Source organism: Venturia canescens, chromosome 11 (assembly GCF_019457755.1).
Source record: "Venturia canescens isolate UGA chromosome 11, ASM1945775v1, whole genome shotgun sequence".
Classification (NCBI taxonomy): Eukaryota; Metazoa; Arthropoda; class Insecta; order Hymenoptera; family Ichneumonidae; genus Venturia; species Venturia canescens.
Genome location: NC_057431.1, coordinates 12,398,290 through 12,469,536, shown reverse-complemented (window position 1 = coordinate 12,469,536; position 71,247 = coordinate 12,398,290). Strand labels below are relative to the sequence as shown.

General features: G+C 35.0%; 5 protein-coding genes, 1 non-coding gene and 1 pseudogene across 9 annotated transcripts; 4 read left to right on the top strand and 3 right to left on the bottom strand.

Annotated features, from left to right (window-relative positions):
* Positions 1-7,806: 7,806 nt before the first annotated feature.
* Positions 7,807-12,019, bottom strand: LOC122418499 (cell division cycle protein 23 homolog). 2 transcript variants are annotated; one of them, XM_043432745.1, is made up of 4 exons: positions 9,348-9,666; positions 8,866-9,112; positions 8,370-8,634; positions 7,807-8,004 (listed from the first exon to the last, which is right to left on the bottom strand). In XM_043432745.1, exons 1-4 carry the CDS (start codon positions 9,469-9,471, stop codon positions 7,894-7,896), a joined length of 747 nt encoding a protein of 248 aa, XP_043288680.1. In that variant the 5' UTR covers positions 9,472-9,666; the 3' UTR covers positions 7,807-7,893. The 2 variants fall into 2 exon arrangements, with proteins under 2 accessions (XP_043288680.1, XP_043288679.1); XM_043432744.1 differs by lacking the exons at positions 7,807-8,004; positions 8,370-8,634 and adding exons at positions 9,689-10,530; positions 11,757-12,019 and having other exon boundaries at positions 8,972-9,112; positions 9,352-9,512.
* Positions 12,020-12,111: 92 nt separating this feature from the next.
* Positions 12,112-20,581, top strand: Fam92 (CBY1 interacting BAR domain containing protein Fam92). Of its 3 annotated transcripts, XM_043432757.1 has the most exons (8): positions 12,112-12,338; positions 16,320-16,598; positions 16,689-16,790; positions 17,173-17,482; positions 17,946-18,170; positions 18,269-18,301; positions 18,817-18,978; positions 19,393-20,581. In XM_043432757.1, the coding sequence occupies exons 2-8, from the start codon at positions 16,567-16,569 to the stop codon at positions 19,525-19,527; spliced, it is 999 nt and encodes a 332-aa protein (XP_043288692.1). In that variant the 5' UTR covers positions 12,112-12,338; positions 16,320-16,566; the 3' UTR covers positions 19,528-20,581. The 3 variants fall into 3 exon arrangements, with proteins under 3 accessions (XP_043288692.1, XP_043288693.1, XP_043288691.1); XM_043432758.1 differs by lacking the exon at positions 18,269-18,301; XM_043432756.1 differs by lacking the exons at positions 16,320-16,598; positions 16,689-16,790; positions 17,173-17,482; ... (2 more) ...; positions 18,817-18,978; positions 19,393-20,581 and adding exons at positions 12,819-13,392; positions 14,398-14,778; positions 15,388-15,685.
* A 259-nt stretch (positions 20,582-20,840) lies between these two features.
* Positions 20,841-23,240, bottom strand: LOC122418509 (heat shock factor-binding protein 1). Its single transcript, XM_043432759.1, has 3 exons — positions 22,929-23,240; positions 22,744-22,810; positions 20,841-21,146 (listed from the first exon to the last, which is right to left on the bottom strand). Exons 1-3 carry the CDS (start codon positions 23,025-23,027, stop codon positions 21,058-21,060), a joined length of 255 nt encoding a protein of 84 aa, XP_043288694.1. The 5' UTR covers positions 23,028-23,240; the 3' UTR covers positions 20,841-21,057.
* A 10,759-nt stretch (positions 23,241-33,999) lies between these two features.
* LOC122418507 (phospholipase A2 group XV-like) lies at positions 34,000-42,991 on the top strand. Its single transcript, XM_043432755.1, has 7 exons — positions 34,000-34,804; positions 35,913-36,055; positions 37,606-37,840; positions 38,215-38,442; positions 39,244-39,415; positions 39,510-39,632; positions 40,086-42,991. The coding sequence occupies exons 1-7, from the start codon at positions 34,705-34,707 to the stop codon at positions 40,312-40,314; spliced, it is 1,230 nt and encodes a 409-aa protein (XP_043288690.1). The 5' UTR covers positions 34,000-34,704; the 3' UTR covers positions 40,315-42,991.
* On the bottom strand, positions 42,980-52,117 carry LOC122418506 (TBC1 domain family member 20). Its single transcript, XM_043432754.1, has 5 exons — positions 51,314-52,117; positions 49,576-49,822; positions 48,976-49,179; positions 47,708-47,927; positions 42,980-44,300 (listed from the first exon to the last, which is right to left on the bottom strand). The coding sequence occupies exons 1-5, from the start codon at positions 51,687-51,689 to the stop codon at positions 43,989-43,991; spliced, it is 1,359 nt and encodes a 452-aa protein (XP_043288689.1). The 5' UTR covers positions 51,690-52,117; the 3' UTR covers positions 42,980-43,988.
* A 3,632-nt stretch (positions 52,118-55,749) lies between these two features.
* On the top strand, positions 55,750-55,939 carry LOC122418572 (U2 spliceosomal RNA). Its single transcript, XR_006262537.1, has one exon. It is a non-coding gene; the product is annotated as a U2 spliceosomal RNA (small nuclear RNA).
* Positions 55,940-58,859: 2,920 nt separating this feature from the next.
* Positions 58,860-59,029, top strand: LOC122418567 (uncharacterized; annotated as a pseudogene).
* The last annotated feature ends 12,218 nt before the right edge of the window (positions 59,030-71,247 follow it).

The following is a 71,247-nucleotide window of genomic DNA, read 5'->3' as shown; positions in this document are numbered from 1 at the left end:
AAGTGATTAATTTGTTGATGAAATATGGAAACTACTACTTTTTAGTTAATTTAATTTAACAATAAAAAACGAATTCGTTCAGGCTAATAATCTCGTTACAGAATTGTTCAGGGATATACATTTTTTTTCTATTATACATACATTGTAAAACTTGACTGCTTTTTACGTAGCTTCCATATCCTTCATTTAAGATTGACATTGTACTGCAAGCTAGTCAAACGAGTGCTCAATTTTCATAATTTTTTTAAACCGAGTTTTAAATACAAATTGAGCACGGTAAAAATGAATTTATGAGATAACATGCCATACTGGAAAAACACTAATAACGATAGATTTGGAAAACCGTCAACTGAAGATTATGTATTTTCATTAGAATTATTCAAACAATAGTCTGAATTTTTGAAACGATTTTAAGCACCACTTATAGTTTCGTTCCTTAAGCGATATCTCAGAAATCAACCAAGTAATTTTTTTTTTAATTCACTTTATATTTGAAATTATGACAATTTGTTTATTGAAGAGTTTTTTCACAAATTAAGGAAGTTGAGGCATTAGAATGAAAATGATGTCATCGCTTTTAAACCGATTGCATCTTATAAAGTGAAGTGTAAAAAAAAATCAGTTAAATTTTCAGACAGTTTAGGAGCGTTGTTGCTGAGAAAAATCAATAACAATTTGGGCCAAATAACATGTAATCTTATGGAAGTCAAGACACATTCAGTGATATCTCCGTTAAAAATTATGCTAAAAATATGAAATTTTTTGGGCAACATGAGCAAGGCTTGCCGAACAATGTCAATTTTTTTCAGATTTATTAGGAGATTTGCTGAGATTATATTAATAATAATTTGTTTCCCGTGCAGTTTTTTGAGGCTAGGATCGTCACCGTTCATGTTTTCGACTGAGCTTTCACCAGTTTTTCGTCTTTTATTCCCCAACTTTTCTTTAAAGTGTATGCAACATTGCCAAACTGTAAACTGGCCTAACTTTTGAAAGGTACAGGTCATAATTTTTGGGTAAAAAAAATGACTGTACAGCCTCAACTTCCTTAAACAAACAGCTTGAAATTCTCCCACTCCAATTCTCATACGATTTTTATTACAATCATAATCATAATCCTAAGAACCGTTTTCGAGTTATTTCGATACACATTTTGTGTTTGACGATTACCATGTGTTTAGATGAAGAAACCATAGAACTTTAACCTGCAATACCTGAAAACCGATATGGTAGAATTACTTTTTTTTTTTTTAATCGATTGGTTAGATTTTTCTGCGCGACATATATTTTTTTTCAAAATTTCCGTAAGAAATCGGGTTTTGCTATTGAACAACCTTAAAGTTCGAGAAAATTATTTTTCACGACGATGACCCTTGATTTTCAATAATGGAAAGACTTTTGTAGGATTCTTTTTCGGATTTTTCGTGAAAAAATGTCACGTCAAAAATTTTCTATATATAAAGCTGATATATTTTTCGTTTTTTTTTTTAGTTACTTTACAACTAGATAAGTAGTATTCGAAACGACGCTTTGTTAGGTGAATACTCGTTACAACCACGATGGGATCACATTATAAGTTAATCAGTTGTGCATATTTAATATACCACTCACTATGTCATGTAATGTTAGAGCATTCGATTTCATTACTGTGCAATTGGTGTCGAATCACTAAAAAAATGTATTTTCGTTTTTTTTTCTGAATAATAAATCAATCATCTTGAAAATCGTATAAAACTCCTCGAAAAAGTCATTGTATTTCGTTGGGTTAGTTGAACTTTGAACTCGAGAATTTTTTGAATTGAGATTGCATTGCCTCTGAAATTATAAGGTTCTATCATTATAGAACCTTATAATTTCAGAGGCAATGCAATCTCAATTCAAAAAATTTCAGAGAATGAACCTTCGTAATTTTGAGCAGATTGCACCGTATTCTTAAAAAAATTATGCAATTTTCATAAAATAAACCAGCACGAGTTTAATGACTTTCTTGTTGAAACAATCGGCTTTTTCCATCGTTCACTTTTAAATTATTCGCTTCCATTATTGCTATCTCAGAAGGTAGATGAATTTATAAATTCGTTGTAACCAAGTGGTTAAAACCTTTCGGTTTTAAATATTTCCATTTTCCCTGCTGATAGTTGCCGGATGGAAAAATAAATTTTTGAAATAAATATTTTTGCTACGACGCGTTTGGGGAAACAAACCCAAACAAACCCGGCGGTTCATTTTTTCCACCAAAGGAACCTATGGAACCTATGTGAAAGAATCCATTTTTTTTAATGCACAACAATTACGTGTGTTTGAGCAAAAATTTCACTCACTCAGAAACGCATCATGAGCCGACTGCAATAATTTGGGCTGTGCTCTTATCCAATGAGGATAGTTCCACTTACAAAATTAGTAGAAAAATTGTCTAGTATATTCAATTCAAATTCTATTTCAACGCTTTTGCAATTAAGTTCTGCGAGAATTGGCATCCATATTTCTTCAAAGCAGTGACAATGTTTCTTTCTCTATCTATCATCTTGGTTTTCAACGCGCTTGCACAATTTTTCAGGGAATAAAAACACCTCTGCTTCGTGGCAGGAGAAAAGAACGTCGGAAATGGCAAAAAAAGAGAAGAATTTAGATCAATCGAAACTTTGCACTGTCCAACTTATATTGTTAAAACAGTTTTCCTGTAGTTTAAAAAAAAATGGAAGTATTTTATAACGAGGTAAAGAAAAAAATGTTAAAAAGCGCTCGGGCATGTATGCTATGCAAATTTATTTTCGTAGCCCTCGGGAAAAATATCTTACTTATTTTCGCAAGCCCAAAAATGTCAAATCAGTAAAAGGTTGCAATTTAAATAAAAAAACGATTCGACCGATAAATTCTTGCCAAAAATTATCTTCTATATTTACAAAGAATAACTAAATAAATTCGAGTAGAATGAATAAATTTGTAAGTACAACATTCAATTTTTTCACTAATAAAGTACGAATGAAGTCAAAAAATAACTAGCTCGGTAAGATTCTTCAGAGTTATAAATTCTGTTATAAATTTCAGTTCCCCCGGTCTCCCTTCTTCGAAAACATATTAATTCAACTGCACGTAAAATTCTAATTTTCTAAAAAATATTGTAGGGATGACGTGAACGAATTTTTTACTAGTAGTGCACTAGCAGTAGTTTATTTCCAAGTATACTCTTACGGGTTTTTACATATTTCCCTCCCCCCTTTTTACAAAAGTCCCCGCTTACTTGCGATATTTTTCTTTTTTCCTTTCGGTATCTTCTCTTCAATTATTCTTTTCCCTTACTTTTTTCCTCATCGCATCCATTCATATCCTCTCACATACTCACACAACTCTTTACTCATTTTTCCATTTAGCGCTCTATTTATTTTCTGCCCCACTCCTTCTCCTACTGATTTCTCTAACCATCCTTCTAGTCCTTCTACCTCTGCCTTCCTCATGTCCGCTTTTATTTCGCTGTACTCGCAAATGTGTGCTAAAGTCTTGTCTTCCCTCTCACATTTTCTACATTTTTGCTTTCCCTATACCCTTTGAATCTTTCCCCCCTTCCTATTATATTCCCACACCTCATCCTCGTCCATGTTTCTTATATATTTCCATTCGTGTGTTGCTCCTCTCCCAATATTTTTGCATCCCTATCTTCTCTTTCCTGTTTTTATATTCGCTGCAATATCTCGATACCGCTCCATCCTTGTTCAGTTCAATAACTTCCGTCTTCAATTGTTACCCTTTCAATTATATTTCCCACCCCTGCTGTATCACCTTCTCTTATCCTTTGCCATATTTATTGCTCTTCTCCTACTTCTTCTGTTACTTTCTTCATCTCCATTTCCCATTTTGATGGATTTCCATTTGGGATTCCTCTTACCTCTTCTTTTAAGCATTTTTTTTCGGCCGTCGATCTTCTCCCATTTTCATAATTTGTATCAGAAATTTCGCCGCTCTTTTCTACATTTGCACTGTTATCCCTTCTGTTCCTGCCTCCATTTTCCATAAAACTTTTTACTATTTTCATTTTGATTTTGTTCACTAATCGTAGTCTAGATGAGACACTGATTTTCCGACGTTGCAGAAAAAAATGTTAGAAATCGATGAAAAAAAAAAAAAAAGGAAAATTCTACTAAATTTTTGTCTCGGTAAAAAAGCTCGCTCGCGGGCGACTTTTCGACTAATTTTCGAATTCAAATCGTGAGAGTGCAATAATGAATGTAATATATTCATAATGTAGTTCGCTGATTTTTATTTCGATTTGACAACATTTTCACCCTTTCTATAGAAGCTTCTTTTCTTTATTCCTTTCTACGTAGCAGGGCATCATTCACCCGCACACACATACACGAGTATGTCACCAGAAGGCGAAGCGAGCATTGTGTCCCGAGGACGCATTGTCCTCGCGTCACCGGGAACTCGACAATGCCGAGTCCGTAAGTTAGTAACCGTAAAAAAACTTATCTTTAGCTGCTTTCACTTGGCGCCATTTTTGTTAGGGAAAACTTCGAAAATGGAAAATAAGAGAGTGAGGTTGCCATTTGGAAACGGATTTTTTTCGAAGAATCCCGAGGGACGACGGGTCCCCGAGAATTGGAAGAAAAATCGGAAGTTGTAGGTGAAAAGTGCGGGAGGGGGCAGTGGGACAAACCCCCCGCGGACCGGATACAAAGATAAGAGGTTCACGGGTGGTCCTCGAACGGGCGGGACTCTCAAGTTGCTCCGGACGGTCGGGACAAAGCTCGTCTAATTGTCCCCATCAACCAGCGAAGAATAGAGGATCGAGCCTGCCGCTGACAATTTCATTTGTAATTTGCATACAGCTTCCCCGAGTAGCCAATAAAAAAAAAAAAAAAAAAAAATAAAAAAAGAATAAAAAAAAATTAAAAAAAAATTAAACGAGTAGAAGAAAATGATGACGACCACAACAAAAAAGTAACCCATTCAAACCGATTCTTTATTTTCCAGACACAAAAGCAAGCTCGCTGATCGTACGTCAGCAAATGCGATCTGAATGTCCAAAGTGACCAACGCGACAGCTATATAAATTATACGAATGCATTCGAAAAAACGCGCATGCGACGCCTCAAACGACAGGAATTGCGTGACGAAAGTATTATAATTCTCAAACATAGAATTTTATTGAAAAATCATTTACGATGCATCTCGAGAATTCGTTGCAATTCTTTTTCATGTCGATTTTTTCTTTTCCCTTTTTTTTTCTATTCTGGACTTAAATTCCCGTTCTTCCAACGTCATTAAAAATTTCGTTATCAACAAAAATAATAAATTATTTTGTTAAGGAGTTTCGGTACAGGCGATACAATGTTGCCATGCTAAACCATGCTAAAGACGTAAAAAGTTTCAAAAAGTTTAGAATTTTATAAAATTTGGTGAACATATTCTTTAGTGCCAAATTTGACGATACAATTTTTTTTAAGATTTTTCTTCTACACAGTTATTGAGTAATTGATCACTAAAGTTCACGTGTATAAGCATAGCGTTTCCATATATATATAGGTATACATTCCGGGCATAAAAGAAATCTGCTTTAATGCGTAATTACTCGATAACTAAGTAGAAGAAAATTTTGAAAAAAATTGTGTTTTCGCACTTGATGTTGAAGAACATTATCACTAAATTTGATCAATTTCTTAATATTTAGACTTCTGTACCGAAACTCCTTAAGTAGGACTCACCACACTCGATCTAGAACACTTTTTCAAAGTTTCACAATTTTTTTTCTTTCTAGATAGATTCTCGACAATTATCTCAGAATTTCAGTGAAGTTGGAGCTTCCTGATTTTCTAATCTCCGACGTTGCACTATGAGAATCGTACGGAATTTCTCTCTCGTGATATTCTAGTGTAATTTTGTGAAACTCCGAAACTCTAATCTATAAAACGAATTGGTTAGGAACGTGTGTAATTCTTCTTCAAGAAGCCAAAACAATCTGATTTTCTTAACGATCCTTACGATAATTTATAATTCATAATAATAAAGAAAACATCAAAATCCGTTCCTACATCGTTATAAAAAAAATTAAAAAAAAAAGCATACTCTTTTATTCCTACGGTGAAGTTTTTAATAGTTTTGAAGCAAAGCTCGTATACGCTACTTCTGATGCTGGTTCGCCTTTAGCATTTTTCTAACCGTTGCTGCACTTGAAATTAGCCGTTTCTGACGAGGTATTTCATAGAGTTTCGCGAAATTTTACGAATTTTTCGCAAACATCACATTGAATTATAAGCCGAATTTTATATTTGCTTAATCACCAGCTCTGAAAAAATAACCATAAATATCGTCAAACACCTCATTTACAATGTAATCGAGACGAAGATAAAAAAAAATGATTTCGTATTCGAAATGAATTTTTCATGCAACAACAAATTTTCCATATGCAATCCGATCGTCAAACTTCCAATCATAACAAAAAAAATAATAATTCATCGGTTATATTGGCATTTTTTATATTTAGACCCTTTAAAGGGGGATTTTCTTACCAACGTTGAAAAAACTCTGCGGTAGCTGTGATGATATATCCCGTTATCCAAATACACATCACTTCAACTCGCAAATTAACACGCTTGTACTAAAAAAGAATCGGTAACTGGGTAATCCGTTTTTTACCCCAGACTCATGAAAAACGGGTATTTGCTTGCAATTATATGCATTTCGTGAACTTCTTTGACAAACGATAAACGAAAATATGATAGTTTCACGCGATTTATCATATCAAGCACCTGTTTCACTGCGGACACTTATGAAACTTTACGGGATGAGTCTCGGAAAAATAGAGACGTCGCCCACGTGTAACGGCTGACGCCAGACTGAAGCGAGTAGAACACGCGCTCGCAGCGATTTTCACGAAAATTTCCACGTACATTCCCTCCCAAAAACTTCGTTCGGTCCTAATTTTGCTAATGAGACAAAATACTCACACAAATGAGGATGATTTCCCTGATTTTGCGAATGCTCGCTTTCAATAGTAACGCCGAAAACATCGTTAAAAAATATTTCGTTATATAATTATTTTCGTTTTTGTTTTTCAATTATCAATCATTCGTCATCCATCGATCGGGTGATCCCCGAAAACCCTAAACACTTTGAAAAGTTCTCATTTTTTTTTAAATTTGTGTAAACTCATGACTTGATATTTTTTTACTTCTTTCGATAAACGATGATGATCAAGTTTCTTTTTTCCATAACGTTGATTCTTACTTTTCGTTTTTCTCATCTCTTTCTTTACTATGCAATGATTTGGATTGTAATCAGTAGGGTTAAAAAATACATCTTGTTGAGCAGCATGTTCGATTTTATTCTTGATATTCTGAAATATACTTTTGGCTTTTTCTAAATTCCGAAATAATTACTTAAAAAATGTCGCTTCATACGATGTCGTAGGATATCTTTTCTATACTTCCAATTGAAGCTTAAAGGAACTTACAATTTATCATCTCAGTCTTATAAAAGTGTCTCAATTAGAAGAAAAATGATGAAAACGTTTGAAGTTTGTGAAGAGTATTTCAACTAGAAATGTGCTATGATTTTCTACTAGTCACTCCGAATTTGGATTATTTTTTATTGCGAACTCGTTGGAGAATCTTTATTATCTTTTTTTTGAATAGCAAAATAGTGAAAACCAGTTAGAAAATCTCACCTGAACTGACTTCAAATTTTTTGAGTAGAAAATTTTGACATGATTCGACGAGGGCTCGATCGATTAAGAAAAGCCGACTGACTTGTGACGTCACCGCTGATTGGCTAGATTAATGAACGAACAGATAGATAATCGAGCGAGGATTCAATAAATAAAAAAATATATTTATAGATATCCTTAGATTATGTTTACAAATATTAATAGAATCGTTCTTCATTGTATTACAAACTTCATTGAGTCGGTGTGAATGAGAGATTCATGGGTGATAATTGATTGCCAGGTGTTGCGTCGTTTCGAATATTCATTTCACCCACGGGATCAGTTTCGTTCATATCTTCGATCTACGAAAACGAAATATAATTTCAATTCATTTCAGAGTGTTCTACGATTGATTCGAAATATTTTTGCTGCTGAACGAAAGAATTATTTTGGAAAGTGATCGGAGCGGAAAGGTAAGACAAAATTCTTTAAATGATTGTTCAACTGAATTTTTAGTTCAGTTAAGTCTTAACTATTTGTCACAATGGGAAATAGAGATCTTGTCACGATCGAATAATGAAAGAGAAACGTTAGAAATTTTTATTAACGAGCATTCCTTTTATGGAGCTGGTCATAAAAAAATGTAGTGTGATAATTTCGAAGCAAATCGTGAAAAGAGCACATTCGACTCTAAAAAATTGAAAGAAAATGTGCTGTTTGAACTCACAACCATTGGGTTCTCCTCAACTTTGACTCTCTTTTGAGCGATCGTTCTCAAAAGCGCTTTGGCCTCTTCTTTTGTCTCATCAAACTGCAAACACTTTTGTGCGTAATGATTCGCCTGATCAAGCTGCTCGCGGCGCAAGTGATAATTTGTGAGAAACTTGTACGCGTGACTCAACTCCGTTCTGTCAGCATTACGGAATTCGTCCATCACGAAATCTGTGTAAGCGGCCGCAGCTTGGTCATCCTCGTTTAAATTCTCGTACAAACTGAAAATAAAAATGAAGAAAAATTCGGTTTATTATGTGGGATAAATTATTCTCCAACTATAATTCAAAGAGCGAAAACCATGAATCATCTTTATAGAAAAAAAAAACAATTTTTTTCAATAACACACCATACAACTTGCTCGCATATCGTTGATGTTTAAATTGAGGTTTCGAGATTATCAGTGGAAATATTGCTGGAAATGAATGAGCATTTAAAGTTGTCAAACTTACGTTGCAAGTTTAATGAGAGCCATTCCTTCAATATCCCCGACATTACAGGCTTTGTAATAACATTTCAAAGCGTCTTGAATTTTATCCTGTTTCTCATAGGCTTCACCCAATGCCAAAAACATACGGCTGTCGTGAGGTCTTAATAGTTGGGCCTGCTTATAATAGTAAAGCCCGTAAAAAGGCATTTTGAGTATTTCATAAGTCTGTCCCAAACCGTACCAGGCTCGATAATCTCTTCGATTTACTTCTGCAAAAAAAATATGACTAACAATGAAATCCAGACAATATAAATCTCACTTGTACAAAAATGATTTCTGAAAATAATAAAGTCATCAAATGATAGTGATTTCTTGATAATTCATAGCATTTAGTTGAATTATTGAAATTGAATTTCTTAGATGATTTTCACTTGCTTCCGATGCTTCAAACAAAATAGAATCCTCCATTTTATTCATAATGCATGAAACTTTCGATATTTTTACCTACAGCTTGTCGATAACTGTGAATAGCCCCATTTGTATTCTTCATTTCCATAAATTCGTGCCCAAGTAAAGTCCAAGCTGAGAGATACTGGGGATTTAGTTTCAATGCCCTGTGAAAGTACATCACAGCTTTTTGATGATCGGCTCTTAAACTGTAATAATTTCCTGGAATACAAATTATGAAACTTGTTGATTTTCTTATTTAAATCGATTCAACAGATTCTTTCAAAAATTTTACAATATTTTCTAAAATATCTGATCTGATCGTTAAATTATCTAATCGATTAATTGTTTTCATCACAGTCAGTGTCTAATAATTAAATGTCATTGAATCAAGTTACCTACAATACAGCAGGTTTGGAGTCGATACTTATCGATTTGGGTGGCCTTGTGCGCAAGATGGGCAAGTTCAACCTTTAATTCCTTGACGTAAAGTAGATTTGAATAAGTGTCCATATTGTCAAGACAGAAAGGATCGTCTTTGATGATTCTTTTGAATATTTCAATGGCATTATCAACGTCCCGACCATAGTGTACAGCGATCGCAGTTTGAGCGAGAACATAGCCGTTGTTTTCGAAGCCCATGGCCTGCAACTCGCGATAAAGAGCGAGACCTTCGTCTAAGAGTTGAAGTTCGAGGTACATGTGAGCCATGAAAAAATGTTTCATCCAATGGTTCGGAAGAGTTAGGGCTTCCAATTTTTCGCGGTCTGTTATTAACGCCGCCAACTCGAGCCAAGTTCCCCAATGCATCGGTTGCCCGTAACAAGACTCGACCAAAACATCAATGGCTTCTCTCGTTAACTGCAATTTCTTCAATGTTACTCCAAATAAATACAATCCAAAACCATCCAAGGTTCCTGCCAAATGCTCTTTCCTTAAATCTGCGCATAGCAACTTCAAATCCCCATTCTGCATTGGATCGGGTGGAACGTCTGTCATGTCGTTTATCTTTTTCTTCTCTCCTGACAAATAGCGAGAGTACAAATAGAGAAAACGCGACTTCGGTGTTTTGCAATCTTCCAGGAAATATGCTGCCCTGTCATATTCACGAAGATCGAAATAACTCTTTGCTAGCATATACATGTCTTCTTCTCCACTTGGATCTGACATACTCGCATCACTCGACATGTCCAGGTAATCCAACTTTGCATCTTTTAGCGAATAATTCAACTCTGCCAGCCTAAAAGTTTATCGCATTACAATAATTCAATTATATAATAATAATAACAATGATAATAATAAAAATAATTGAATTAATACTCATGAAGATGAAAATAATAAACGAAGAGAATACCCAATGACAATTTTTGTTTTGATAAAATTTTGTTTTTTCCATTTGATTTATAGTTTTACAATTGGGACAATAGACACAAATGCGTATTGGATCAATATTATTGCAAAAAGTTTTAGGATTTACTAAGAATATGAAAATGTAGTACAAATTCTTCATATTTGACTTTTTAATACACCTCTTTGTATTTTTTGAAAGGGTGCTGTATAATATAGACCACGCTTTATGATACAGTCAATTCTTTGATCTATTGAACAATTATTGTGCACACTCATCCCAAAATTCAAGACTAATCCAACTATTTGTATGTATCCACCAAGGTGCAAAATATGTAAGTTCTGGAATACTTTGTCTAGCGGATATTTTTTAAAGAGAATATTTCTTATCCCAGATATTTTGTCATGGATGTCAGTGAAGTGCTATATAGCCAAGTGTACACAGGTTCCTAGGCGATTGATTACAAATTGAATTTTCAACTCCACAAATGATCAAAAATTGGTCCGTTCTTAGTTATTGTATCACATTTCTCTTCTCACATATTCACACAAAGTTAGAGGTCCATAAATAATCATGTAGCATCTTTTGGGATTTATGGTTGAAATTTAGAGAAAAAATTGCAATTGTGGCTTTTCTTTACTCAGGGAATAGTGAATTTTGAGTCTCGTACAAATTTGTTTATCACACAATTGTCAGATAATGAATATAGATATTCATGCATTTTGGAATGTCCTGGAAATCGAGTAGACAAAAACAACCTTGTCTTTGTTAGTGAAAATGTAACTCAACATCAAAAACCTATGAACCTGTTTTTCCAGTCAAACCTGTGAAAAATAGCAGAACAATTTATCACAGGTTTGAAAACAATCAAAAACCTTATTCTGCGAAGAAACGCGAGTTTACAACTATTATGAGATCCCAAAAAATAATCGAAAAAAGATGGGAACACATTCACTAACGAAGAACGTTCCAATCTTAAAATCTTTGTAACAAGGCAAAATAAAAAGGTATGCCAGCAACTCAAACCCAAACAAATAAACCTCCCAGGAGTTATGAGCTCAACAATTATTTACTGACAAGTCAGAAATCTTCGTTTTTTAACTAAAAAATTTGAATACCATTTTGTTGTGTTCATTAGTCCTCGTTGAGAACATTCGCGTATAGCTCTCAGAAGATCACACTTAACCTCCTTTATGTCAAACTTAATAACAGATTCCTCCATCATGGAAATATTCAACAAGCTTTTTATTGTATGACGAATAATCAAGAATTCTATTAGATTATTTACAACGGTATTTAATGCTCGAATACCTATTAATATCAAGCAATTATTCAATATTCATTTCACTACAGTGTTTCACCGGGACCACCGGGAACCGGGACAACTATATGTAGATGTCTGTATATATATGCCGTTATTAGCTAATGTTGGTAAAAGCCAAATTAATGTTACCAACAAAGCAGAAGGTATGGTCGTGTCACGAAATCACATCGTCGGGTACGTGCATGAATAAGATCGCAGTATAGAAATAAGTATACAGTGGTGTATAGATTACAGAGAAAACAAATTCAGACTATGTAGTGCGGTACTGTAAACTTGTAAACAATACTCAAAGTTGAATTTTGAGTAAATTCAACATCTACCATCTTATTAGCACTCGCTGGTTATTTCGTTAAAAATGCGACGTTTGTACGCATGGGTGAGTATATATGCGGCTCTGATTTTTCAAATTACGTCATTTTTTGCGTGACACGTGCTTTTGACATATAAAAGGTTACAATTTGTTTCAGGTATTTTGATATAGTAATAATTAAATACGAGTTATAAAAAATTCCTACTCTGGCTCACTATATATTCTGCATTTGTATAAAATACTTAATAAAAAAATATACATATATATATAAATGATTGTGCACAAAAACCCAACTTTATCCATAATGAAATTTTTTTGGTTCTTCATAATATCATAAACAGATGTACATATTTATTTAAAATAAAATAAAAAGAATATTTTAAAAAATATGAATTTCCATAGTGTTCCCAATAAAATATACAATACGATAATTTTATGAAGGAATTGTATGCATTTTCAAAAATTGTGAAAAATTCTTATGGTTTTATATTACACCCATATAGAAAAAGTGAAAATTTCAAACAATGCATTTTCATGTCTTTGAAGGGTGCAAATTCCCATGGACAACTGGGGCTGGGATTTCAGTCTGAACTATTGATCCTTCCTTGCGAAATTGATATTTCATCGTCCAGTCTCAACGTTAAGCACATAAAACGAATAAGTGGTGGTGCAGGCCACACACTGATTTTAGATGAAAGAGGTCGAGCTTATTCTTGCGGATGGAACGACCGAGGTCAAGCCGGTGTTGGTTCAAAAAATGAAAAAGAAGTCTTGAAATTTGATGAAATAAATGGTTTGGAAAACGAGCGGATAAAAGATATCGCCTGCGGATGGAACAGTTCTATGGCATTGACGGAAGATGGACAAGTTTATGTCTGGGGCTCCAATTCGCATGGACAGTTAGGAATAAAAAATAGCAAAGATTTTAAAGACTTCAGGGAGCCTACAAAAATTGATTACCTGCCGGAGAGAATAAAACACATGTCAATGGGCTTAAGACACTCGGCTATGGTCACAGAATCTGGAAAAGTTCTGATCACTGGATCTGGAATTAAAAGTCAGTTAGGCATTATGGATCAAGATAATCGTGTGATCAAAAACTTTGATACCTTTGTAAAAAGTAATTGCTTTTTTTTACAATAATTAGTCATTAATGATCGAGAACATTTTTATCGTTTCAGAACAGTAAAACATATATTTTCTCATATCAATTTCCTAACGTTCGAAACTTTCATTCTCTAATACCTTTATTACCTTGGATAAAAAAGTATTAAGGTGATCTATTAGTTGTATGAGTTTAAAAAAGTTATGGTATAATCTAACAAGTTTGATATTTGTTGAAAAATATAAAAGCCACACTTTCTTTTCTGATCAAACTTATATTTTCTTTAAAATATCAAGCCTCTCCAAATAATACAACAGGATTTTTACCGCCGTGACCATACAACTGCATGGATTGCCTTGATGTGATTTTATCCTCGATTGAAGAAAAAATAAAAACATCATTAAGATCAATATTTTGATTCTCGAGATATCATCACATGAATTCAAACTTTTACCTGCAAACTCATTTTCATCATTTATTTTCGAAAGTTTGTTCCTATGGCTACAATCGTCCAACTCTGATAGATTAACGATGTTGTCGAACCTCCAAATGTTTTCAAATGATTGTTCATTATAAAAAAAATTAATCTAATTTTCTTGTTTTACACTAAATACGCAAGAAAATGCATCAAAATTTATCAAAATATGCAGCTGAAAAATGAATTCAATCGTCCTCTAAAATTGATGTTTCATAAGCTCAAAGTGGAGACTCACTCGAGAACTACCGTAGTCATTTAAAATATTTTGATTATTTTTAAATTGTCTTCATAATTGTAAAATGGTAAGGGAAGATTTGAAAAAAAGCAATGGACAGTTTAAGAACTGAGAAATCCCTGATATTTTGAAATTTTTAAGACTTGGAGAGCAAAAGATTGTTTATCTATCTGAAAATTGTTTTCAAGGGTTCGATGTGTAAGAATGAAGGTTTCTTAGAGTATTCGTTACATGAAAAAACGTTCAGGATCGGGCTATGAAAAGTTATTTAGAAATACAAAATTATCATTGAACTTCCTGTACACAGTTCCAGAATTGAACGACGTTGCGGAGGTGGTATGTGGACAAAATCATACGGTGGCGCTGACACAGTCTGGAAAAATTTTCACTTGGGGTGACAATAGATATGGGCAATGCGGATTTGATAACGACGTGAAAAGTCGAATAGATTCTCCTAGTGAAGTGAAAGTGGAAGGAGTTGGAAAAATTTTGGAGATTCGGGTCGGCTGGACTCACACAAGCGCTCTTCGCGTCGACAACACGCTAATCACATGGGGTAGAAACAATTATGGGCAATTGGGATATGAAGAGGATGGAAATCGTTACACTTGGATGCCAACGTCAACTTTCGCTACTCCAAAAATTTGCCAATTTTCTATCGGCTCGGAACACAATATCGCCATAAATGGTATTTAATTATTGAATTATTAAAAATATTAAATATCATTCTCTTTCTCATCGATTGAATACTGATTTGTATTTTAATTTTTGTATCTTTTTATTTCATTTATTTATTCAGTATTGGAGGGAAATTATCGAATTTTCTTAAATCAGTATTTGAATATATTGCACAATACATTTCCAGACACCAGATTTGGAAATTTTAACACTACATGAAATAAAATTTATATTGAAAAATTTCGTTGGAGTAGTAAGTCCTGTTGAACGAAGGCAGAATTGAATTTTAAAATTATACAAAAATACCAAATTATTTTATTACAAGTGAAGTTTTTGAAAAACCTTGATGGTTTACCTTAAAATTGTATATAATGCTCATTGTAAAAACATTGCCTCTCGCATTATGGGTGAAAAAAAAAAAAAAAAATAAGCGTACTTTTCGAAATTTTTTGCAAAGCATCGGAACTTGCAGACTCTAAAGTAAACGAGCAAAGTTCAATTCATAAATTTCAATTTTCGAAAAATGCAACTTGAATACCGACAAAATCTGCCGAGAATCGTTTTTATTTTCATTTTGTTCAGTAACTACTTCTAAGTACCAAAAATTATGGCATTGCAGAGAATCGCTCGGTTTATACATGGGGTTGGAACGAACATGGAAATTGTGGTGATGGTAGTACAAGAGACGTTTGGCAACCGAAAAAAGTTGATTTTCCGCACGAGGGTGAAGCCATTCTCGTGGGAAGCGGTGCCGGTCACTCCTTTGCTGTTGTTATCGATAAAACGTGATCCAGATAATAACATGATGCGTGATATGAAAGAATAAATCTTGTATATATATATGAGATAAAAATAATTAAATATAAATTATGGTTTGTTTACTGCCTGAGTATTAAAGAGGTTCGCAAAGACATGAATCTTCGTGTTTTCTTTATATCACAATAGAAAAAATAACCTTTCTTTTATTATTTATTAACATGTCGATTTGTGAATAATTGAATAGCTGTTTTCCATGAAGAGGGAATTGAGATGCAATTGATGAAAAATAATTGGGAAAAAAAACCATGCGTAAGGAATTAAAGAAATCATAAATTTATGATTTCTTTGTAATGTGAAAGCTAAATAGAAAATCGAATCTAGATCGAAAAATTGAAATGATATTTTCTATGATAGTCTTTTCACATTGTTTTCTATGTAATTTATCAATTACATTTTCTTGTTCAGTTTGCATTCATTAATTTTTTCGTATGAATGGTTGGGAGCAAAGCAAAAACGAATAATTGGGTCATGGGAAAATTTTGAAAATTTTCGAAAACAATTGGAAACGCTATCGCTCCGGTAAAGACTTTCTGGCAGGCAGCGACTCGTCATACATAAATGTTACTTGTCTCAGATTTTGCCAGCCAGATGTTTCGATAACATAACTTTTGCTAAAATCGTTTATATAGGAAAAATGTTGAATTGTTTGAAATTTATTTAAAAACGGAGCATAAGTACTATGAAAATGAGATAATATCGGAGTACATTTGAGAAAAATACTAAATGTTTCAGAGACCCGTGGGCAGCCCGTGACACTATTTCAAAAAGTCAAAGTTAACGCGAATGGAATATAGAGCCACCTGGTCGAGGAAACGAGCGAACGAGCCACCTGCTGTCAGGCAGTAGTTACCCTGCAAACGCGAATAACAAGGAAATGGGAAGTAGCGTGAATGTACCCTCATAAGTGACGTCTGTCACTGAAACACAGAAATGTAAATATTTCGGTTCACCGAATGCACGACTCAATCGCGAGTGAGCGATGCTTCGTGCCAGATCGCAGAACAATGTTTGGTGAGTTTTTTCAAAGAAAAAGAAAGATATATTTTGGCTCGTTACAGTGCGAGTCCTCGTATAAGATTAATACTTCATTTTTTCCTCCAGCTCGGAAGAAGCGAAATTCGTTCAAGAACGAATCGGCGGAGTCGAGAGACATTTCGCGGATCTGTGTACTGTATTTGCTGCATATGCCAGAAAGGCAGCGAGGTTCGTTGCAAAATGTACATGTGTTTCACTGAAAATGAAACAATCGATCTTCTTTCTCAGACCGCTTATATTATATTGATCGTTAGCTTTGTTGTGTGATGATGCTGCTGCTTACCTGAAAATTAAAGTCGTCAAAAAACTGCCATGTTAAACGAGAGTTTAGTGAACTTTGAAACGTTTTTTTTTTTTTAATTATTCACTTTAATACTAAAATGTGTCACTTCAGTAATTTAATTTCTTTTCAAATTCGCTTTGATCATTTTATCTTTGACGAGTCACATTTCCTAACTTTGACAAATTTCATAATAATTTTAAGGATATTACAACATTCCTGATTTATTCAAAAGTTATCGTTGGAAAATTCGAAATTTTTTTTTCACAGAGTTCGGGACAAAAATGACGAAGTGTCCAAGGTAATACAAAGTTACGCTCAGGCTGAAAACATAAATCGTTCTTTGAGCAACGGTCTGAATAATTTCGCCACAACGTTGTCGGTAATCGGGGACTATCGAGATGCGCGGGTTCATCGTCTCGACGCAAAAGTTATTTCGCCACTCTCGCAATATTCACTCATTTGTAAACACGTCCGTGAAGATGTGAGAAACACTTTTACAGCTCGTGACAGGGAGTTGACGAGGAGAAGTCAGCTCGATAAGCTCAGAGGGAAAAATCCCCGAAATCGACAATTGATCGTATCCTTTCATGATAATCATTTTTATTATTATTATTTTTTTTTCTTTCTTCCCTAAGTAACGTCACTTATGGTTTTTCCATTAAAAATGTAGTTACTTTTTTTTCTGCCAAAAATTTTTTTCAATCATGAAGTTTCATTAGATAGAAATATATTTTCGAGGATTTCTAGGTTTTTTTGTTAAGCATAGAAACTCAATGAACCTTAGTTATAATTGTCCCTTTGAACTGCATTCGCTATAAATGTTATGAACCTGTTGATGAGAAAAAGTTTGGCCACTCATCAATCGAAATTGCAAACAAATGTCGATGAAGCTGAAGATGGTGAAAATATTCTGATTTTTTATACACACGTGGATAACGATTTTTTTATTGCCATATGGAATGTATCGCATATGAGTGTAATTATTTTATTCATTAATCGTATGAAAAGTTCCTTGACGTTGAAATGAAATTGTTCGTTAGTCCGAGGCGGAGTCGGAGCTCATGAAAGCAACGATTGAAGTCACCAGAGTCGTCAAAGGTCTCGAGGATCAAATCGATACGTTCGAAAAACGAAAACTACACGATTTGAAAAATATACTCGGTGATTTCGTAAGAATCGAGCTCAGTTTTCACACCAAAGCTGTCGAACTTTTGACCAAAGCTTATCAGGATATTGCGGAAATCGACGAAATAAAAGATCTTGAGGTGAGAAAAAATATTAAAAAATTGGTATATCGGAAATACTGGAATGGAGCTTGTAAAATGATGTTGTTAATTGAATTTTTCAATGATCGTACATGCAGGACTTTCAATTAACTCGAGGAGATATGACTGGGGTAATATTGCATATCGATAATAATATGAACGCTGTCAAGTACATTTTTTATTGCAGATTTAATTGTTTCATCAAATTAATTTGATTCCTTGTTATTTTACTGAAGAAAAACAAACAAATTTAATTATAAATACACACATTCTTGTTGTCTGCTGTAAAACACTGGATTTGTTCGATCCGGTGAACCTGAATGTTAGATTTTTTGCAAAACTCCAATTTTCCATTTTTTATTTTCACAAAATTCCGAAGATTCAGTTGTTTTCGCTGCATGAGTGCGAGATTGTGAGTTTAGCAAATTTTTCTAGTCCATTCCATTATAGTTCCATCACTTCCTTCGTTTCATCATTACTACCATTATTATGACAAGTCGTTTATTGATTAATTAAAAACATTTTTTATTATTTTCTGCTCATATCCTAATACCGAATTTTCCCAGCGAATAATTTGTCAACCAATATTTTCATTGTATTATGATGTTCGAGACATTAAGTAATAAAAAATGTATGATTTCTCTAGGAATTTCGAGAAGTTCTGCACGTCCCCGAATCTGTGGCCCGCCTTGAGACAGTGAGGAGAGCATCATTTCGACAATCGTATTCGCTCACAAATCTGGCTAATCGCTTTGCCAATTCTCCCTTGTCGTTAAAAAAATCTGCTAATAGAACAGCCGAATCGCTCGTAAGCTTTTTGAAATTTTTTTTTCTATAAAATAAAACGTGATAGAAAATAAGAACATTCAGATACGATTGAAGCTGGTAGATTAGGGGCTAAACAAAATTAGAACCTTAATTAAAAATGATTCTATTGAAACGAAAAACTCGCCAAGAAAAGTCAGCTGCCTCTTCTAAAAAAACTGCAAGAAACTGTGGCAGATCCTTTATTGAATTTCACATTTCTCTCAAAGTTGCACAAACTTTCATTCTAATGCGAAAAATAGTTGGCCCCGTAGAAATCTTTCAATATGCACCCATGAAATTTGATCAAACTCATCAGGAGTGACTGAAAAATTCATTTTCTTCATTACTCTTGAACCGTTAATCATAGTATACGATATTATCTTTTCCAACTTATGCATCCCCTTCCTTGTTTCAGGAGTCGATGAAGACAGGCTTCACAAATTCATCGGAATCTGTACAAGTAGAGGAATACGACAAAAGCTCGGAAGAAACGGAATCAGAATCCACGGTACAAGGAAAATCAGTGAGATCACGACTCAAATCAATGTGATACCTAAAACTGCGATTGAAGCACATGTTATTTCTCAGCCAAAAATTTATTCGATTGAAAATCATTAATTTTACCGTGAAATTAAAATCTGAAAATATTCAGTCATCCTCAAAACTCACGGAAATTGATTCTCAACAATTACAATATTTTTCGAACGAGATATTCTTTAACAGAAATCAAAAATCACTTTTATTTCTCATCACGAGAAATTATATGTTTTATATTTTTTTGAACGATATTTTTTTTTACAGATTTATCTTTTTTAGATTTTTATATTTCTGAATGAATCCGTGAAGCAACGGAAACTTGCGATTTTAGAAAAATTGTACATACCACACTTATTAAATTTCCACGTTATTGAAAGAATAGTTTTGCAAATGCTGGATCTCGCTAAAGTGAAAAATGAAAAATTCATTAAAAATTTTCAAGTGATTCCGAAAAGCCGAGGAAGCTTTTCCATACACGAAGAAACAAAAAGATTGTCTAATTTTTTGTCGAATAATTCTCTGGTTGAGAGGAATTTCTCAACGAAGTTTCAACATCGAGTTTCATTACTCTGCCTATATTTGTGACGTTTTGAAAGTGGCTAAATATTCTGAGATGTTTGGTAATGAGTCTTTTGATGGAATAAAATTCTTGGTCTGAATAATAATGTACCCTCAATGTGTAATTTGTCTTTGAATTATAGTCATTGATAAATGTTCAATTTTCTCCTCCATGACGTCGATATTGCAGGGAATGATTCCTATGAACCGATTCAGTCGCCGTAAACCAAGACACATTGAGCTTCGCACTGTACCTGCGATACCCAGCTATCAAAAGTCCCTCACGTCATCGATCATTCACAGTATATCCTACTCATAATTTAGTAAATGTAATTTTCCTGTTTTTCGGTGATGATTTTTCTATATCTGTACTATCAAAAATCACTGATTCATCCTGAAAAAACTGAATATGCTCAGATGTTTTGAATATCGCTACGTAGTAAAACTTTTGTTGGATAAAATCAATGCATATGTGTAATTTATTCTTAAAATAAATTATTTATCAATAACTCCTCGTTGTTAGGTCGATAATACAGAGAAAGCTTTTTACAAATCAATTCAATCGTCGTAATCTAACAATTGCAGGTATCAGAAGTCCCTGACTTCACAAATCAATAGCAGATATTGATACTTGTAGTTTAGTAAGCATTACTCTCGAATACGCACTATTAAAAAACAAAATACGTTTTTTCATAGTACTCTTCTCAAAGAATTGGAATCTAGTTAGTAAACAGCAGAGCTCGTGAGGTAAAAAATAGGAGAAAAACAAAGACTTCAACGTTTATTTCGTACAACGGCGTTCTTGATATTCCATCATCGTTTTCTCTTTTTTCATAACGTGTCTCTCGCATTGAATAATGAATCGAGTATTTTTATCGCAACTTTCTCGTTCTCACCAATTATTTTCGCGAACTAATCTTCCTTGTGCTGTGTATAGTAATCGGCCGGATCGGTGTTTGTTATTTCTTCTGTAGCCTCTTCTATCTCATTTTTCGGTACCTTCGACTCCAGCTTGCGTCATAAGATCAGCGATGTTTTTTTCAAGGTCGTCTATTCTGTTTCCCATCTCATCAAGTGATTCTTGTTAAGGATTTTTTTACTGATTTGGCAAATCGACTTGAAACAGATGCAGTCACAATGACTGTGTGTTTTGAATTTTCATGAACTGTATCCACCTATCGTCACGACGATCAACAAAAAATAAGATTTTCCTATTTACTTCGTAAGTCGTCGAATATTAGGTGAATTTCTTGGTTTGCACGAGGGATTATATCAGTATTTGATACCATTTCACATGGGAAAGGGTTTTTTTTTCTCCAAAAACTCGATGGCCGTAGAAAAATTTTGGCATATGTTTGAGTGCAAGAATTTATTTTGGTTTTTTTTGTGCAAGTTGTAGCTATTTAGAGTTATGAAATTTCCGTAGAAGTACTTCGATGGTTGCAACTTCTTGCTTATGTAATGCATAGCAAATGGCTCTTACATGGAAAGACACGATAAAGTTTACTCGAGGCAATAGGATGCATTTTTGAGATTCCCAAAATAATGTCAAATACCTCAGCAGTTGTGGCATTGAATAGCTTTTTTCAATGTACTACATTTTGCGGCATATCATCTCATGGTTGTAAAGAAAATCACTGTGAGAATACGTTGAGCACTTTTTATTATATACAACCAATGATCCACAAATTCACAACTCATCAACCGCAGAAGGGGGAGGAGTGGCGAATATTCAATATTCCAGAATGGATAATTTTTTAATAGTGTGAAAATTAATCAATTGTTTGACAAAATACCCCATCTCCCTTATGGTTCAGTTAAGGAGGATTATGCGTTACTTGTGATTCAAAAAAGCAACTGAACTTTTTTGTTCTTTTCATGATCAAAGAAACGATTAAAATTTATTCATGCGTTATTAAAATTACATGTAATTTATTTGTCGAGATTGATAAATTTATAATATAACGATAGTCAAGCAAAATGTGAAAACAGCTATTTTCTATTTACATACGCATGCATATCTATATTTCGAACCAGCTGGCTCATGGTATTCTCAAACCTTTCACTGTTTATGTCGTTATTACTCGTTAATCTCAAATATAAGTGCTTTTCTTTTTCCATTCCCAAATTATTTTCACCGGTAACGAGTAGTTCTCAAGACATTATTGATATCTAAAAACATTATATTTTCTTATTCTCATTTTTGACTCTTTAAAGTTGGGAGGATCCCATTTCATTAAATCCAAATCGTCCCATAGGAAGTGTCTGCCATAAGAGCCTATGTATAATAACCCTTCAAAAAATATGATTTTCGTGAATTGTTTTCTCAACAACTAGACGGTTGATCCTAAAACAATTCTGAGAATAAATGCACGGTGTGTATTTCTAGCATATTTCTACACTTCAACTCAAAGTTGGAATTTTCGATTTCCATTAAATTTGCGTGATCTTTCTTATTACGAAATTTTATTTTAAATTTGGCGCCAAAACGATGGTTGCGCCAAGCTGACAAACCGGAAAACTAATGGAAGCAGAGGAGCCGCGCAATTGTCTCTGAATTCCAATCTTTACCGCCCTCTCGAGCCTCATCACTTTGTAATGACAGCCGACTATTTGTAGGTTAAACATTAGAAGGTGAAGAAAAATTGAGTGAATACGAAAAAAAGGATATTTTTCCCGATTATTCGATCAGACATAGATTGGAAGTTGTCCTGCATGTCTTGTAACAACGTTTGCACCTGCATGAAAAGAACAAGTTTCAAAAATATAGTACAAAATCACTGAATCAATGACAGAATTACAAATTCGTTCTGTATATCGGATGAACGAAGATATTTGTCTCGTTAATCAACTCACAATTTGCGTCAATTCCTGCATATTTTTAGGATCCGTGTTGTTTGCCATAGCGTAGTTCTCCCCATCCTCAGGTTTGTGTTCTTGTTTTATATCAGCCATCACGCGCGTGTGTATATAATACTGAGGTTTTATTATTATTCTTTATGTTTTGGTTAGTCTGCCACTGACGCGCGTCGCGATTAGATCTGTATTAAAATATAGCAAAGATACTTTTCTTTGGCCGTTCTTAACGCTCTCGTCTCACCCGAGGAACTACGGGAAAAGGCAAACTCGCTTCTGTCTGTAGCCGGTGGATTCTCGACTTCACCTCACCAAAAAAATTATATGTATGTGTCGGTAGACAAAAAACGTTCGAACGCGCATGCGGTATTTCAAACGTGTTGTACACATGCTAGAATTTCCATAATATACAGGGTGTCCAATATGGAGAGGTAGAAATACAGATTTTTCTTATTCTATCGTTATATCCTTGATGTTAAATCATAAAATAAATCCAAGATTCTCGCTCATGCGTACATTTCATTGACATATGAGAAAAAAATGGTCAACTCACTTCAAAATGAAGTGTTTATACAAACTGAATTGTAGTTTATGCAGACACTTTACGATTCTCGAACGCGACGATTGGACGTGTGTATTATATTTCATATTAAAAGCGATATCTGTCCAAGATTTTCTATGGTTTCCGGAACGGCTCGCTATTCATTAGTACTTTTCATACCGTTTTTCTTTCACAGAGAGATAAAGAAATCTTTGCGAAGTCTGAGATTTTAATACAATATTATCCCGAAATGAAGATGAAATCGAAACGCAGGTTTCGTATGTTCCCGTGTTTCGTCCCCTTCGGTGAAATCGGAAGTGAAAGAGTCCCATTTGGAAATTAAATTGCGTCCCATAAGGCATATTTTTGCATATCGGTTTGTTCATTTAGACGGTCCCAAAGTCTCGAAGCCAAAATTTTCGCTACAAGTCTGAAAAAGCTTATAGAGGTGGATCACCTAGTGAATACGCTTATCCATGAGACACTATTTTCAAAATATTTATATATACGCACACATGAAACGTGAAGTAATCGGACACAACGGCGCAAACTTTTGTTTATTTTTCCGATCCAAATTTTGTCACATGAAGTGTGAATTTTGAAAAATATGATTGATTTTTGTTAATGATTTTAATGGAATTTGATAAACGAAGAATAATTGTGAATGAGCTCCCATGGTTTTACTATGCACGCAATGTGGAAGGGTGCTGAGATAAAATTTTCTTCATGATGAAAGTAGATAAATATTTACATTCTTGTAAAATTTATCTCCTTTCTAAAATTATCCTCGACAGAAATTTATATCGCCATTAGAGCTTAGAAAATAATTTAGAAAAAATTGTAGAAGGACCAGTTGATTTTTTTCAAACCGCACTGCTATAATTCATTTGGTTACGCATAATATTCATTCGAGTTAATATAATTAATATTCGCATGAATCTCAATTATCATACCGACTATAACAATTCATCGGATTTGCGAATTATTTTCAAATTTTCCATTTACATTAAAAACAATAAGGCTTTTCAATTAAATTGAAGATTTTTCGAGTGAAAACATTTTCCAAGTGAAAAAAGGGAGCTGAAACTGACTCCTTTTTAAGGCCCTCGAGTATAATTTTTTCACGGATAAAATAATCCGCCATTTTTCATTAAAAAAAAGCGGAGGAAAATATTAATGATGAATTTTGCATGCCATCATTTGATGAAAAAAAAAATTCTCAATCATTTTAGTCCCATTTCTCATAAAAACATTTTTCTCACATCGTCAATCCCTATTTAAAATTTCAATCCATTTTGAATTGTAAGATCGGGATTTTGTTTAACTTTTTTCTTTCTTTCATTGGATAAAGTGATTTTTTATGATGATTTGCTACGATTGGATTTTTTGAATAAGTATTTCTAAGGTTCCATAAAAAGGACATGCGAGATGGTTCTTGTATAGGGCGCAACATTCACGAATCATTATTTACTTTTTAATTTTATGTAAGGTTTTTATATAAAGTTTTAACCAGTGTTGAGAAAGAAATTCCACCGGAGAATAATATCATTGATTTCCATTTAGAAATTAATCCCTCAAGTTTAGTTTACGGGTATATAAGTATTGGCTGCTGGCCACCCTGTAAGTGCCCATCGAATCTGCTAGGTTTGCGTGAATTCTGAAAGACTGATGCCTCGGTATCCGCCAGCGAACGGTACAGGTTCGATCGATTTAACAAAACCCGGACGAATGATATAAGCAATATGAGTTAGTGGCATTTTACAGAGGGCTGAACCGGATCGAAATGTAAGTTGCATATTTTCAAAAAGTTGTAATTTTTTTTACAGATCTGTTGCTCTTTTCATACATTTGGCCCTCCTTCATTTGATACAACAAATTTAAGCAAAAAAAAACCATTGACTTGTTTTTCAATATTGGAATTTTCCTTTTCAATCCCTTTACTTTGTACGAGAGGACGCGAATTTTTGAAATTTATTTCATCAAAAATAACATCGCGAGCAATGATAAATTTATTTGTTTCTGTGTCCAGTATTTTATAGCCATTTGTCTCATAGCCTATAAGTATTCCTTTGAATGAACGTTTATTGAATTTACTCTTTCGATTTTTATCATGAACATACGGTACTACCGAAAATCTTTAAATGATTGACGCTTGACTTTTTATTGTGCCACAGTTCGTACGGGATCTTGTTTGCTGAAAGAGCTTTCGTCGGGCATAAGTTTAGTAAATAAGCTGTGGTTAAAATCGCTTCTCCCCAAAATTCTTTGCTCAACTCTGTCCCATGTATCATAGCAGGTGCTTTCTCTGTCAATGACTTGTTCATACGTTCTGCTATGGAATTTTGTTGAGGCGTATATACGGTACTGTTAAGTGGTATTGTATTCCCTTCTCCGTACAGAAAGATTTAAATTCATTTGAGAGATACTCTTTTCCATTGTCACAATACAAGTGAGCTACTTTTAAATTGAAATATGCTTCACTTTTAGCAACATAGTCTTGAAACCGTTTTAAAACATCGGATTTATGACTCAATAAATAAACAACAGTGTAATGAGTAAATTCATCTATGAAAGTTACGAAGTATCTTCTCTCGTCAATTGTAGGTGTGATTGGTCCACACACATCTGAATGAATGACAAATAATGATCTTGTTACATGTGATCTGTCCTTTTCTTTTGAAAAGCTGAGACGTGCTTGTTTTCCGTAAACACAAGCTTCACAAATGTCATTCGTGGGATTTATAGCTTCTAATTCTTTGCGATCGAAAAGCAAATTATTCCTTTTCATTTCTAGGAATTTTTACTTGCCCATATGACCTAAACGCTCATGCCAAAGTTTATATGTGCTTGAATTTACATTTGCATTATTACACATTTCCTTGTGAATGATTAATTCAACACATATCAAATTATAAACTGACTTACCATTTGCGATGATTTTGTCACTTCTTTCAATGGATGTTTTGCCATTTTTATGAAAAATAACTGTCATAACACAGTTTTGAATTTGTCGTACTGATAATAAGTTATATGGAATTGTCGGAGCGTATAGCACGTTCTCAAGGATTCCTGATACTCCGTGATCTGTGGTCACTTTTATGGTTCCTCTCTTCGTTGCCATATCTTCTTCGCCACTGTTATCTCCACTGGTACTGGCAAATCCCATACCTTCGAAAAGGCATCATCTCGATTAGTCAAATGATGAGTTGCTCCAGAATCAAGAATAAAAGTCAACTTATCTTCTGTGTCAATCGGCTTATTAGATGAGGGTGGGGTTAAATATGACGAATAACTGAATTGTAGAACGGTCGATATTTCGAAATTTTAAAAGTTGTGATATCAGTTTGGAGAAAAATAAGTAATTTGAAATTCTTATTCCCGATCGACTATTCAGCAGATTGCGTGTTTAATTAAAAATTCCTTCTTTGAATTCGTATTTATCCGAAAATATATATTTCAATAGTTTTCATTTCGAATGCAATTTTAACAGACCATTCGAATGTCAAAAGTTCATATTTTCGAATTCAAAATGGAGAGTAATTGTTTTACAGACAGACCTGAATATAGAGTAGCAAAAAATCGAAAGTGAATTTTTCGAGCCTATGAAACTTAGATATGCAGAATAGCGATAGCTCAAAAAGGCGAAAGTCAAAATGACGATGTTTAAAATTGGAGATCACCGGTCTGAGTAAGTGAGTGAGTGAGACGCGTGTATTTGGAGCTCCACTGCATTTCTTTATTTTGATCGATCGACTTTCTAACGTTTCGCTATTTTGACTGTTCGACTTTTTGGTGTTTCAGTATTTCAACCTCAGTAATATTTGGTCTTTCGTTATTATATTTTCAAAATGGTGAATTTTCACAGTATTGCTGACCGTAGTAATTTATGAATCGAAAGAGTGATAGTCGAATTTTCGAAAAATCGATATTTTAGTCATCGTCCTATGGGCGATTGTTACATTCTATTTTCGATGTAAACGTGCTTCGAACCTTGCAGTTTCTGCTTTATTTATTTTAGGCATTCAAAGCTCCAGTCAAATCTATTTGTCTCCATATTATCATTCGAATTTTATAAACTCGAGATTTTAGCTGTTCGAAATTTTAGTCATTCCAACATTTGATCCCCACCCATTAGATGATATTTGAACTCCAGTCATGAAACCGAAACCTTCAGTATCTTGAATTTGCACTGTCTGGATTGTTCGTTGACGGTCCTCCGAGTTTTGCTTTCTTTGCTTATAATAGCAATCTTTTTCCTCGTGGTTTCTTCGTCCGCAGAAATCACACCTTTTATTATTATCATTTGTTAAATTGTGATTATTTTTCTTGTATTTCATGTTTTGCTGATATTGATGAAAGTTGGATCCTCTGGAAAATTTATTAATTGATTTTTGTTTAAAATTCTGTCGATGGTTGTTGAATTTTTTTCCATTTCTGTTTTGCTTTTGTGATTTATCTTGATGTTGAACTTCTGTTTGCAACACTTTCCCACTTGTGTCGTTTCTCTCATTTTGTATTTTTATCTCGTAGTCTAGGAGTCTTGTTTTTACAAACGTAAGATTCACTTTATCATCGGCCATCGTTTGAATTGCTGTTGTCACTGGATCGTAGCTTGTCGGCATAGTTAGAAGGAGTCTAGCAATTTTACTTGTTTCTTGTAGTTTTACTCCGGCGGCTTCAAGTTCGACAATAGTTTCATCAAATAGAATAAAATGTTTTGTCAAGGAAATATCTTCTTTAAATTTGAGAGTAATCAATTTCTTCTCCATAGTTAACTGAGATGCCAAACTCTGTCTTGCATATAGAGAATCTAATTTTCTGAATATTTCACGCGCGGTATCATCGTCTTTCGCGAGTCCAAGTGCGGATTCACTCAAATGTTCAATTATGGCACCTTTCGCAAATCTTTCTTTACTTTCCCAATCTTCTGTCATTTTTTCTGGTAGATCACTTTTAAGTATACACATGACGCATTTCCTTCCGCGATCAAAGCAAACATTCGCATTTTCCATATACTGTATTTTTCACCGTTAAACGGCCTAATGTTTCTTTTTGTCTTTTTATCAATATCGTCACTCATGATCACTATTTGAACTTCACTATAGTTTCAATTACCACGACCAATATTTCACCATTAATAAATGGATTATTTTATCGTAAATCAATATTCATTATTTTCAAGTAAAACTTTTAAATCTATCTTATTATGTGCCTGGGCCCATAACCTATTGGATTATGGAAGCAGGTTTCGGAATAAATGGCACAAAGGTTAGGCAGAGCAATTATATATTTTATTCAATGAACTTTACTCTAATAGATCTATCGATTAACTGAGCGTTGCAGTGGTCGAAAAAGTGACTCTGACTCTAACGACAAAGGGCCTCGTGTCGACCTCATCCTTGATCTGTATATTCGTTTTATAAACAAACTTATAGGACTGCGAGCACGCTCTCATGTGTATTGTTTAATATCAAGTTTTATTACTGTGCTGATGGATTATTTTTGCTCATATTCCAATACTTATACACGTGAACTTTAGTGATCAATTACTCGATAACTGTGTAAAAGAAAAATCTTAAAAAATTTATATTGTCAAATTTGGGACTAAAGAATATGTTCACCAAATTTTATAAAATTCTGAACTTTTTGAATTTTTTAATGTTTTTAGCATGGTTTAGCATGGCAACATTGTATCGCCTGTACCGAAACTCCTTAAGGATTTAGCCATTGTTCATGGTGTTGAGTAGACTCAAAGTGTATCTTCTCAGATCAAATTTTAAATGATAAATAAAATATTGGACGATAATATTTCAACATAACGAACACTTCAAAATGTTATATTTTTCAAATTAATTCATCGTTTGAGCAATATTTTTTTACAGTTTCTCAGACAGTCTACAGATAAAATTGTATACTCCACATTTCATCACTCAAATAGTATGCTTTTTTTTGTGTGTGCGTTTTCATATATTATATACATTCAAGTATATATTTCTGTGATTCTTGGATCAAGGATGTATATCAGGACAGACCCATACAACACAAAGAACATATTATTTCAATGGAGAATTGTGTAAAGTAAACTTTGATCATGCAATAACAATATTATATGAAAGTAAGTAGGGGCAGCGCAAAACGCGGTATACCTTGCGTTACAAAAATTTGTGAAGCTTCATCGGTTGCTTACTCTCGGACACCAAGAAACGTACTGCAATTTTTTACAATTATCGAAAAAAAAATTTCTTGAGAAACACTGCAGTATTCATCAAAAATTGATGAAATTTTTTATTTTTGTTATAATTTCAATGTAATGCACATTGACTGCTTCTTTTGAAAAGCAGTCGAAAAAAACAGTATTTCTATGAAATTTCTTCTTTCTTCCAGTGTTCATTTTTTTCAAGTTTTTTTTTCCTTTTCAAATTTTTATGTTGGAAATTTTGTAAGTATCAAGAGACTCGGTAGATCTCGGGACAAGTACATTGACAGCTCTGTCGTCTGCTGGCCCGAGGCTCTCGCCAAGACTATATTTTCTCTGAATAAAACGATCAAGAGACTCGGTAGAGTCTCGGGACAGGTAAATTGACAGCCCTGTCGTCTGCTGGCCCGAGCTCGCCAAGACTATCTTTTCTCTGATAAAACGATTCGCGGTGGTGGGAGGTAAAATTGGCATGTCATTTTGTTCAATTACGTAACTCCTGAGTCATCTGAGGCTTTGAAAATTGAACTGGAGACTAATTAAAAACTTCAATTTCAATTGCGCCCAAAATCAGCATTAGCGGTGGCGTAATTGCTGAAAAAAAACTATGCACAGGCTCAAGATTATGCAAGTTACCAACACATTCAAGAATTTATGTGACTGTATTTACAAAACCGTCAAAGACACTTTGATGCTCTCGAGTTTCTGATTGGTTGGATCTGACGACATCCATTTTCAGATGTTATGATTGGTTGGAGAAGTTGGTCGTTGATGATTGGAAATCTGACGACAACTTCAGAACGTAGCACAGCAGCACAGCAGACATTTAAAAAAAAGACGTAGCACACGGTAACAGCAGACATAATTTCGATCGAAAGGCGAGTGTCAGTGGTCTCTATGGTGTAAATAAGCCTCGAGCTAAGCTGTTTTATTTGAGGATCGCCGTAGCCATAAGCCCACCGCGCTCCATTTACAGTCCATATATTCGATTTCATTCATCGAATTTATTGAATTTTTATTGAAAATTAAATGAATTTTTTATTTAAATACTAAAGTACTACGAATGCAAAGAATACTTGAGGAGGAGAAATGCGGCTGCATTTGGCCTGTGGACGGTAGCTGAAAATTTCCCATCAGGTTTGCGAATAAAGCGGAGAATCATTGAATGTATACGAGGAAGAGGAGCTCAATCAATGACTTTCGCTACATCGATCAGTGCTTTCAAAACAGCGAAGTAATATAAAAATATATATATATATATATATATATTTTCTCGTGTATTGAGCAGAAGTTTTGAAACTATAAATATAAAGTCAGTGTCGAAAGCTTAAAAATAAAAAAATGATTTCGTCTTTGAATTAAGAAATTATTTTTGTTAGCGCGAGTGCGTCTTTCGGACGATTTTTTGCAGGTTTTCCAACCATCGCTGATTCTCCATATATCTACAAAAAAATGTTATTATGTAACCGATACACGCTACAATAATGTATATTATCGAGTATCATATCGAGATTTAATTCACTGCTCGCTGTGTGAATTTACAGTGATGAAAATTACAATTTTTATAGAGACTTCAACGCCCGCATAACTAATCCCGACTGTCGTTTTCAATTCACTCTCACAATTATGGCCCGTATAACACCAATTATGAAATAGCCTTTGCTTAGCGTGCGCAGTTACGCTGTGTAGAAGCATTTTCAATTGTGCAGTGTCAAATGAGAGTGCGGACGAATATGAAAAATGAGAGATAAACCAAGTTTCGCTCTCGACATTCCGCTCATATATTATTCCACTAATTTACCAACGTAGAAATTAGAAAAAAAGTCACACGCAAGAACTTTATGAGTTGCGTATGCTAAAGATTTCGAACAGCCCCGAAAGATTGTCTCTATCGACCCGAGACATATGCCGTACAAAAAGGAGCCCTGAACTTCTGGAAGAAAACCATTTTTTCGGTACGAAGAGCTCCAGAGGGTTATGAAAAAAATCTCATAAAAAATTACCCACGAAATCATAACACGCAAAAAGATGGCATACCTTATGAAAATTGAATAAAACTCTAGGAAAAAAATATTCGCATTAATTGATAGAATAATCATCGTTTTACACATAACATGAAACAAAAATTAAAAAATGGGATTGGGAGAAATTCTAAACGAATAAAAATATGAAAAGCTTACGCTCACCCCAGACGTTTTATTTAGAAAAAAATGAAAGTGAAGCTGATTCAAAGTTTAAAAATAAATAGGCATTTTTTTGGAAACAGTTCACGGATACCAGAGTAGTCCGGATCTAGAATATCCTGTGCTACGACTACAGAGCTTAAGTTCTGACTCTTCTTCAATGATCTACACGTATACATATTAGAGTGATTCGAAATAAAAATATTTGTTTTCCTCAAAGTTGCAAGTGGTTATGCTAAATCATTAAACATAATCATCAAAAAGTAATTCTCTCAAAATTTGAGCCGTCTAAAAAAATTTGTACAATTGGCACCAACGATGTTAACATTTTTTTTCTTTCTTAATGAAAAACGATGATAAAAAAGATTGATTGTTCGGTGTTGAAACGACAAAAGTTAGTACTCATTCAAGTGTTGGCTCTCTCAAAATTCAAACTTGGAGGTTGGATTTCTAAAGTTTTTTTTTCGATATTTCATTAGCGTCTCGAAATTGAGTGCTAACTTTTATCATTGCAACACCGATTGATCATCTTTTTGTCGTGATTTTTCACTAAGAAAAAACATCGTTAACGCCACCTCTCACCATTTTTTTAGATGGCCCAAATTTTGAGAGAATTACTTTCACATTATATGTATTAATATAATCACTTGCGACTTTGAGGAAAAAAAGAATTTTTTTTTTCTAATCACTCTAATACATATATGTACAGATTTGTGCAAAAGCGCATGGGGCACCCTATGGTCGTTCAATCCTCACACAAATTCTAATGCCGGAGTCAAAAACAATCATAAGTGAATTTGATAAACGTAATTATGAAGCAGGCATTTCTAACTCCACTTCACTTTATTTGAATAATTGATACGATTTTTTTTTTACGGCTGAAGCTACCTTTGAACATGGCTTTTAGTAGCAACTTTTTATACATAGTTTTGAAATCGCCAACGTTCGTTAGTCGCGTGATGAGAGATTCTCTCATAGCCAATTCCTATGTCACGCTCCCCTCCAACCCGCACCGAACATTGTCGAAAATTACCAGATAGCGGCCGAGTCAACCCGAACCACACGTACCTACCAGCTGATTTCAGTCGCGCACCGGAGAAAAACTCACACTACCCGGCGGTACGGACGAAAATAGTATTTTTTCCAGAAAAATTTTCTTTTTTTTTTCAATTTTTTGACCATTACTCTAAAGTATATTAATTGTTTGACAAGTAGAAAAAAAATTTAGATTATTCTCCCATTTTTCAAGGTAGTTCCCCGTATGCCTTGAAAAAAAGTGTGACAGTCTCATAGCGCGACTATCGAAGGGGGCTGCTGCTGTTTAGATAATCATTTCCTCCTCAGCATATATATAACGGCAGACTTTCTAGTCAATTCGTGTTGGGCACCAATTTTCAACGAAATTGTATCACGCGATGCAGGAGGTCAACATGAGAAAAAAACAAGTTGCGTATAGCGTTTTCTTTCACGAAATTCGAAAGAGAAATTACAAAACTAACGATCATTCGGTTACGAAACTGTCAAGGGTACTGCTGAAACGTAATAATACTGTGCGTTATCAAATAGTTAGTTTTATCGTGATTATAAACAATCGGAGCATTTTGTAATGATCGTAGTCGATGACTTATGCTATAAAAATATGTTTCCAACATTACACACTGTTTACACAATATCTTATCATTCCCCAAAGTCGAGGTAGAGAAGTAGAACTTGGAAATATTTATTTATTTCTTATTGCGTGGTATTCTTACTTGTTTGGCTTGATACAATTGATGTAGTATTTATTTGTTTATCAGTACTATTTTATGAAAAATTATTTCAAACAACCTTATATTCGTTAAGGGAATTCGAATCTCATTTATTCTATCTTTGCTATAACCCAAAGGTAATCGGAACTCGATAAATAAAAGTTGCAATCGTGTTATTGCTGTACTTTCGTTTCAAGTGTTTTCAAATCCGCTCCAGTGCTAGGCTCCTGAGACTGCTTACTGGAAAGCATCCAAAATTCGTGATATTCACAAAAAATGGTTAACTTTTAAACTCCGAAAGTTGCTTTCAGGGCACCCTTTATATAGGATATTCTATTACGGTATATTCTCACGAGAGTGCGCAGATATGCGATTAGTAAACAACTTCACTTCTGTGCTCTGTTTACAAGTTGCGTTTGTGTCTCATCAAGCATCAAACATATATCACGCGACTGGCTGTTATTGTGCTCGTTTTTTATGAAGCATATCGTACACATCATCGCAATACTTAATTTTCGTGGATTTTGACGCGCGATTCGTTCCAAAACGCATTTCGAGTTTTCTTTGACAGCAATGCAAATTCGAAAGAAGTTCGTTGGTGTATCAGTTATGTAAAAAAGCTATATTTCGGTGGATCCATAAGATCCATAATAAGACAGGCGGTGCGGAGAAATGAAATTTGGGGGCTGCAACGGGACAGCTGCACGGATGTATTTTCACGTTGCGCGTCAATAAATACGATGCTAGCGCCCTCCAAAGGACACGGCTGAGATGGAGCTCGTCTTTTTTTTTTCATAGTGCGTCATCAGCTGTTTTCGTTAGCATGTGCCCGATGACAGTCAGCCAGTGTGCACTTAACGCATCGTCCCAGCAATACTCACAAAAATCGGAGCGTCCGCGTTTCCACATTTAAATTCTTTTTCCCCACCTATATTGTCACGAACGTTCTAATCTTAATGTTCCTTCAACTATCTTTTCACCAAGGTTGAGCTTTTTTTTTTGGTTTAATTAACGCCGAGTCTTCTATTCGCTTACATTGTTCTTCATTCGAATTGACTTTTTCTATCGGATTGTTACTGCCTGGAGAGAAAAAAAATCTATTTTCACTATGCGCCACACTCTTGTTTACTTCATAGTACTACTGTGCATCGTGTCTCCTGCCGTTACTTGGCGTTTCCGAGGAAAACAAAGAAGCCCCGTTATTTTTGGTGAGTTTTTATACAAGAATAATTTTTTTTTAAATTTTTTATTACTTATAACATATTGAAAATATTTTACGGATGAGGGAAAACGATTATTCATGCAGATTTGTTTTGAATTTATCAATAAGGAGAATGGGATTTTTCAGAAATTAATTTCGATTCATTCAGAGTTTTCGTAGCGCATATGAGGGTGGTATTTATTCGAAAAAATTTTAAGAATATTACGGTGTGCGGTTAATGATGAATCGACTTTTTTTTAATTGTATATACATAGAAAACGAAATTTTTCGAGCTCGTGGGTAATTTTTTCTCGTTACAAAACAACTTGGGAGACGAACGTTTTTGAGAATCAAATTTCATAATTAACGAATATTCATTATGTCTTTTGACGATTTATGGGAGATTATTTAGTTACAGAATATCAAGATGGAAAAGACAAAAAATAATTCAAATTTTTTAAAAGTATTTCGAAGTTTTTATCAGGGCTTCGAGTTTGTTCGAGTATTTCATTTCACTTTCAGTAAAGAAAATCAGTAAAAGAAAGAAAATTATGTATGAAAACCATGAGATTGATTCGCGATTTTATTTTATGTGGACTCGTATCACTGATAATGCTTGTTGCTTTTTTTTTTCATTTTTCTAAGCAACCTTCGTATTAATATTTTTGCTTGATGTAACTGAGTCAATTTGAAGAATTTTTCGAAAAACTTATCTCTCGATTTCGATCAACAACTTTGGTAGTTATGAGTATCATGGATTCAAATTTTCAATCCAAGCAGACAGCGCTTGAAGGAATGTTTCAAAGATTTTTATGAAATTGATAACAATTCCAGTAGATTCAGTTCTGACGATTTTACTCGAGCAGAATCTTGAATTGGATAAATCCTCGAGAATTGAAAATGCTATGGAAATTCATAAAAAAAAAAATTTACTCATTAAATGAATCCAAGAATCTTATTTTGGATTATGAATTTGATTTCAAGATTTCAGGCATAAATAGGTGCACTTTTGCATGGGAAATGCTGAATTTGTTCAGCTTTCCACAATGAAAATATAATTTGATTTGAGTATAAAATTCTTACGAAACATTTTTGAAACCGAACCAAATTTATAGTTCCAGGGGATGGGGGTAGCCAGGTTGAAGCAAAACTCAATAAAACCACATCTGTTCACTATGTGTGTGGAAAAACGTCGCCAGATTTCTTCAACATTTGGCTCAACCTGGAGCTCCTCGTACCTGTTATTATCGATTGCTGGGTCAGTGAAAAATCATCTTTTCAATCATTTTTTTTCTCTAATGAATTATTAGTAAAACGGCTTCAGGGTCTTGCAACCTTCATACAATTAATGCTCGTTTGGAGGAAAAGACTTTATATGTTGTCAAATTTTTCTTTTTAATGCACCTGGGCTTTATTTTGATTCTGGTACGATCTTCTACGAACTCACCCGATAACTTTGCTCCTCTCAGTTCGATCGCTTCAATTTTGCATAAAAAGGATTTAATGCGCAAAATGACAATTTTCGACACGCAATTTCGAATAGACAGTTTTAACTGAGGAACAAAAGAAAAATTTTTCAACATCTCATGCAGAATGTTTTTAAGGATGCTCTTTCAGAATATGGCATTTATTTTGTAAAGTTAAATCAAAATTTTCGTTATTTTTGGGTTGTGAATTAAAAAGTCGAAAATTTTTTACGTTATTTTTCTTTCAAGTAGATTTTCGTTATTGTTGCTGCACTTGAATAACCATATTATCGTCAGCAAAGGTGTTTTTAATGTCTGACCTTTCCAAAACACTGGTTATAAACTTTTTTCTCTTTAAGATTTTCCAAGATGGCGGTTTTTGCAAAACAGCGTGATGGCAATTTTCGTGATTTTATTTTCTCGCGAAGTGTCAACTTAATGAAATAATTTTATAAAACAAAAAGTGTTTAGAATTATCCAGAGAATACGTGTGATTTTTTCAAAAATTTTTTCGTTAAGTTGATACTTTGCGAGAAAAAAATCATGAAAATTATTATCATGGTGTTTTGCAAAAACCGCCATCTTGGAAAAACTAAGAGAGAAAAAAGTTTATAACCAGTGTTCTGGAAAGTTCAGACATCAAGGACACCCAAAAACCACAACCCAAAAATAACGAAAATTTTTATTTAACTTTACAAAATAAATGGCATATTCTGAAAGAGCACCCTTAAAAACATCCTGCATGAGATGTTGAAAAATTTTTCTATCGTTCCTCAGTTAAAACTGTGTACTTGAAATTGCGTGTCGAAAATTGTCATTTTGCGCATTAATGGGTTATTCGACTGATGTGAAGTATTTGTTTCAACTTTCAGATAAACAAATTGAAAAAAATCTATGTGATGAATTCGTAAAAGATTAACTTAAGAAAATAAATAAAACGTGGTGAAAGTATGATTGAAAATTTTACGTTACATAATTTTGGAATTAGACTGTTTCAATCAATTGGAATTAATTAACATTAATGCTGCTAATCGGTCAGTGTAACTGCTTCAATGCATTAATCGAGTGCAATAAACAGTGTATCTGGAAAGATTAGCATTCATTTATCGTGTGTAACGGAGCTATGTAATCTTGAAAACTCAAAAAATTAGTCTCTTCAAATAACTGTGGAATAATCAAAAAGTAGTGCAGAAAACGAAAACAAACCTTGGGACATTTGGATAACACAAATTATAATAATATCGCGGCCATTGTTCGTCGATCGATTAATACGCTGACCTGAATAACCAGTTCTATATATTTGAATTCGCGTTCAAAATGTCACGTGGCTTAATTAATTCAGATCGACAATATGCGACTTGAATATGACAACGTGACGCGTTCGACGAGAAATCCAGATGGGGTTGAAATTCGAATGCCAGGATGGGGCGATCCCACTGTCGTCGAATATTTAGACCCCAGCAAAGCATACCCAGGATCGTATTTCAAGGACATTGGAAATATGCTTGTCAGTGATTTGGGTTACATAAGGAATTTATCGCTACGAGGTGCCCCCTACGATTTTCGGAAAGCTCCAAGTACGTTGACCAAGCTTGTATTGTTCAACTCAATTTTAACACGAATGAAATATGATGAAAAAATTGCCACATTCATTAGTAATGTAAATAATATTTATTTCATTTTATTTTTTCACTTAAATATGAACTCGCTCAATATGAAACTTATTGAAAAAAGAAAAACTAATTTTCTACCGATTTTATGTTTACAACTGGTACTGGAATTTTTTTCGCATATTTGTGTAATAAATTATGAAAAATTATCAATTTTTATGGGAAGATTAAGAACACTTTTCGTTGCTCCTTCGATTTGTCTCCTCGAAATAATAATTTCTTGAAATTTGAGTACATCAGCGATGTTGCAATCTCACAGAGCTACAGGTCTTAATTTTCAGACGAGAACGAAGAGTATTTCGTGAAACTAAAAGAGCTCGTTGAAGAAACATACTTGATAAATGGCGCTCAGCCGGTGACTCTGATAGCTCATAGTATGGGAGGTCCAATGTCGATGATATTTCTACAACGCCAGAGCCAGAAGTGGAAAAATCAGTACATCAGCTCACTTGTCACATTAGGAGCAGTTTGGGGTGGTTCGGTCAAAGCGCTCAAGGTTTTTGCCATAGGTAAGCATTGTTTTTCTATTTTTTCAGGTCAACCTTTTTCCGGCTGATTTGAAAAACGTTGAATATTCCTTATTCGACATGAATTTGAGAACGTTTCTTAAAGATTTATAATCGTTTGCAATTTTTCTTCATAATTCAATATAATTGGCTTTTTTAAAAAAAAAAAATATATATATTGAAAGATCGATTTCGTAACTTGAAAATTATAAATGGTTGTAACAACCGTGCAAAGTGCTTCGAACACGGTGAATAAATTTAATAAAATTGTGGAGGTTTTTTTTTCAAATCATCATCCTTCAACATAAATTAAAAGATCGGACTTGGTAGGATTGAAAGGTTTCTGCAATTTCATTATGAGTAAATGATTTTTTTTCTTCAGTGCATTCTGTGGAATCAGCAATCGTTACGATATGTTTTTGTAAAAAATGTTCTCGTGAAATGTTGTATGAAAATGTGGAATTCGAAATTTTTTTGTTTTCAATCTCCACGATTTTCTTTGTTTCGTGGCACGATCGACCTTGAACAAATTTGAAAAACGTTTCTCAACATTTTTATCAAAAAATCCAATTGTTTTTGAAATATTTTTCCAAATTACGCAACAACTTTTTGATAATTTTTTTGTTTTTCCTGAATTTAAATGCGTGATTAAAAAAAAAAAAAGGAGATTTACGTTTTTTTTTGCAATGCTATAGGAACATTTAAATTAGAATAATCGTAAACAGCGTTCGTCAGTTTCTCTCTTTGTGAGTGATGGTTTTGCTTTTTAATTTGTTTTTTCGAATGAATTTTGTCTCGCAACAGGTGACGATTTGGGTACGTACGTGTTACGCGAAAGTACTTTAAAAAACCAACAAATAACGTGTCCAAGCTTGGGTTGGCTACTCCCGTCGAAGCTATTTTGGAAAATGAGCGAAATTTTGGTCGAGACTGAACATAAAAATTATACGATGGATGATCTCAAAGACTTTTTAATGTATGCATATTTTTACGCTAACGGAAAAATATTTCGTTATTGAACAGTCGAAAATTTCATATTTAAATTTTTCCCTCTTCCATTCCTTTTCCAGTGATGTTGGCGTACCAAACGGATGGGAATTTCGGAAAGACACTGAAAAGTTTCAGCTGGATTACAGAGCCCCCGGTGTCGAAATTCATTGTCTGCACGGAGTAAAAGTCGACACAGTCGAAAGGTGGTATAAACATTAAAAAAAAAAATTAACCATAATTTACACACTTAACGATCTAGAGAATTGGAGGGGGGGGGGGGGGGGGGCGAAAAAAACTAGAGCAAAAAAAGTAATAATGCAGTTATTTAGTTGTTCAAACAGTTTGTCCAGATAACTTTTCTCTTCTCATATGAAACGAATGGAGTTATTATCTTCGATAACTGGATGGGGAATGAAAAATTTCATAATGGGAATTGAAAAATTTTATTGTATAATAATTCCGAAAATTGGATATTTGATTTTTTGTAGAGAATTTTTTCGATCTACCATTTTGATAGTATTACAAATGCCGAAAAAGTTTCAACATTTCGAAAAAAATTGCTCTCAACGAATGAGTAAAAAATTTCAAACAAAAGCATAATATAACGAATAATGAAGGACGGAAAAAAGAATTTAACGAAAGCCATTCATTTGCAGACTTTATTACAAGCCTGGGGTGACGATAGACGGTTATCCACAACTGATAACGGGTGACGGTGACGGTACAGTGAATGCGCGAAGTCTCGAGGGGTGCTTGCACTGGCAGAACCAGCAGAAACAAAAAATATATCATGAAACATTTCCCGGTGTTAATCACATGGAGATTCTACGAAATTCTGTTGTTCTCGATTATATTAGAACAATATTGAAACCTGAAACAATCTAGTCGTTTGAGTAAGAACAAAACTGGAGTTTGTCCTAAAACTCGCACGATTGAACTATTCGTAGTTTCTTTTTATTCGGTTTAAAAAGTTTGAGGAGAAATGACAATGGGAAGCGATAATGGGGAAAAAAGCTATTCGAAAAACAATTGTTCCCGAGTAAATTTATGTTCTCAGAAGTATTGCAATTTCTTTTGACTCTGAACTTTAATTTTAATTTTTTTTTTTCAAATTGTAACCTAGGAACATTTTTTTTGTGTTCGAAAAACTATAGTTGTTTTTCATGTAGTCGGTTTTTGATCGCATTCATTCTGAGAACTATTGCAATTGCTTTTTTCATTCATTAATCACTTGGAAAAAGCTATTGTTTTATACGTACGGGGCCCGATGCACCATTTTGTTTAGTTGCGCCAATGATTTTTCAACAAAAAAGCTGTCATTCTAGCTGCCCTTTTCTCTTAAACTCCAAAAGTTGTGAACATTTAAACCAATGAAAGATGCTTGAGTCTCTGAAACAGTTGCTCTCCGAAGCTCAATTTTTTTATCTCGTATTAGTGAACTTCTCTTAAATTTAAGATTATGCAATTTTAGATTTAGAGTACAAACGCAGTGAAAATCATGCGTATGCTTCTGAAAGCTTAGAAAAGTAGAGCTTCTGAAAAAATAATTTGAACCAATATTATATTTGGAACACTAATGAGTCACTAAGTCACACTCAATCGAGACATTGCCCGTTGAGTAATTCCTAGTTTTCTTTTCGTCTACCTAAGTTTCCGTTAACCTCTTCACTGGTGGGCCTGTTATATAACGAGCTTCGAAAATAGGCTTGGAATTATGTAAAAAATGAGTACCGCAGTGGTATTCGTGGAGTTTTAGTACCGCTGATCGAGATTCTAATATTTCACCGGACATAAGTTCGCGAATTTTTAATAATAAGAAGGGAACAACATTCAAGAGGCTACACGAAGGGATTTTGTTTTTTTCTTTTTACTTTTTATCGATGTTCTATTTTTTTTCCAAATTTTTGACATTTTGTTGCATTCAATATTTTTTCGCCTTTGCACCTTCATTTATAACATCTCTCTGTTTTTGTGAATAAAAAGAAAATGTTTTATGCTCTGCGGCATTGAGAAATACTGTATAGAAGTAAAAATATTTTGGGCGAGCTGTAATATTTTTTTTGTGATTCTTTTGTCCACCAGAAATAATGTCCGACTCTTGAACCGGTAACCACTTACCAGTGGAGAAGTTAACTCATAGTCGGAATGTTGTGTCGTATCGAAAGCTTTTTCGCGGAAGATACGACTGGAGTATTCTTATGTATGTCGGTGTAGGGTTTGAGGCCAAAAAATCGATTGTACAATATTTTCTGTCAATGAAATTTTCCGGAAAAGTCCACTCTACATATTCGCCATTTAACGAAATATTGTGACGTATAATTTACGTATAAGGAGTAAATACGCATAGAAAGTAAGAAGCATTACAAAGAAAAACAAAAAAATCCAACGGGTTTAACGTTGTAATCTTCCGTAATTACTCACGTTCAAATAAAATTTCATCGACTATACAAGCAAAATCAAGAGACGCGGTAGCGGCTCGATGCCAAGTATTAAAAGGAAAAACTGCAGCGCAAAAGAAAAGCCAGCGCGAGCCCTGCCGCTACTCTCATATACGCGAATATGCCGGTTTTATGACGTTAATTTATACTTCTAATCGTCTTATTTGTCGCGATTCCCATGTTTGTTCTAAATAACATAAATCTTCCATTTCGCCAGAAATATCAGAACTTTGAAGATTTCATAATATTTTTTCTGTTGGCATACAAAATCGCTGGCCAGAGACCATTCGTAGATTCACAACAGAAATTTCTGTTAGTTACGCAGGCTTTTGGAATATTAAACAGCTTGGAAATTTTTTTGTTCAACAAAATGATAAAAATACCTTCGAAGAATAAGTCTATTAATTTTATGACCGAAATTGGCAATGCTTCCATCGTCATGAAGTTCGAAAAAGGAGTCCATGTTTTCTGGGTGTAAACTTTTTTCAAGTTTTCAAGTGTATGAATGGGATACAAAAAATTTTATCAAATTTATTATTTTTTCCTCTACGCGTTTCATTTATGGAATTATCATTTTTTTCGATTTTTTGAAGTTTATTTATAATGTACGAATGTTAATCATAAAAAATTAGTCGGTGGCTGTTCTTGGAAAATATCATCGCCTCGCCATTGTGTAAAGAGTTATAAAAAAAATGTGGTTATAATTAAAATTCATAATCATTCATACTAAAACTTCGACGAGACATTGAATTCAGAGTTTGTTATTTGAACAATCAGAAAAAATGGCTCGTTTCACGCCGTCTGAAGACATCTCCTCGATTCGTGCGAACGAATTCAATAATTTCATTAACAATTGTAGATTTAATTGAGAGCGAATGTTTACAGTTCGCCGCTGTACAGTGAATATATAGAGGCTCTCTATATGGTCTTATGGGTGACAAAGTATGATTAAAGAACCTGGTGGATTATTGTGATATTAATATTAACTAGATTTGGCTCGAGCGTGGTTCATTCGTTTGCAACGATTTGGCCACGCGACTAGAGATTCGAGATGCAATGTGCGTATAATCTTTGACCATGAACAGTTTATTACTAAATAAATAAAAATACGATTTAAAAATCAATATATTTTTTTATTGATCGATCGATTCATTCGGCTGTACCATAAAATGTATTTTGTAGATATTTCATATTTGTAGGTATTATTTATATTGCGTGTCGCGTATTCCTGTGTGTTCCAGACTTTCCTTTTGCCACATTGTTGTTTTTTTTGTTTTCCAATATATTGCTATACACCAATTACACATTCTACACTATTCACACACGAGCATCATATCCCGCTCATTCGCTTTTCATATCGTTGAATAATTTTTGAAGCTTTTCGTCATAGAAGAAAATCAGCTTACTTCTGTTTTATGTATCCCATCCTATTCACAGTCGATAGTTGTAATGAAATCTGCAGTTGGAATGCAATTTCTTCTGTTTTGTAATTTTATCGAAATGGCATTTTTTTTGTTGATAACGTCATTTATAGATTCGATAGGGGATCCAGTAATTTATTTTTCTCCGTGTATTTTAATCGAGTCGACAAATACAAATGAGAGGATGTCTTCGAAAATTGTGATTACCGAAAAAAAAAAATGATTTTTGTAGCATTTCAACAATGCAAGCTTCAAAATAATTTATAATATACGATTCATTATTAATTTTTTATATAAACAATCTACATATTTTTATTTTCACGCAAAAAGGCGTCTCTGCGAGGATTTGGTCAGCAGAGAAAAAAGAATAAAAATAAATAATGTAGGAAATCGGCGCAAATAGGTGACCAGGAATGATAGAAAATATTTAAAAAATAAATACAAATCAGCTTCCTCATTGCTAGTAGATTCTCTGCAGTTATAGAGAAGAAATAATAGTAATTAAAAAACGCACTTGCCTCTAAAAAATTGCAGCTAAAGAGCTCTTGCAATTTCTCCAGTATTTTTGCTTTGTTTTTACATGTATAGGGAAACCGCGATTATTTTCATTTCTTTTCATATTTTCTCGATAAAGTGACATAGAAAAAAATTGAATTTTGAAACGAGGCAAGCTTCGAGGTTTCCCTGTATAAAGTTAGTGTCAGTTGAGCACATTGTTTGTTTTGAAAAACGCGTATATGCCAATTGCCAAAATTGTGACTACGGTTATAGTACGATAACTCCGCAAGCGAGGATAAGGAATAATCGTACGACTTGGTATCGCAACTTTCAACTGTCGCTGACGTTCTCGTTCTTTTCTACTAGCTTCAGCTTTAGCTTTCCACTCCTGTTCCTTGCAACGGCGTTTTTGGTCGAAATCACGCACATCGTTAATTATCGATTCTGGAGGATACTCGTCATAGAGCTTCTTTGCATCTATGAGCAGTTTCTCGAACGGCAAGTCATCCGGCAGCTAGATAAACAAAAAAAGTAGTTTTAGACGAGGAAACCCGTTGACTGCTATTGTACCATAGAAAAAAAAGTCGGGCCTCTTCTGGTATTGTATCATATGTGTACATGTCGAAAATAAAAATTGGTGCACAACCATTTTATGGCTTTCTGACTCCATTTCTGAACTTGATTTTCACCTTACTACCCAGTTTTGGAGGAAAATTTTTTGCGCGTGTTTACATTCTGACAATGAGTAAACCGGACAAACACGGTATAAAAATATTGTGTTTAAAACATTTTATATGTTGAATGCAATACTGTGCACAGGCAAAGTTCCAAATTCATAAAAACTAGAAAGCGTTCTCAAATTATCGAAATCTATTTATGGTATCGGAGAAATCTTACACGCGACAATTGGTTTTCCTTAGTAAAATTGGTCGACGAATTATCGAACGTTAACGAAAAATTCGTTAACATTCGAAGGTACCATACGGAAAAATAAACGGCAAATACCGAAGTCATTTCATAAATCTACGTCAGTAGGTAGTGCACGTTATGTAATATTCTGGTAATCGTACACTGGTGTCTTACACTCTGGGAAAGAACAAAGTGGTCTGTCTGATTAGTACTTTCCACAAAGGGGAAGGTAGAGTTGATGAGAGAATACAAGAACCGGAGATTACAATAGCACGAAAGTTGGAACAGACGATACCAATTCATTGAATCCTTGGCACTGAGTTTGACGAGCGAGGAAATGAATGATCCCAACGATTCTTATGATTTGAGCGATAGATTAGACAGAAGAAAAAATGGTTTCTTGCCGCAGCAATAAGGACAGAACAACGAGCGATTGCTGTCATTAATGTAAAAAAAGTCTGTGCAGAGCACAAAAGTAATATGTGTCAAAAATGTATTTTTGGATTTTTTCATTTTTTCCTGATATATTATTGCAACGGTGTACGTGTATGTAGAGCCTTAGGAATATTACCATTGTCCTTTCAATGAAAAAAGTCGCACTGTACCGAAACAATGATATGATCGAAGCTTTTATAAAAAAGCGCATTACAGCGAGTTTAAAATTTTTTGAATTGAATAAAAGCCTTGAGCGTGCCATTGGCATCGGAAAAAAGTATTCGATGCTTCACGAGATATGTTAATCAATGTAAATGATCCATTTCCCAATGCATGCTCTCTTGCTATATATCTTAAATAACACTTCTGAATTTTTTCAGATTTCTTTACCCTAATCACTCACTTGGGGTCTAAACGACCCCATTTGTTTTGTGTAGTTCTAACGTTTTCCAGCAAGCGACACTGTAGAATATTGTGCAACACTGTGCAACACAATGTCGTATGGTGCCCGTGCTATTTTCCTGTCCGCTATTGTGAATAACGTATTGTCATGAACATGTCTATCAACCCAATGAACGTAATAAGACTGTTGCTTCTTACATTTGAAGTAATGAACATTCCTGACAGTCCTGTTAACAATAATGAAGTGGAATTGAAAGAAAGTTTCGAGAGAATTCTGAAGGCTTCTATGGCAGAGTTCAATCGGTTAGAAATCGTGGAAGATACGACATTAGATTTTCAAGAACCGTTTAAAGATGTCATAGTAGAACCTGTAGAACGAAAACTAACACTTCTCACGTAACGCATGTCAAAGTATTCGATTCTCTATACGATTATGATGTCAGCCAATGAATATGTGAAATAAATATTATTCAACATATAAGTCGATACGCAATGATAAAGGAACCATATGAATTGAATATCAACATTTCGATGCGCACAGTGAAATTCAAGATTTTAGGACTGGTTTACCCCCTTAATTTTTTTGATCCGAGGAAAACCAAAAAACACGTCCATTTTATTTTTTTTGCTCTGCAAAATGGCATTTCTTTTATTAAAATCGGATTGTAAGTTTTTATTATACGAAAAAATTCTGAATATTCGAGGGTGGTTCATCCCTTTGCAGTAAGGGTGCATAAGAAGTTGGACATGTCATATAGGTTATTTGACATGCAGAACATTTTGCAATGGGTTTTGTTTCGATCGGTTGAATGCTTCCATATGAAACACTCTACCAGATGCAAAACATGCCCAACTTTGGGGGTTGATTTCACCCCTTAAAAATAACTTTCGGCCGATAAAAAAGAATACGTGTTTCTTATTTTTTGATAAGCTACATTCTATGAAAAGAATACTAAAATTAGAAGGGGCCAGTGCTCAAAACAAAATTTGAAATTTTAAGGGTGTTTTACCCCCTTAATTTTTTTGATCTGAGGAAAACCCGAAAACACGTCGATTTTATTTTTTTTTGCTCTGCAAAATGGCGTTTGTTTTATTAAAATCGGATAGTAAATTTTTGTTAAACGAAAAAATTCTGAATATTGGGGGTGGTTCACCCCTTTGCCGTAAGGGTGCATAAGAAGTTGGACATGTCATATGGGTTATTTGACATGCCAAACATTTTGCAATTGGTTTCGTTTCGATCGGTTGAGTGCTTCTATATGAAACACTCTACCAGACGCAAAACATGCCGAACTTTGAGGGTTGATTTCACCCCTTAAAAATAACTTTCGGCCGATAAAAAAAAATACGTGTCTCTTATTTTTGGATGGACTATAACATAGTAAAAAATTATCAAAATCAGAGACGGACACTAAAGTACCTTTCCTTGTAAGTATGGGAAAACATGGTAGGACACCATGAATCCATGTATGACTAGGAGGATGCGCAAAAATACGTGTCAACAGAGGGTTAAAAACTTGGAATTTTCACGCATATAGTATAAAAACTTGCGAGTAAAAAATCTGAAAATTTCACCCTCAACCGATATTTTTCACCTCTCTGAGGACAGTAAAGTTGGTCTGATTTTCATGAACGAGTCTAGTATCTTAAAAACCTTGGAATTTTAATGTAATATAACATAAAAACATGCCATTGAAAAATCTGAAATTTTCACCTTTAACCCTCATTTTCACTCCTATTATGGGTAGCTAAGTGAAACCTAAGTTTGGAGTTTGGGAATGGAACCGACAACCTCGAAAACCCCCAGAAACAAATTTTCGTGTATTTCGGTAACTTATTGGCTCATACCAGTTTTGATACGAAAATTGAAAAAATGTTTTACCAGTCAACCGGTTTATCTCTCTCCTTTCAATTTGGAATCAAAGTTTAAAAAATTTTTTTTTTGATGAAGTTACTTGAAAATATACACGTGCATTGTCATTTTCTGGTTTTATTTGCTTGGCACCTGAATTTTTTAAAAATATATCATAAAAGCAAGACCGTAAAAGAGAAGCTTAAAGATTTTACGAATTTTCACGTTATTTTTATTTATTTTTTTCCAATGGGGATTATGAAAAATTAGTATATCATTGTTTTTATAACTATATTGTTTCTGTTGTTCATAATTTTCCTTACCGTACACAGTACTTTATGGGTATGCCCCATATCTGGTGTCGTGTTAAAAATTTCCGTGTCTCGATGAGCAACGATAACTGTACTGAGATAGAGTGGCATGAGCGGTGGACTCCCGAGAAAAAAATCGAAAAGTCTGTGAAGAAGTTTTCGATTCTCAGCATATTTGTGAGCGTACCAAGTCGTGTACTCGGCTAGCGCAAAGTGAGGGAATAACTCCACACTGAAATTTTAATTAAAAACGAATGTAATGGCGAACAAAGCGAACATACAAAGTGACAACAGACGAAACCAGAGATTGTCGAATAAGTTCATTAAGCAATATAAATTGAATTTTTCAATTCTAGTTTAGCTAAAAATTCATGACATTTAAATTACACCTAATGCTTATGAATCTTTCGGACTTTTTTCCTCTTCGAGAATATTTACTGCAGTGTGATTTGGAAATCTCTGAGGTCTGAGACAAATTGCAACGCCAAGTGGCTTATTTTGTAGGGAATCAATCTTCTTTGATATTCGTGGGTTTCGAAACCTCGATTGTCAAGGGAGCTTGCCCCTTTATTTGCATCGGTGCGTATTGTCATCTCCTCCTCTCTCTTCTCCACAACAAAAGTTGAATTCAGAATTTTCCGAGTTTGTGAGATTATCACAGTAATGACGGTGACAAAAGTTGAAGGCTTCTGCACCCATGTTGTGCAATATTCCAGTATATTGTAAACGTTCCGCAAACAATACAATTTATATCGACAAGAAATTTGATATTCTGTTGAACTATTTCACAGCATTCAGCCTAAAACCTCAAACTTTTGTGAAGGAACTGAAAGGTTAGAATTTTTTTGAATCAACTGAGTTTTAACTGCAATCATTCAAAACTTGTAGGTATCACGTTAAAATGGCTGATAATAGCAAGCAGGTACTGATTAAGCCTATTTATAAAATTCAATTGTATGTTTAAAGTAAACTTCTCAATTTCTTTTTGACATAATTTTCAAATAAAAAACTTTTTTAAGCAAAAAAAATCATCCATAATTCTTCCTCTTTTGAAAAAGTGAAATGAAAAAGAGGGTCGAATCAATCGAATCGTTGAAAAATTTTTAATGTCTAGTATTTTTAATATTATAATCCCCAAACTTGCTGTAATTCATAATGACTTGCATTTCACATTCGTCACATTCATATGGTTACTAATTCTGCTCAATTTCTGATATGAACTTAAAATGTGCTAGAATAAGCTGCTTGAAGTTGAAAAAAAATTCCAAGAATGAACTTACTTTTCAAGATGCACAAGGAGCATAGGATGAATGCGATGTAAGAGAGCAAATATATAAAACAGTTCTTGGTTGACTTTTTCCATTGTCCTCTCCATAAATCGTTCAAGAAAATCGAGGGATATCCGCTCGAGAATTTGTAAACTCCGTTGAAGGCCCATGACTAATAAAACTGTTGCGGCAATGTCGTTGTAACCCTGATAGTAACTGATAAAAAAGTCAAACTCATTTTAATTATGCAATGTTTGTTTCTCAAGTGCATTTTAGAATCACAAACATTGAAAAAGAAAAAGCAAAAAATATCAAGATATTCGATTTCACAAGATATTTTTGAACATTAGAATGAAAAACATAAATTCTGAAGTTTGGTATCGAACAATTGTGTAGGAAAAGAAATTTCTTTGCAATTCAGTGGTTTTAACTTTTATAACTTCAATCATTGTGAATTGAAGATAAAATTTTTTTATAGTATATACATAATGATATTAACTGCAATTCATGATAATAATAAATGATTATCCCATATGTTATATGGTAGAAATACAAATCATGAATTGTTTATCCAAGTTTTACACTAACAAAGAGAGGCATTGAATTACTAACTTCAAGCGTGAATGTCGATGGAGTACCCAGCAGATTAATTGAGTCATTTCACTTTGAAAATTCTCTAATTCCTTTTCCGAAGCTCCTACAGCAAGATGACCTCCGCTGCGTGCAACATCTTTCAATATTTGCTGATAAACATCATCAGGCACACGGGTAGTCGTAATATCCAATATTTGGTCATTTTTGAGAGCTTCCTCATCATCCAGTCCCAAAAGTCTCGGCCACACTTTCCTTCTGGTATCATCTACAGATCATCCTTGTGATTTCGAGACTTCAAACTCAGTACTTGCTTTCATTACAACAAGGAATTTCGTATTACCATAGTAAGGAACGTGAAATGTTCGTTTACAAGTTCGTGAACATTCTTCTTTCCAACTCCATTGAAATATGTTGAAAAATAAGAGTAATCTTCATTTAAATTTGTGAATTTAAATATTACATCCTGCCATTAAGTTCACTTAGAAATTTCTTGTTGATAGAATTATGGATTCAAGCAATAGTACCAAAGATTGCATCGTCAAAATGTGGTGAACATTATTTTCTACTACTGTCCCCTGATTATTTCAATTAGCGTTAATTTTTTTTTCCAATTTAGTAAACGAATTGAATGTAATTTATTTTTCATACAATCACTGATTACTCATTTGATGCTACAAAATCCTATCTGTTCCTGATTTTCTTAAATACAAATTGCTGATCTATAACCATGACAACAATTTTCCCCTCATCGTGATTATTTCATCAAAAATATTTCTAAAAAATACTGCATAGTGAAAGGTTCTTATCTGGAAAATGACTATTCAATTAAACATTAAAATTTCAAAGCATTTGCCTTTATAGATTCGAGACGGTTCCTATCAAAGAATGTCTTAAAAAAAATCTTAATTACTAAGGGACTTTAGAGAAACCTTGGCAATGAAATAGAATTTTGAATATCCAGTTTCAGGAAATAGTAGAAAAGTACAAGTTAATGTTGAAATGTTAGTATACGAGACATTTGCACGGTTATCACAAAATTAGCCTTCTTCTCAACGATGCTAATATTGATATACAATATTGAAATTATTAATTACAATTATAAGTAATTGTATAAAATAAAACTTTTCAGTGATTAATCAGATGTACTGCCAAATAAAATTGATTTTTTGAGGTCCCTGTATATTTTTTAATTATTGCACAACTTTATTCCTTTTTGAAATGGTACTTTCTGATTTTTTTCTCAAAAAGCTATTCCAGAAATTGTATGGTTTTGCTCTCGATGGTTTCAAAATTTGCGAGTTCAGAGTTTGGATTGTTTCATCATAATATGTTATAAAATTCATAATTTTTCATGTAATTTTTCAAGTTTCTAGATGATGGTAAAGTTTGCAATGTTGGAGTTCAACAGAAAAAAAAAAGTGTGATTCTTTGATTTTTTTTCCTTTTTAAATTGCTACTCGTTTTTCAACATACACGAATTGTTCACCGAATGAAACAATGGACAATTGAGAATATCTTTTTTAGTCATTTCATTGGACTCCAATATTGCAAAATATAGCATCATATTTTTAGTTAAATATCTTTCATATTGTTGTTTAATTGGAAAAAGAAATTGAAAATTCTGATGCAATAATAAATTGCATTGCAAAGTTTTTAATGTAATCAGGGTTCGTGCATATGTAGCATGTAGTTTAAAATAAATCTATTTGTATTTCAACGATGTAAACTTCAGCATCATGAAAAAGTAAACAAGTACCATTGACTAGGCCTCTTTTGCCACAGCTCAGCAGCCTCAATTCATTCAATAAAGGCTCTTCTTGTAGGACTTTTTTTATTGCAACCATTTTATCTATTGCCTCGTAATCTGGAGTTTCTTCAGTTAGCGCATGGTCCGATAGCAATTGATCCGCTTCGCTAAATAAATTATCTTCCGTCTCTTTAGTCGAGAAATCCAGATCAACGAGAGATGGTATACGAGGTACTCTACCATTGGAAATTCCACCGCTGGATACTTCCGACCCTGATTTGTTTTCATTGCTCGGTTGTTGACAATCTGCTGTTGGTTTTAACTCTTCATTGACATTTCTCCGTCGTGCTTTAGGGTTATGATTATTATCCATTGAATTTGGCATATCTTAAATATTGTTTGTTCAAAAATTATGTAACGCTTGTTTTTTCAATCTATTATTTCAGTATTTCACTCTTTTTTCGCTTTATGTTTATATCAATCAAAGATTTTTTTAAAATCACATGACAATTTCTGTTTCGTTTTTGCACTTGAGCCACGTCACAATCCTCATCGATCAATGCTAATTTTTCATTCGCTCAAGTGTAACGCGAATAATTCTTCTGACAGCTGGAACACATTCTGGTAAGAACTCATTAGAGATTACAGTTAATTTCTTTTTTTCCATGCGTGCACTTTGACCATTCATATATATAATTGTCTTCTTTATTATATGAATCACACACTGTCATCGATTATTGGAACAAGAAGGGAAGAAAAAACAATTAATGTTAGGACTGTTAGGAGCGTTAGGAGCATGAAAGTTCAGGCAAGTTTGATAGACGCGCAACCGGCAACTGTTGGACGAACGAGTGGCGCCAGTGACGGTACGTTTTTGCAACGTCCAAATATATCAAAATTCCTGAGCTAGCGAATTTTTCTACCGATAATAGCGATTTGGTAAATGTGTCGAATCAGTTAACGCTTCTTCGATGATTCGAGTAAGACATTAATTCGAACATACAGCTTAGAATCTAATACTTATTTCGATTTCATTTCTCGGAAAATAATGATAAAACTTTTTTTTTTACTTTTAAAACTTCAAAATGTATTATTGACACTTTATTATACTAGACATTATTCCCATATACGTATACTGATGAAAAAGAGAAAAATATCGTCGTTATTTTGTATTAAAACAGCAATTCCAATTATTTGTTCTCGTTATTCTATTTCTAAACCGATGTATTTATTTTGAAAAATGGTTATTACCTGGTGTAATAAATCCATTACGGAATAGTGTCGAAATTTTTTTTTCTTCCTACTTTTGTTATAAATACTTATGACTTCCCATTGATTTACTTTTGTAATGATTATTTTCTTTTCTTATAATATTGTTATGTTCTATTTTCCTCATACACATTAGGGTGATTGAAAAAAAAAAATATTTTTTATATTTTTTTCTCAAAATTTGGGACATCTAAAAAAATTTTTAGAGGTGGCATCGAAAAGAAAGAAAACTAAGAAAAAAAATTTGTTCTTTCTTAGTGAAAAACGATGATAAAAAAAGATTGATTATGCAAGTGTTATAATTTATGCCCAAAGTTATGAAAAAGTATATAAATTCCAGCGGCGGCACTTCTAAAAAATTTGTCAAGTGATTCAAATGTTGCAAAAATAATTTTTTCATCACATGCGAATCATTTTTTTATCCTGAGACGTTTACGAAAAATCGAAAAAAAAACTTTAGAAAAACCATTCAGATGACTTCTAGATGTTTTTCCTCCAAGGTCAAATTTTGAGAGAATCATACGAGAGAAAATTGAGTGGAATATAATATGTCGAATAACCGAATTGTAGAACGGTCGATATTTCGAAATTTTGAAAGTTGTGATATCAGATTGGAAAAAAATAAGTAATTGGAAATTCTTATTCCCGATCGACTCTATAGCATGATACGTATTTAATCGAGTATATATTCCCCCTTCTTTGAGTTCGTATTAAGTCGAAAATATATATTTCGAATGTATTTATTACGAATCATACGAATGTCAAAAGTTCATATTTTCGAATTCAAAATGGAAAGTGGTTAGCAAACGCTCGAAAATTCGAATGCTCAAAATATCGAATGCTTCAAAATGTGAATGTTGAAAATGTCGAACGCTCGAAATAAAGGAGCCTTGAAAAGCAAAAGCGTGAAAAAGCGAATGCTCAGGATGACGAACGTTCACAATAACGAATTCTCAACAACCCAAAGGCTCGAAAATACAAATACACTTAATATCGACCATTAAAAAATTTGAACGCTGGGAATGTCGAACCCTCGGAATAACGAACTCTCGAAAAAAACAAATGTTCAAAATAAAGAAGTCTTGAAAAGCCGAATGCTCGTAACAACGAATGTTCGAAAAAGCGAATGCTCAAAATAACGAATGCTTGTAGAAGCGGAAGCTCGGAATTGCCAACTTTTACAATAATGAATGCTGTCCAAAGCAAACAGTCGAAAATTCGAATGCTCCAAATATCGAATGTTAAAATAATGTAAACGTTGAAAATGTCTCGGAATGCTCAAAAAGGCGAATTATTTACAGTATAATTGAATATTTAACTATTGAGTAATGAGATTTTCTTTACCTCTATATATTTATGCTACTGAGGTGGGGTTCAATATGTCGAATAACTGAATTGTAAAACGGTCGATATTTCGAAATTTTTAAAGTTGTGATATCAGTTTGGAGAAAAATAAGTAATTCGAAATTCTTATTCCCGCGATCGACTATTCAGCGGTTTGCGTGATGAATCGAAAGAGTGATAGTCGAATTTTTGAAAAATCGATATTTTGGTTATCGTCCTATGGGCGATTGTTACATTCTATTTTCGATGTAAACGTGCTTCGAACCTTGCAGTTTCTGCTTTATTTATTTTCGACATTCAAAGCTCTAGTCGAATCTATCTGTCTTCATATTATCATTCGAAGTTTATAAACTCAAGATTTTATTTGTTCGAAATTTTAGTCATTCCAAAATTTGATCCCCACCCCGCGCCAATATACGCACGGTTTAGTGCGGTACCGCGTACTTGTCTTTGTTTTAACGCGTTTTTCTCAAAATTACGTTCTTGAACAGCTTGTTGATAAAATCGCCGAAACGATTCAACCGATCCGTACTAAAATTTGGCCACATGTTTTTTATGGCTATAGCTATAGTGCACATCATACGAATTGTGAAATTTTGAGTTGAATAATTTTTTTTATTGTAAGAAACGATAAAAAAACGTGCTTTTTCGTAGTTTTTGGAAAAATGGCCGCCATTTCGTCTTCCCCATCTTTCTGTACGAAAACTGAGTAAGGTAAATGTAAAATATTTTTTTTTGTATTTTAAAAGTGTATTTTTTAGGCCTAACACTTTTTATATCCATATGACAGAAACCATTCACATGAGAATTTATTTTACATGACGAAAAATGTCGGATATTATCAAAATAATAATTCATTTGATACATTTGTCAATAACTTCGCAAGGTATTGCGAATTTTTTCTATAATTTTCAGATTTTCTTCTGATTATATAATATAATATAATAATCAGAAAAAAATCTGAAAATTATTTACTTTCTAAGGTATGAATAAAAATTAAAGGAAACAACACATCATCATGAAACGGGTGAAAAAATGTTTTCTTACAAAAAAAAACAGTTCTGAAAATTCACCATTATGTGTAGTGCATTTATAAAACTTAATAAATAAAAAGAATGGAATTAATCTCGAACAGTTTTGAAGTACGGCTTTTGCTGCTCGTTCTTAATTATGCAAAAGCTTTGCACTCGAAAGTTTTAGGAAAACAATTTGTTTTTCAGCTTCAGCAATCTTCAGTATTTTTGCGTGTAGTTCTTGCTGTTGCCAAATTGCTTCCGACGTTCTATCAGGCACAATTGTTTTTCATCCTGGATTTCCTGAAAATCAATGTCAACGTTACATTAGATATTTATCACTTTCGACACAATAATGATGGTGAAATTGAAAAATTGAATTTTTCATGAAAAATACTTATAATTGTTAGGTAAATTTGGACATCGTCACAGTTCTTACAGTTTTTTTTTTAAATAATATAGATTGATTAAAATCAAATTCTATCAATAAGTCTTTAAAAAAACTCGCTGACAACAGGATATAAGATATTACAGTCCGACCACACTTCTTTGCGCAGTCGGTCACCGCAATACACCAAAGTTCTACGGTATACTGTTTTTTTTTTCAATAATTCTTTCTCGTGACGCATATTGATTGCTGTACGATGTGCTCACACACAATGAACCGAGCTAGCACGAAAAAGGCCGAGCTTTCACGAGTCCCCGTCGAGAAGAGCGTTAGTACTCGAAGCGGTTGCTAGACGTCGCATCGTCTTGACTTTCTCGTCAGCGTATTGTTCCTCAAACCTTTACTTAAACGACGAGCAGGTACAATTTGGTATCGCTTCTCGGCCTATGGCTAAGATCAAAGTGTAGTATCTGTTCTTATCAGCTTAATATCTGATACGCTCTCCATTGGAGAGCCAGAATATTAATCTGATTTTTGAAACTAATCTGGACCCACGGGCTTGCTCGGGGCGGATACGAGTTGTACCGGCATTGCAGTGCCGCCGGTTTCAGCTCAATAATATATAATAAACATAAATTATCTTTTTATCAATAAATTTAATAAGAAAATTTCAATTTCGAAAGAATTTTTTGAAAAAAATTTTGTCGAAAGTTTTTTCCATTGATGCTCCTCGTGGCGAAGCGGGCGGCGTACAGGGGCGGGGTTTAACCGCTCGAGATGGACGTCGAACACGGCTCCCGGTCCGGCTACGGAGATGTCAAGAGGGCAGATCCAGACTCCGCCCTGCTCGCCTCTATATTTAACTGCTGCCTCCGCTTAGAGACTATCCCGGAGGCTTGGAGGTCCTTGAATACGGTACTGATTCATAAAAAGGGAGATAGGAGCGACTTGATGAACTGGCGTTCCCTCGCACTAGGCGATACTGTCCCCAAACTTTTTGCAGCGGTAATAACCGACAGACTTACTAGCTTGGTGGAGACGGGAGAACGATTGAGCCGGTTCCAAAAGGGCTTTATGAAGCACGAGGGCTGTCACGAACACAATTTCGTCCTCGGCGAGATCTTGGAGGACTCCATACCGCACGGGACCATCTTCTCTGCCCTCGAAAAGATCGGGCTCCCGGTCTCCCACAACGGATCCTCCGGGTGATGAATACGGGATGCACGACTAGAGTAAGAACAGGCCAGGGATTCACTGATCCGATTAATGTCGGTGCGGGGGTGAGGCAGGGATGCCCGGCTAGCCCTATCACTTTCAACATAGCTGTGGACAGGATTCTTCGTTCGATCGAATCCCTGCACACAGGAAACAACCTGCGGAATATCACGCATAGCCTGCTAGCCTACGCAGACGACATATGCATCCTGGCGTCCTCGGTGGAAGAGATGAAGTTAATGCTCCTGCGGCAGAAGGGGAGGCGGTGAGAGTGGGGCTCAGTTTTAACCCAAACAAGTGCGCCATGCTCTACTTGACAGGCAACAGCAACGCCCAAGCCGCGCTCCCAACAAGATTCCACATCGGAGGGGAGGGTATTAGAGCATTGGGGGAAGAAGAAGAAGGCCTACGACTACCTGGGTATACCGATGGGGCTGGCGGCTGACCAGACCCCTATCTCGACGATAGAAAAAATGATGACGGACGCCTTAGCCCTTGATAATTCACCACTCGCCCCGTGGCAGAAACTAGACGTGGTTAGAACCTTTATACTACCAAGATTAGACCTCATTTTAAGGGGTGGGAAAATGGAAAAAACACCGCTAACGATCCTCGACAGAAAAATTAAAAAACTAGCAAAGAACAGGCTACAACCTTGGTCGAAGCGGTTAAATAACCAGTGGCCAGGCTAGCCTCACGGACGATACAGAAGTGAGCCTAGCCAAAAAAGGAGAAGAAGAAGAACAGGCTAAATCTCCCGCAGCGAGTCAGCGCCGAGGTCCTGCACCTTCCAACGTGGAGAGGAGGGGCAGGGCTCCTCCCGACTTCAGACTTCGCGGACATCCTCACGATCGCTCACGCCTTTAGGGCCCTCACTTTCAGGGATGAGGCGGTGGCCGACACCGCCCACTCAGCCCTGCGAGAGGCGGTTCAGCGTCGAACTGTCCACCGGCCCTCCATGGCCGAAATTGCCACCTTCCTCTCGAGATCGCTCGATGCACCGTTCACCAGAACGGCCTCGGGCGACCCGAGGTTCTGGACGGAGGTGAGATTGGCGACCCGGCGACAGTCAGACGATTGCTGACCGCATGGAGGCATGACGAGGAGAGCGATCGGCTGACGCTCAACTGTCGGGGGAGTGACGAACGAACCACCACACTCGGGCTCAGTGCGCGAAACCGGGTGATCGGCCTGCTGAGGATCGCTGCCCAGGAGAGCTATTTTAGCTCACTTCTGGCCAAGCGAGACCAAGGCAAGGTGTTCCACGTGTCGTCGAGGTCGAGAGTCACCAACGGCTTCCTCTGAAACGGCAGGTTCACCCGGTTCGCGGACTGGCGCTTCATCCACCGCACCAGACTCGACGTCCTTCCGCTTAACGGGGCGATCAGATGGGGGAATGGAGACAAGCGGTGTAGGAGATGCGAGTACGCGAAAGAGACCCTCCCGCACGTAATTTGCCACTGCATGCCGCACTCGGCGGCATTGCAACTCCGACATAACGCCATACAAAATCGGATAGTTAAAGCCATGAGCATCCCGGGTCATATCCGCATCAACCAACGGGTAGAGGGAGTCAACGGAGATCTGACCGAACTCAGACTGGACATTGTTGTCCGCGACGAAAATAGGAAAAGAATCCACGTGATCGATGTGGCCGTGACATTTGAGAACCTGCGCGAAGCGATGGACGATGCTTGCCGATCCAAGATCGACAAGTACAGTCCGCTAGCGACCGCGCTGAAGGGTCTTGGCTATACCGTGCACCTGGACGCGATCGTCGGCACGTGGCGCCCTGGGCACGTGGATGCCGGAGAACGAACCGGTACTCAGAGAATTAGGGATCTCGAAATACTATGCGAGGTTGATGCGCTCGTTGGTGGTGTCGGAAACCATCACGTGATCGAGGGATATCTACGTGGGAGCACGTCTCGGGGGTGAGGCAATTTGGGGTTCTCCGAAATAAACAGGCGACATCCCGATGTCGCCTGTTTATGTGGTCAGAAGTGGTCGGACGCGGGCGTCCCGACCACTTTAATACTAGTTTTAACATAGCTGCTATGCGACGAGGCTGATGCCGAATAATCAATCGGACACCGATTATAAATATATAATTAACGGTAAAACGTTTCCTTCTCTCGCAAGTGTTTGTTTGTTCTTTCTTTTTTTCTTTTATATTTATCATACATAAGCGACAAGTTTATTACCACGACATACTAATCTAAGACACATGTAAACGAACACACCTCAACTACCGGGAGTAAACAATAAACGAATGTTCATGTACCCCGAAGGAGGATTGTCCCTCCGGGGAAGTTATAATGGTGCAATAAATGCAATTCTATCTGTTTTTATCAGCTTAATATCTGATACTCTCTCCATTGGAGAGCCAGAATATTAATCTGATTTTTGAAACGAATTTGGACCCACGGGCTTGCTCGGGGCGGATACGAGTTATTGTATCGGCATTGCAGTGCCGCCGGTTTTAGCTTAATAATATTTAATAAACATAATATCTTTTTATTCGAAAAAAATTTTGTCGAAAGTTTTTTCCAAAATATGATGCTCCTCGTGGCGGTAGGGGCGGGGCTCATTTACTCCGGACGAGTGCGCCACGCTCCAAATGAGAGGGCAACAGCAGCGCCCGAGCCACGCTCCCAACAGCGTTTCAGATCGGAGGGGAGGGGACTTAAAGCACTGGGGGAGGGATCGGCGTACGAATATCTGGGTATACCGGTGGGATTCGCGGCTGACCAGACCCCCGTCGCGACCATACAAGAAATGTCGACAAATGCCTCAGCGCTTGATGGCTCACCGCTCGCTCCGTGGCAAAAAATTAGATGCCGCTTTATATTTTAAGAAGTGGGAGAATCGAAAAAACACCACTTACCATTCTTGACAAAGAAATTAAAAGACTAGCGAAGAGCCGGCTAAACCTCCCGCAGCGAGCCAGCACCAAGGTCCTCCACCCGCCAACGTATTTATACAACATCCATACTGTTTGTTATGTTTTTAGGAGATGGTTGAATAATTGCACGTTGATCAACACTAAATATAATATGTACCCAGGGAAAAAAGATTGGGACAAGTACATTGATGGTCCCTTGCTTCCTAACCATATCACGAGAAACGAAATTTCAGCAGAACAATTCGAAAAAAATTTCATAAATCTTGAAAAAACATTACATTAAAAAAAAATATAAATCTGTAATTATTTTGTAAAGTGAACTAATTCAAATAAAACATAAGAAATAAAAAAATAGAATATCGCGCTTGAAAACATTTCGAAAAACGATGATCCATTCTTCTTATCTTATTCTAACAACTAAATCAATTGAAAAAAAAAATTCCATCTAAGTTATGTGCAGCATTAAAATTTATGATATCAATTCGAGGCCAAGTATTTTATAAGTAACTCCAAATTTTAACATTATGAAATTGTTCTAAGAAGCTTTCAAATCCAAAAAAATCACATGAGAGCTAGTCATTTGTTACTCTATGGTGGAAGAGACTTGTAGGTGTTACGTCCAGAAGGGACGAACGTAATCGGGAAATTTATTTAGTTTTCGCTGCCACCAACTTACACAAAGTGTAGGATTTTTGAAATGTAAAATATTTAGTAGATATTTTGTTTGGTCTAAATGAAGTTGAAATAATTGGATAATTAAGGGAATAACCGAAATATTGAAAAATAATGAAGGAGTGCCTATATGGTTCCGTACGGGCCCCGGAATAGGATGATCGCTCAAAAGGTTAGGATTAGGATTAGATTAGAATTTTACACAAATTGGAACAAATCGAGGTTTATTGAAAAAGGTTAAAATGGTTAATTTAGAGTTCTGATACACGTTTAAATAATACAGAGAGTTGAAATTTCGACGAGAGTGACATATTTTATTTATGACGGAAACAAACCGTTCCGTTCTCACACCAAACAGGACCGAGCTACAATTGGCGCGCGGCCTAGTACACACACAGACAAAAGATAAAAGGGAAGATTTTAAATTTTACATTATTGAGCCGTGAGGCTCGAAAGCAGAACGTTCGTGAGGCAAATCCAGACTTATGTCCTCTGTGCGGTTAACCTGTATAATTGTATCAGGATTTAAAACTCCGCCGCGAGCTAGCTGGATTACGGAGCTATCCACGTGGACAACCGAGAGTCTAGAGCGAGCGAACGGAACTGATGTACAAAAATCCTCGCCACGGCGACGAGAGCTCGAAAATGATCGTCGTGACGGGGTTTTCAGTGCATCTCAGCACTTTAGTCTCTCGCGGGCTCGTTCAATCGGACTATTATGTTTCGCGCCTAGTTCTCGAGATTACAGTCAGTAGTTGTTTAGAGAGAAACAACAATCCGTTTTTATTTTTATTTTATTACATAAAATGTTCCTTATCCTAGGTTAATTTGTGAAACCCCTCGTACATCAAATAAAAGGGTTGATACTTACTCCCTTCTTTTTTTTTTTTTTTAACTAGAAACAAAAATACAAAATTTGGCTCTATACCCTCTACTGGTTGTTTATAGATTCTCGCAAACATCTGAGATCTCTTAGTCTACCCCGCTGTTTTCCTGATTGTATCGAGACAAACTCCTTTTTCAAAGGTCGCTGAGATGGCAGCATGTCGCGTTGAGTGAGCCGAGAAAACTGAAACATCTATGCCACTACTCTTCATAACGTCCTTAATCCACCTGCTGAGAGTCTGAGCTCCCACCTTCTTATGTGGTTTCTTGATAGCTAAAAAGGAACTATTTTCTTTATTTCCTCGATATGGTTTTGTTCTCTCCAAGTATTTCTGAATGTACGTGGCCACGCATAATTCTACTTTTTGATCAAATTTTGGGATAAAATTAGTACAGGTTGCGATCTTCCTGGACCAGACGTTTTCAATAATTTGGAGATTGGTATTTCTATACCATTCGAGGATTTCTTAATACTACCTACATCAATACTCGCGAGCGTTTGCGCTCTACTGGCTGTACTTAAGGCTAACAACATGACAGCCTTTTTGGTTAATTCCTCGATAGATAAGCTTTCCGCCGGATGAAGAGCTGCCAGGTGATCTAATACTAATCCTACGTCCTATGTCGATGAATATTTTGGTAAGCAGGGCCTGATTTTAAATACCTCCCTTATAAATCTTTTAATCAACGGGTCCTCACCGATCTTATTCTCTGAGATTAAGGAAATGGCAGATCGCAAAAAATTTATCGTGTTGTAAGAAACCCCTTTTTCAAAATGATATGTTAAAAAGCTTAGTACTGTGCCTGTTTCTGGCTTTAGACAATCGATTCCTCTATTGTTACAAAAAGATTCCCATTTTTTCAGCACCGTTTTATACTGCTTGGCTGTCGAAGGAGTTATAGATGACAATATTATTTCCATCGCTTCCGGAGGGACTTGCTTTTTTACGAAAGCCGCGCGGAGACCCTGGCAGCCATCAAGTCCTGCGCTCTCGGATGTCTCGTTCCTCTGTATGAGGACAATAATTATTATTATTAGGTCCGAATTTTAGAAATCTTCCCACAATCATACTTGTGAAAAGCGGAAACCATGGCTGACTAGACCAGTCAGGTACTACTAAAATTCCTTCTGCCTGATCTCTTTTTATCTTTGTTAGAGTTCGTAAAATTATAGAGAATGGAGGGAAGGCGTAAAAATCAAGGTCGGACCAGCCTATTGTGAAGGCATCGACCGCCATTGCACCTGTTTCAGGATACCAAGAACAAAATTGTTCATATTTGGAATTTACATTTGACGCAAATAGATCTATCGCCGGAACTCTTAATGAGAGTTTTATTTCCCCGAATACCTGATTGTTTAGCTCCTATTCCGTCTCTAGATTTTTTATACTCGATAGTTGGTCTGCCTCTCTATTCTCTGACGACGCTATGTAAGCTGCAAAGAGAAAGATTCTTCTTTTCTCTGCCCATTGCCAATTCGCTCTTGCGAGCGCGTTATAATTCGGGAACCTTGTACCTCCCATTTTATTCACATAAGTAATGGCAGTCGTGTTATCCACTCGTAATAATATTTGGCAGCTTTCGCAATCTCCGGCTAACTCTTGTAAGGCTAATTTTACTGCAAATAACTCCTTGAAATTAATATGCCATTGGCTCTGCTTTTTTGACCAAAAACCATAAGTCTTTTTGCCTCCTCTGACTGCCCCCAGCCTGAATCTGAGGCGTCTGTAAATATCGTTGCCTTAAATTCTCCTGTCTTTATTTTATTAACACTCTCTTTAATATTGTTTTCCCACCAGTCCAAGTTCGGCATGATACACTGTGGAATTATCATCTTTGCGTTATAATTTAAATTATTTGACAAGAGAATCTTTATCTTTTCCCTTTCCATAATCTTGGCATATGCCAAGATTATGGTTATATAACCAGCCGTATTCTACAGCTAAACAGGCGACACTAAGCTCCCTATAAGCTCGGCAAAATTTCTAATTTTGCGCTCTTTTTTATTTTTGTACCTCTTTATTAAATTGTACAGTTTATTTTTTCTCTCTTCCGGCAGCTTTAATGTAAACTTCTCCGAGTCTATAACAAACCCCAAATAACGACAACTTGTTTTTGGTATTAACTCGCTTTTTTCTACGTTAATTAAAAAACTCAAGATTCTAGTAATTTTTTCGACTCAAAAACATTTCTCTCACACTTTTCCAAACTATTCTCTATACACAGCAAGTCATCTAGATAGATCTAGATAGAGAGGTACTTAAGCCTCTCGACCTTAAGTACCGAACTACTGGTTTTAAAATCTTTGTGAAAACCCATGGGGCTGTTGCCAAAGCGAAAGGTAGGCACGTAAATTGATATGATTGCCCCATAAATGAGAACCTCACGTATTTTCTACTCTGTTTATCGACTGAGATCAAATAATATGCGTCTTGCAGATCAATTTTTGCCATTAAATCTCCTGGAGAAATTAATTTCGTCGCTGTACGAATGTCCTCCATTTTAAAATGTCTCGCTTCGATAAATTTGTTCAGCTTCTTTAAGTTTAAGATAAATCTATAGGTTCCATCAGTCTTTGATATCAGAAAATACGATGAAATAAACTGATCCTCGCTCTCGTCACATTTCTCGATCGCCCCTTCCTCTAGCAACTTTTTTTATCGCCTCATGATAATTATCTGATTGATTATTCGGTACGACAACCTGTTCTGGAAAACTCTAGATCTGAAAGGTATTCTATATCCCTTAATACAATTTAAAAAAAAACATATCGTCTGTGATTGATCCCCAGTTTTCTTTAAACAACTTCTTGTCTGGCTCTGAAGGACAATCTCGGTCGGCCGTGATTGTTTGCTTGAAAACTGCCCGCATATAACTCTGGAAGGGTCTCTTTCCTTGCGGGCCCCGGAAGTTTAAAGTTCCATGTTGTCCTTGACTGCGGTTGCCATTTTTTCGTAAAAATGTATTCTTTGGACCTATTTTCTCAAGGGCTTTGAATTCCTTTATCTTCTCACTTAGGCTCTTTCCAAATAGAAAGGCGTCTGATTTTGTTTTGCCTCGCAAATCCTTCACTTGCTTGCTAACTGAGGCAAAATAAAGGCCTTTCTCGATTCATTTTGCCTATAATGGATTTCTGCAACCAGTTTCGCGGCATCGTTTAAGGTCTCTTTTGCCCCACTTCATTTAATACTGCAAAAATTTCCTGTTTAAGCTCTGGGGCCTCAAAACCGTCCTTTCGGCCATATTTCTCGAGAAGCTCTTCTTTCTCTTCTGCAGAGAGCCCATATGCTACAAAATGTTTCCACCGACTGGCCAATGAGGCATGAAGGTCAAAATCGAGTGTTTTAGGTTCTGACGGGTCTTCGCCCAGCACTTCGAGAGTTGCCGGATCGAGATCTTTTCCGGTTTGCGATTCTTCTATAGAATTTTTCTCTGCATTGTCGTCTGTTGGACTGACATTTTCTTTATCCGTGGTTAACAAATCTGAACGCGATATACAAAAACGAAACCAATACCCTAATTACTTGTATATCCCTTTTTATTTATTTTTTATTTCATATGTTCGGTCAAAAACTTTTTTTTTTCATTCTCTCTCTCTCTCTCTTTCTCTGTTTATTCCATAAACAAGCTCTTTTTTTCGTCGCCATTTTCTTTGTTATTATGCTCGGGGGACCAGCTATGTCGCCGTGCGAAATTAGCTGTCCTATGGTCTGATCTGTCAGGCCTCTCGTGCCAGCTCATCAGCCGAATCTCTGATATGTCTCATATCTCGTAAGAGCTCACCAGGATAATTCTATAATTTCCCCGCGCTTTCTTTCTGACCATTTATTTGCTGCTATTTATCTGCTATGAAACTGCGTATGAACATATTTACGTATATCTTTACCGTCTAAGTCGATCTGGCGGCCATCCTCCTCGTTACCTTCCTCCGACGTAACCTCGTCGTTCGTCTCTTGTTTTGCTGCTTGTAGAGCTTCTAATGTCTCTTCCATCCACTTCATCTTCTTCATCATCTCCTCTATCTCCTGTTTGTACTTCCTTTTTGACATCTTACACTATCTCGTTGTTCTTCACAAATCAAAAACCTGAATAACTCTCTTACGATGTTGGTCCTAGCACACAACGAAAGAATATGAGACAAGAGGGGCGTGCGCTGTAGAATGTGCGCTCCCCCTAACACATTTTTGTGTTCAAGACTCTAAACGTTGTGCTACCTAGCGGACTCGGGAGTAACTACTGACGGTAATCTTGAGAACGAGGCGCGAAATATAATTGCCTCCATTTGTGGTCTCTGTAGAAAACGTATTAATGAATAAACATATAGAGAGTTTGTTTGGGTTTGATTTTTTTTGTTTCATAAAATAAAAATGTTTAAATAAAAAATGCATTCATTAAAATGTACCTAACCTAACCAAATCATAATTTGCAGTAAACCTGCGAAAAAAATGTGTGCTGGGACACATAGTAGAAGTGAAACTTCAACGGACAAGTGGAAAAACAAATCGCAACGGACAACTGGAAAAACGAATGGCAATGGATAAGTGGAAAAACGAATCGCAACGGATAAGTGGCAAAACGAATCGCAACAAAATTTTAACTTGAAGGTTTACGGGCAGATTGTTAATGTACTAGTCCAATTTGAAAACCTGCCCGTAAAACTTCAAGTTAAAATTTTGTTGCGATTCGTTTTGCCACTTATCCGTTGCGATTCGTTTTTCCACTTATCCGTTGCCATTCGTTTTTCCAGTTGTCCGTTGCGATTTGTTTTTCCACTTGTCCGTTGAAGTTTCACTTCTACTATGTGTCCCAGCACACATTTTTTTTTGATTGGGCATATATTTTTTTCACGATATTATTATTTCCAGAACCCAGAATATGATTTTTTTTAAATTATTCGATGTCATAATAAATGGTCAAGGATACAGAAAACTTCGAACGTAAAAAATTGGCAACATAAAAACAAAAAGAATCAACATTTTAGAATGAACTTAAAATGGTATCAGAATTAATTCGAAATGAACTCAGATAAAAAGCATTAAAAAGTCGAATTAAAGCATCGAAAATGTATTAAAATTAAGTTATATTTTAAATAAGCCAGGTGAACAATATTAAATCACTATTCTAAATTGTGATAAGAGCAAAATTATAAAAAGGAAATTTTGTTGAAAAACTGATCAGAAAGAAATACATTTCTAAACAAAAGATAAGATATAAGTTATAGAAGCTGTCACTCTATCGACATGGACGCAATATTTTATGAATATTGTCAAAATTCATTATATGTATGGGTAAATTTAAAGTAATTATTAAAAAACTGTTAAAATCGGTTCGCATTGTGATTCGAATACGAATAGTATATGCTAAACGGTTAGAGAAATCGATTAAATGCAACAAACTTTTTTGTAGAGCGTTTAATTTCCTACGGGAATATGCCGTACTCATTTGGCAATAATTATTTTTCAGTAAGTGATTAAACTAAAAATAAAAAATAAAAATTTTCAATAAATTCTTCAACCTTCAACCCCGAATATCCTGTAAACGGTAAAGTACAGAACTACCTCAAGCACGTAGCCACTGATCGGGTTGGTTTTAGACGACAGGCATTTTGAAAACTTTTGTTTAAACCAATTTTCGTTTCATAAAATGTCTTCTGAGCTTCGTAATTCAAAAAAATAACATGCCAATTTTACCGCCACCACCGCAAATCGGTTTATTCAGAGATGGTTAACGAGATGGTCTTGGCTAGAGCCTCGGGCCAACAGATGCCAGAGCTGTTAGTGTATACTTGTTCCAAGACTCTACCGAGTTTCTTGATGTGCATTAAAAAGGCTCTACAGTCGATCTTGTTATCAGGCACGGTGAATTTCAGTGAAAAAAAGAGGAAAGCTTGTTACATTCGTGAACATTTTTGAGTATATGTGCAAATCAAATCTGAGGTGGAGTTAATAATTTAAAAAGCCTTCTGTAATCCTGCTGTCTTTCATTTATAGCTAAATAATTAGATTTTTTACTTTTCCCAGTAATGGATTTTTTTATATTCTATCAGTCAATAGACATGCCGAATGGCGATAGCTTTTTCATGCTATATCATCGTTACAGTGAAAAAAGTATACATTCTGTTTTTGGTTATTGTAATAACAAAAAAAAACATTCTTTCATTTTACAATTTATTCATATTGTGTATACTTACAATAGAATTTAATAAATTTCTTCCGTAGTGGAAAAAAAAAATTTCCTTTTGCTCAAATCGTAAGAAAATACAATATAGAATAAATCCACAGACCGCGTTATGTTTGACATTCGTTTATGATGGTAGCAAACAGCTTTGCGGACAAAAATATGTGGATCGTTTTCCAGGTGAACATATGATGACGTAATCGATGTTCCAATTTCGACACCTCGAAAATAGATGCGAATTATGCCTGGAATCCTGGAAAGAATATTATAAAATGAACTGATTTAGCTAGGTTTTGATACACTGAATTTACAAATACACTGAACAAAGTACGATTTTACTCAATTCATATCATTGAATTCGGTGGATTATTTTTTTCATCCAAATGTCATAAGTATTTGATATCCTTGAAAGGATTCGAAAATTTTTTAAAATCATCAACGTGAATTCGTTTGGCTTTTATTACGTGATATTAAGTGAAATATTTTGATAGTAGCAATGTATGATTTGAATATTTTCTCTCACTAGACATTTGGTACAACTATTACCAGAAAACAAACACACAACAAACTTGATAAAAATTGAAATTTGAAATACTAACCTAATAGCCATGACTTCTACAATATCGCTGAAACATAAACATTAACACAATTAATTGTAACGATCGTAATGCTGATGCGATAATACAAAATGGAATAAGAAAAAACATTCAGCAGTTCATTCTACTCTATGCTATTCTAACAAATTACGAAACATTTTCAAAATGATTACAGCTGTACCTAATGCTCGTAAAACTTTTTCGGAACTGAGAAGAGATAAATTCTGTCGTTGGCGTTAAAACAATGTATTGAACGAGAAGTTTTTTATTTTCAAATATTTTCATAGTTCTCCGGAATAAATTGATCATTAGCCAGTTTTGCTTTTCCACTTATTCCCAAATGCGCTGATCATACTCAGAACGAAAATTTCTAACGAAATTCGAAGAGTAAGTAGACAATAAAGTGACAAAATTTTAAAGTACGACGACAAAGGGAATCATCGAAGATTTTTTCATACTTTTTAACGTCATCAAAAGTAAGGAAAAACAAAATTCAACTCTGCTTTACTTGTCGATTTTGCAGGCGCAAAAGATCACAATTTATAAATCGTCTATAGTCATCTCGCCGATTCCGTTTAATACTATTTTCGTTGACTTTCTGAATGTTAATTTTGATTAAAATAAAATTATAATGTAAAAATATTGCAACGAACCACACAACTTAAGCCGGTCCTGGTTCCACACGAGAGGGGCGGATTAGATCCCGGACATAAGTGTTCTTCATTCTGGAAGCGTGTTTATAAATAAAAAATCATGAACGTGAAGAAAAATACGAATAAAAATGAAATACATACCTTTGGATTTTCTTTCAAGCAAAATTTCTAAAAACAGATATGAAAGATTAGCAGAGAATAGCAGTAAAAAGTAGCAATATATGAATAATCCTGCGACAGCACACCCAGTCAGTTTAGTTTCATAATTTTTGAGCGTCGGAGTACATCCCTTGTAATATTTTTTAGAATAATTTGGTGACACAAAAATTGGGATTTTTAAAGTTATTGCGAATCCACGATATCTATTTATTAACTTCATTCAATGACTCGTCATAGTAGTCGAGAATGCTCAAATGCTCAAAATATTTCTAGAATCGAGGTGACTGACCATATGCTTGGTAGATAGCCCTCTTTTATTTTTTATTTTTTTTTTACATTACATTTACATTTTTACATTACAATTACAAAGTGAATACTCTTAGTAGAATCGTAATAATTATTTTATAACATACCACGCAATCCGTTGGATTTTCATGTGGACAAATAACTGGAGGGTCGGATTTTGGGCACGTGTAAGCCTGGAGTGAAATAATTTACAATTAACAAAATTAACAGCTAACAAAATTGTGCGTGGATTATTCACCTCTGCTTCAACTTCAGGTAATTGGTAGCAGCCCGCTACTAAAATGGTGAACAACAAGATAAACTTCATCGTGAGGCTTGGCTAGAACTTATTTTGGTTATTAGTCAATCGCGCACCTTCTTATATAGTTCTCTGATGCCGAAATATTATATTCAACTCAAGGGGAATTTATTTCAGTTATCTGCCAGACTAACCTTGGATATATATCAAAACTTGATTAGTCAGAACTCTGAATATTGGTGAAATAGATGATAAGCGGGTCTGACGCATATCATTTTTTATTTCATTGACGTACAGTCTGTTATTCATTCAACTTCAAACAGATGTACAAATAATACCTACAAATACATTTATAGATTTCATGTGAAAATTTTGATCACGAAAAATGTATCAAAAAGTTCGAGCGGGGATAAAATGTTGGAATGACTACAATTTCGAACAGCTGAAATCTCCAGTTAATAAACTTCGAACGATAATGTGGAGACAGATGAATTTAACTAGAGCTTGGAATGTTGAAAATAAGTAAAATAGAAACTTCAAGGCTCGAAGCACGTTTATATCGAAAATACAATGTAGCAATCGCCCGTAGAACGACGACTAAAATATCGATTTTCCGAAAATTCGACTATTACTCTTTCAATTCATAAATTACTATACAGCAACATTGTGAATATTCACTATTTCGAAAATATAACGAAAGACCAAATGTTACTGAGGTTGAAATACTGAAACACCAAAAAGTTGAACGATCCAAATGGCGAAACATTAGAGAGTCGACCAATCAAAATAAAGAAATGCAACGAATCTCAAAATACAAGCATCTTACTCACTCACTTACTCAGATTGGTCATCTTCAATTTCAAACATCGCCATTTTGACTTTCGCCTTTTCCATCCATTGTTATTCTGCATATCTAAGTTTATAGGCTCGAAAAATTCAATTTAGATTTTTCACTGCTGTATATTCTGGTCTGTCTATAAACCAACTACTCTTCATTTTGAATTCGAAAATATGAACTTGTGATATTCGTATGGTCTATTAAAATTGCATTTGAAATGAAAACTATCGAAATATGTATTTTCGAGTAAATACGAAAGGAAACAGTATCGCTTCAGTAAAGAGTTTCTGGCAGCAACTCGTTATAACATAAATGTACTTGTCTGTGATTGTGAGTCGCTGCCGCGATTCTAACAAGGAAAGGTACTTTAGTGTCCCCCTCCGATTTTGATAATTTTTTTATATGTTATAGTCCATCGAAAAATAAGAGACACGTATTTTTTTTTTATCGGCTGAAAGTGATTTTTAAGGGGTGAAATCGATCCCCAAAGTTGGGCATGTTTTGCGTCTGGTAGAGTGTTTCATATAGAAGCACTCATCCGATCGAAACGAAACCAATTGCAAAATATTCTGCATGTCAAATAACCTATATGACATGTCCAACTTCTTATGCACCCCTATTACATGGGGATGATTTACCCCCGAATATCCAGAATTTCTTTGTATAAAAAAAATTTACCGTCCGATTCTAATAAAACAAACGCCATTTTGTAGAGCAAAAAAAAATAAAATCGACGTGTTTTTGGGTTTTCCTCAGATCAAAAAAATTGAGGGGGTAAAACACCCTTAAATCGTCAAATTTTATTTCGAGCACTGTCCCCTTCCGATTTCAATATTCTTTTTATAGAATGTAGGTTATCGAAAAATAACAGACACGTATTTGTTTTATCGGCTGAAAGTTATTTTTAAGGGGTGAAATCAACCCCCAAAGTTCGGTATGTTTTGCACCTGGTGAGTGTTTCATGTAGAAGCACTCAACCGATCGTAACGAAACCAATTGCAAAATAGTTATCACGTCAAATTACCTATATGACATGTCCAACTTCTTATGCACCCCTATTACTGGGGATGATTCACCCCCTGACATTCATAATTTTTTTGTAAAAAAAAAGTCGTTGATGCTCAATTGTGCAGAGCGCTAATGTTGAAGAGCGATGGTGGGGCACATGATCTTTATCTGACTTATTCTCACGGATGAAGAAGTGCATGGGTGGTTTCGGACTATCAGTAATGAAATCATCAGTACTGTACTTACGAACTACAGTACTGTATTATCAATACTTACG

Excerpts from the sequence above, each read along its gene's own strand:
- Fam92 (XM_043432756.1), top strand. The coding sequence starts at position 12,318 with ATGCGACGTTTGTACGCATGG. Across the intron at positions 12,339-12,818 it reads TGCGACGTTTGTACGCATGG|GGTGCAAATTCCCATGGACA; the intron begins GTGAGTATATAT and ends ATGTCTTTGAAG. Across the intron at positions 14,779-15,387 it reads ACACAATATCGCCATAAATG|AGAATCGCTCGGTTTATACA; the intron begins GTATTTAATTAT and ends ATGGCATTGCAG.
- LOC122418507 (XM_043432755.1), top strand. The coding sequence starts at position 34,705 with ATGCGCCACACTCTTGTTTACTTCATAGTACTACTGTGCATCGTGTCT. Across the intron at positions 34,805-35,912 it reads AAGAAGCCCCGTTATTTTTG|TTCCAGGGGATGGGGGTAGC; the intron begins GTGAGTTTTTAT and ends CCAAATTTATAG. Across the intron at positions 36,056-37,605 it reads CTGTTATTATCGATTGCTGG|ATCGACAATATGCGACTTGA; the intron begins GTCAGTGAAAAA and ends TAATTAATTCAG.
- LOC122418499 (XM_043432744.1), bottom strand. The coding sequence starts at position 11,863 with ATGATGGAGGAATCTGTTATTAAGTTTGACATAAAGGAGGTTAAGTGT. Across the intron at positions 10,531-11,756 it reads CTAATGAACACAACAAAATG|GCTGGCAGAGTTGAATTATT; the intron begins GTATTCAAATTT and ends ATAAACTTTTAG. Across the intron at positions 9,513-9,688 it reads CCAAACCTGCTGTATTGTAG|GAAATTATTACAGTTTAAGA; the intron begins GTAACTTGATTC and ends TTTGTATTCCAG.
- LOC122418506 (XM_043432754.1), bottom strand. The coding sequence starts at position 51,689 with ATGCCAAATTCAATGGATAATAATCATAACCCTAAAGCACGACGGAGA. Across the intron at positions 49,180-49,575 it reads CATCGACATTCACGCTTGAA|TTACTATCAGGGTTACAACG; the intron begins GTTAGTAATTCA and ends CTTTTTTATCAG. Across the intron at positions 47,928-48,975 it reads CTCCTTGTGCATCTTGAAAA|TGTGGAGTTATTCCCTCACT; the intron begins GTAAGTTCATTC and ends TTAAAATTTCAG.
- LOC122418509 (XM_043432759.1), bottom strand. The coding sequence starts at position 23,027 with ATGGCTGATATAAAACAAGAACACAAACCTGAGGATGGGGAGAACTAC. Across the intron at positions 22,811-22,928 it reads TGCAGGAATTGACGCAAATT|GTGCAAACGTTGTTACAAGA; the intron begins GTGAGTTGATTA and ends CTTTTCATGCAG. Across the intron at positions 21,147-22,743 it reads TGATCGAATAATCGGGAAAA|TTGATGAGATGGGAAACAGA; the intron begins ATATCCTTTTTT and ends AACAAGAATCAC.